This window comes from Pseudophryne corroboree, chromosome 4 (genome assembly GCF_028390025.1).
Source record: "Pseudophryne corroboree isolate aPseCor3 chromosome 4, aPseCor3.hap2, whole genome shotgun sequence".
Classification (NCBI taxonomy): Eukaryota; Metazoa; Chordata; class Amphibia; order Anura; family Myobatrachidae; genus Pseudophryne; species Pseudophryne corroboree.
Window position 1 is genome coordinate 368,778,173 of NC_086447.1, and position 72,089 is coordinate 368,850,261.

The window sequence follows — 72,089 nt, forward strand, 5'->3', positions numbered from 1 at the left end:
GTTTTGTGGACTTGGGGATCAGAGTTCAGGAGCCAGAGCAATCCTCCAATGAATATATAAAACTGTATACCAGGCGCGTGGAGCTAGAGCAGGGACCAGCTGCTGGAAGGCTGATATCTCTGGTTCTGGGCACAGTATAGACAAGCTGCCAGCGTCCAGCAAAAGGGGAGAGTCTCAGCTTTTGGATTATACCCTCAGAAAAACTCTAAGTCAGACAGAACCTGAGATATCTGGCTGGGAAGAGCAATTAACAGGCTCGGATGGGGACCACTGCTTTCACGTTGGATATCTCCGGTTCCCCAAGGACGATTTTCAAAAATCTGGTACCCCTGGAAAGAGGGGACCCTCAGCTATCAGCCTAGGGCCCTTATACTCCTGGGGCCCTTGGGCAAGAGCCCATTGAGCCCATACGGAAAGACGGCCCTGCTTCCATTGTCCCCAGCTGTTCTGTGCCGTTCCTACAATAATAGAGGAGCCCCCGAGTGGTGAGCAGCATTAGCTACATGCCGCACTACTTTGACCCACCATCACTAGCTACAGTACTGCCAGCGGTGGGGTATACCTGCTCCTTCACGCACCGCCATATACAGATAGCCAGGCAGTGCTGCAGTTGCATGCTACGCCCCCTCCTGGCTACCAGCTTCTGCTGCTGCTGTGATCCAAGAGCCGGCTGCTCGGAAACAAGTCAACAGCAGTGCGGGGAGCGATGATGACTGCAGCAAGTTAACGGGGAGCAGATAGGCAGAGTTATTGGGGATGGCGCGGGGTGCAGGGTTGCCAAGTGGGGTCTATGTACTAAGCTTTGGATGGAGATAAAGTGGACGGAGATAAAGGACCAACCAATCAGCTCCTAACTGTCATGTCACAGGCTGTGTTGGAGAAATGACAGTTAGGGCTGGTACTTTATCTCCGTCCACTTTATCTCCATCTAAGGCTTAATAAATAGACCCCTATAAAGGTGTGTACACACGGTGAGATTTATCCTTGTGATTTTGTATATGTAGTCCTGGCCCTACTGGACTATCCCTTTCATCTCATCCCTTTGCCCGTGGCGACGCCTCCTTTTCGAATTTGTATCGATTTTTATGTGTAAAATGTTGGAGTGTATGTTGCTGCTGGCAGCAGCTGAACACAAGGTGGAGTTAAAGTGTCACAGAAACTCAGGAAAACAAAACTGAAAGGAACACAAGCTAACAAGGCAGTTCAGCTGTAATCAAATAATTGTACTGTCCCCTAGACCAGCGCAGGATCCACACAGAGATTCACCACTGTGAGAGGGAATAAAAACGTTGACTCAGGTGAGAATATGTTTATGTGCTTTTAAGTATGTGCTAGGCTAGGGCACACTCTGCATTCATGCTATTGAAGGACAGTGAGAACATTTTTTGCTGTTGAGCATTTATTATTATTCAATATGATGCAATATTTTTCTCTTTATTCTATGTTTATTATGTCTGATAATGTGACATCTGTGACCTCAGATAATTTTAAAAGTTGTCATTCTACAGTGTTATTAAACATTGTTAGAACACAGCACTTCACGAACATTGAGCCCCCACTGTTCATTTCCATGTACCTGCTGTTTGTTTCATAACAATAGAGACGCTGGTCATTGGCATATATATAATGGGTGGAGGGTGTACAGTGCATCAGGGACGTGCAGTGAGGTAAACAGCTCAGGAGGCACTGGCTAGTACTAGAGCCAGATTTACACACAATATATGAGCCCAAGGGTTCATGTGGCATTATACAAAGGTGCAGCATTATACTGTATACTGATGTGAGGAAAAGATAGGCAGGGGAGGCAGTGCTGCCATAAGCTTTTTACTCCAGATTTTTGCCTATAAAAATGATTACAATAATACAATATTTCTACACTGTCATATAGTCATAACTCTGGAGTATGACAGGAAAGGCTCTGTTGCACTTCAACGCATGTCACTGGTGCCCACACCACACACCCTGCACACGTATAATTATACTTACCTCTCCGGAGTCCTGTGTCGGCCTTCGCTGCAGAGATCACCTGGAAATGTTCTGGATAGTTGCACGTGTACAGTAGAGAAGTCATGTTCTTGGACACCTACACATACACAGTGGACTCTGGCACAATGCCAGTGTGACGATGAGGGACCCACGCACACCTAAAATATGATCTGCATGATGATTAATGTATAATAACTGCCTGGGAGTATGTCATCTGAATTGAGCAGCCCTTACACTGTATGTACAAAATGTGTGTGTATTGTGTTTCAGATGCTGATCAAAGGTTGGGGTGTTTGGACAGAAGGCTGTTTACTATACAGCAGGGGGGGGGGGGGTAGTTTGGGGTCATGCATACAAACCAGAGAAGACATCATGTAAAAGTAGGGGAAGACAAATTTGTTCTGTCCTTCCTGATTAAGCCCATAAAACCTACACAGTGCTATATACTGGTAAATTCCAGACCCTTAAGCTTCAAGTAATTAAATGCCCCTGGAATCTGCTTGGGTGCCCCTCAGAGGCCTCAGGGCAAACCATTAATTGGTAGGAACCTTGGACTTGCTTGAAGGTGAGACTCTTGGACTTGCTTAGAATTGTGGTTCTTGGACTTGATGAGCGTGGAAATACTTGGACTTGATTGGGGTTGTGGGAAACTCCAGTACTTTTTGGGTGAAACACCTAGAGCCTTCATGAGGGTTTTCACCAATAGCAACCCCCACTGTTCCCTTAGTGCTTATTGTGCACAACAGTACTTAGGGGGGCCCCTGGACTTTATACCTCCAGCAGTAGGAGCTCACCTAGACTGAAGACCCTGAATAGCACTGAATTACTGCTGAGAGTGAGGCACATGGCTACCCAAGGTATGAGGTACGAGCTGGATAAACCCCCATCTGTGCAAGTGTCTTATAACTGCAGATGGGATGCAAGTTCGCAGCCAGGGAGCTAGAGTTGGCAGATGGAGAGCACTACACCAAACCTGGGTAACAGCAGGCAGGGCAGGATTCCGGCAGAGTATCCACAGGACAATGACCAATTCAGGAAACAGGGACCAGTGGTTTACACAATAAGGTTAAACTATAACCAGCACAGAGGGAGTGGCCAGCAAGGTACATAAAGGGCAGTTGATCAATCAGCAAGCAGGCAGTGAGAGGGGAGCTGTTTATCCCTAATGACAAGCAGCTGCACTGCTGCATGTCCAGCCTGAGAGCCCAAAGCTGCCAGTGGCTGCCTATATCCAGGATCCCAGGCATTGCGGCCACCACACCATGGTTGCTAGGCACCAGGTGGGGTTTGTCAGGCTGGGCGGCCGGAAGAGACACAGCATCCTGGTCGCCGGAGACCTGCGTTCAGCCCGGTGGACCATAACATTAATTCTGGTTTTGGAAGGGTTAAAAAACAGAAGGGTGGGGGCACTCAATATAAAGCAACGAATTATGCGTACGATAATTCCATTTCTTTGAAGTACTTCATGGCAGCCATACAATGGGTTAACGACCTATTCCCCTAGCATAGACAGGAGGTTCTTTCTTCTAATACATGCCCACTTTGGCTATATGAGTGTGCCCCTCCCCCTATTCCCTGTCTTTTGAGTGTCTCCGTTATGTCTAGAAGAAAAAACACTCAAACAGGGTGGGCAATTCATGGGCTGCCATGAAGTACTTCAAAGAAATGGAATTATCGCAAGCATAATTCACTGCTTTCTTTTACTTACTTCATGGCAGCCATACGATGGGATATACCAAAGCTGAATTATGGGAGGGACTCACACAAAACAAAACATTTGATGCTTAATATTTAATTAGACCAAGGCCTGTTGTAGGACCTGATTACCAAAGTGAGCTTTAACAATATCCAAAGCATAATGCCTAGAGAAGGTGTGTACAGATGACCATGTTGCTGCTGCACATATGTCTTCAATCGCCACCTGCGCATTCCTAGCCCATGAGACAGAAACTGCCCTAATCGAGTGTGCCTTGATATTCTCCGGAACTTCACGACCATCTTCTTGATATACGAACGTGATCAGCTCTCTTATCCATCTCGCAATGGTTTGCTTTGTCGGCATACACCCTTTGCGTGACCCAACAGATACTAGGAACAGACTCTTCTCTTTCCTGAAGGATTTTACTCTGTCCAGATAAATGGTTATTGCCCTAACCAGATCTAAAGTATGCAACCTGCATTCCTCATCATTCTTTGGTTGAGGGAAAAAAGCTGGTAAGATAATTTCCTGATTGATATGAAAGGCTGACACAACCTTTGGCAGGAAAGACGGGTTTGTTCTCAACACAACCTTATCAGATCATGGGGGTAATTCCAAGTTGATCGCAGCAGGATTTTTGATAGCAACTGGGCAAAACCATGTGCACTGCAGGGGAGGCAGATATAACATGTGCAGAAAGAGTTAAATTTGGGTGGGTTATATTGTTTCTGTGCAGGGTAAATACTGGCTGCTTTATTTTTACACTGCAAATTAGATTGCAGATTGAACACACCACACCCAAATCTAAGGGGCCCTACACACTCGGCGATGCGCCGCCGAGGTGCCCGACGGCCGATACGGCCGACGAGCAACCCGGCGGCGGGGGGGGGGCAGTGACGGGGGGAGTGAAGTTTCTTCACTCCCCCCGTCACCCGGCTGCATTGAAGTGCAGGCAAATATGGACGAGATCGTCCATATTGGCCTGCATGCACAGCCGACGGGAGATCAGCGATGAACGAGCGCGGGGCCGCGCATCGTTCATCGCTGGAGTCTCCACACTGAAAGATATGAACGAGTTCTCGTTCATTTATGAACGAGATCGTTCATATCTTTCAGAATATCGGCATGTGTGTAGGGCCTATAACTCTCTCTGCACATGTTATATCTGCCTCCCCTGCAGTGCACATGGTTTTGCCCAGTTGCTATCAAAAATCCTGCTGCGATCAACTTGGAATTACCCCCAATATTCTTAGATATGGCTATTCTGCCCACAACGCTTGCAATTCTCCAACTCTCCTTGCTGAAGTAACAGCCAGAGGTAGAAATCTGGGAGTCAACGGAGTCATCTGCCGCCGGGCTCCTGCTCTGAAGGGGGGCACCTCTCCTCCCATTCTGTGACACCATTGAATTAAGTTAATTGATATCTGTCGCTGTCTTTTCAGTGGCCGACTTCCTCACTGGTCCCTGCACCTTACAAATCACACCCTCTTTATTATACTGAATATACACATTTTACAAGGGCTACACCCAGGATTAGAAACTACGACCTATTACACTGGAAGCAGTCACCTTACTGATGAAGCTGCTTGTTCCTGTATAGGAAATATGAGCATTTTAACTATATGAAGTTACTTCTCTGACAATTACACATAACTTCATATAGTTAGAATTCTCATGCTTCCTCTACAGGAGCAAATAGCTCCATCAGTAAAGTGTCTGCTGTCAGTGTAACAGGTCATGGGTTCTAATCCTGGGTATGACTGCTAAGAATTGTGTGATTTAAAATAAAAGACAATTAAATGTATAAATACAGTATATACATTTTTTTCAGAACACTTCACACACACACATACGCACACATGCATACATTTATTTATCTTAATATAGGAAATAGGGGGGGGCACCAATATTTATCTTGCCTCCGGGCAACTGGGACGAACTTACGCCACTGGTAACGGCAGTAAGGAAAACTACCTTCCAAGTGAGAAACTTCACCCCAACCTCTTGTAACGGCTCGAACGGATGCTGCGTCAAAGCATTTAAAATTAAATTTAGATCCCAGGGTGCCACTATCGACCTAACTCTTGCTCTTATTCTTTTAACGGCTTGACAGAACTTCTCAATTAACTCATCCTGAAATAATTTTCTGTCCAACAGAACACTCAGAGCTGATATATGCACCTTGAGAGTTGAAACTGCCAAACCCTTGACAAATCCGTCACGAAGAAACTGCAGAACTTGTGCGGTTTCAGCTTTCAACACATCAAACTTATCTTCCGACCAGACAATAAAAGCTCTCCATATTCTATAATAAGCGTCTGTAGAGACCTTCTTCCTGGCCTTTAAAAGCAACTGAACAACCGATTCGGACAGACCCTTGCTTTTTAGTAAACTCCGTTCAATTTCCAAGCCGTAAGCTGAAGACACTGCGGGTTTGGGTATTCTAGAGGGCCTTAATGCAACAGCCTCCGGCCTACTGGTAACCTCCACATTTTTTCCACTGACATCCTCTGTACTGTTGGAAACCAAGTCCTTCTCGGCCAATAAGGGACTACTACAATTACTTCCGCTCTCTCTTCTCTGATCTTCTTCAGTGTTCTGGCTATGAGAGGAAAAGGAGGAAAGACATACCCCAGTCTGAACTCCCACGCTAGAGACAGGGCATCCACTCCTTCTGACGCTGGAAGGTAATACCTCGAGAAGAATCGAGGCAACTTTGTGTTGAGGTCGGTAGCCATGAGATCTATATCGGGTTGCCCGAACCTGTCTACTATACTTTTGAATACTTGAGTATTTAACTCCCACTCCCCGGACTGAACTTTATTTCGACTGAGATAATCTGCCAACACGTTGTCTACGCCTGGAACATGTAGAGCCTTCAGGGACTTCAGATGTTTTTGTGCCCACTGCATGATATACGAGACTTCCAACATGATTGCTCGACTCCTTGTCCCACCTTGGTGATTCAAATAAGCCACTACTGCCGCGTTGTCCGAGAAGACTCTTAGATGTTTCCCTATAAGTTGATCCCGGAATTCGCATATGGCCAACCACACCGCTCTCATCTCGCGCTGATTTGACGAATAACCTGCCTCTGTCGGTGACCATTCTCCTTGACAACTTTGCCTCTGCAGGTGAGCACCCCAACCTGTTAGACTTGCGTCCGTAGTTAAAACTACATACAGGGGCTCCATCAGTGACACCCCTTGCTCGTAATTTTGACTGGTCTTCCACCAGGACAGTGAATCTTTGGCCTCCTTTGTTAGTCTTATTCGATGATGCAAAGGAGTTTTGCTCCTTGAATATTTCAGGGTGTCCCATTGCAACACTCTCATTCTCCACCTTGCCCACTGCACAACGCCTATCGTGGAAGACATCATCCCTAATAGACGCAATGCTATGTGAAAAGGAAATTTGTCCTGTCTTTGAACAGAGTGGATCAGCACCTGTATCTCCGTACGCCTGTCCTCTGAAAGCATGACCACATACTGCCGCGTATATATAAGGACACCCAGAAATTTAAGAACTTGTGTCGGCTCCAAACAACTCTTGAACCAATTCACTAGCCAACCGTGAATTTGCAGAAAGGCCAAGGCTTGATCTAACATTTGCTGTATGTCTCCTCTTGAACTCGCCGCTAAAAGAAGATCGTCGAGGTATGCCCAAATAGTTATCCCTTTTTCTCTGAGGCAGGCTATCAGGGTTACCAATACCTTTCTAAACACCCTCGGCAACGACGTGAGGCCGAACGGCAGACACGTGAACTGGAAATGCCTTCCTTCTATGCAGAACCTTAGGAACTTTCTGTCTTCTCTCCTGATTGGAATATGGAAATATGCATCCTTGAGATCTATTGATGCCAAAAAATCTCCCTTCCTTATTCCCAATAGGACTGACTTTAGCGTCTCCATATGAAATTTTCTTTTCTGTATTCTTTGATTGAGATCCCTCAAATCTAGAATTGTTCTGAAGCCACCTGAGGACTTCTTCACTAGGAAAAGACGAGAATAGAATCCCCTCTCTCTCTCTCTCTCTCTCTCTCTCTCTCTCTCTCTCTCTCTACAACTGGAACCTCCTCCACCACTTTTGAGGAGCATAGTGATTGGAGACTTTCTTCTAGGGCAGCCAACTCTTGAACTAAAGATGGTGTTCTTGACTTTGCAAATTTGTCCCTTTTTGGAATTGCCGTGAACTCGAGACGGTATCCCTCTGAAACAATATCCAGAACCCATCTGTCGGAAATATTTGCCGACAGATGCCGAGATTCTGCCCCCTACTGGTGTTGATGTAAGGGGACATACACCGTCATTGCCTCTGACCACTTCTTCTATATCCTCTACGAAAGGACTGACGTGTCACACCTGAATTACATCTGTCCTCATACTGACGTCTGAATCGATCTGCATAAGGACGGCCAGGCCTGTACAATCTTGCTTGCCTAAATTGCTGCCTAGAAGACGAAGCTGGATACCTGCTACGCTTATCCTGTGGTAATTTCACCGACTTTCCACCTGACATCCTCTGAATCATAGTCTCCAGCTTGTTTCCAAACAACAATGATCCCTCATAAGGAAGCGTAACTAACCTATTTTTAGAATGTGCATCCGCTGCCCAAGATCACAACCACAGCGCTCTCCTGGCCATAATACCTGAGGTCATTGATTTTGTGGAAAATTCCAGAACATCAAGCGACGCCTCACAGATATACTCCACTGCTCTCTGTATAATACTAAAATTTTTTGAAAGACAATTTCTAGAAGCATCATCTTGTACATCTGTCTGCATCATAGAACACCATAACCTCAAGGCTCTGGACACAGAGGCTATGGCCACACCAGATTTTAAGGACACAGATGTAGAAATATGCAACCTTTTCAGAGCATTTTCCATCCTCTTATCCATAGAATCTTTCAACACCGCGCCATCTTCAAGGGGTATCGTGGTTCTAGTTGTTACCTCCGCCACCGGCGCATCAACTTTAGGAACACCACACCACATAAGGAACTCCTCATCCACAATTGGATACATATGGTTAATTTTCTTAAAACTGCCAACCCTTTTATCTAGCTGCAGCCATTCCTTACGAATGATGTCCTTTACCACCTTGTGCACAGGAAAGGACCTCGCTTTCTTTGTCCTATCCTCAAATAAAGGATCTTGTTCGCCTTCCTGAACAGATTCCTTATATTTCATTGTCTTGTAGATGTTTTTAAGCATGACATCCACCAACTCGGTATTAAATGACCTGTCATCATCCTGAACCTGTCCAGATTCTACACTGGAATCCTTATCCCAATCATCCTGCAGTGATAAATTTGGGGACTCTTCATCAAAATCTAGACTAGACTGCGACCTAGACCGTTTAGGCCCATGCATAAATTCTTCCTTGGTAACAAAGGATTTTTTTCATCCACACCATCAGTTCAGTGAGCTGATCAGAAGCTTTCACTGGTACACTGGGCGCAGTTTCCTCCATGCAATTACTACATATAACATCCTCCTGATTCCCAGAAAAGAACTGATCACATGCCGGACATTTTCTGGCCACATTCTTTCTCTTGCGTAATTTCTTTTTAGCTGGCTGAGACACACTGCAGAGAATATATTCAAAGAAAAGAAAAAAGAAATACCTAATCACCTAACTATCTAAAAGCAAGAATATACATAAGTAGTCCTCTATGAGGACTTACCTCGGCTGGACCTTATCACGTGACTTATGGGACACAGGCTCATCCATGCTGCAAACTGCTGACATGCACTTTCACAGTGTCAGGGAACAGAAAATCTTACCTTGCTTTACACAGGCAGCCCACTGACTCCAGCTGAGCAATCACTTCCTGAAACTCCAGCTGAGCAATCACTTCCTGAAACTCCAGCTGAGCAATCACTTCCTGAAACTCCAGCTGAGCAATCACTTCCTGAAACTCCAGCTGAGCAATCACTTCCTGAAACTCCAGCTGAGCAATCACTTCCTGAAACTCCAGCTGAGCAATCACTTCCTGAAACTCCAGCTGAACAATCACTTCCTGAAACTCCAGCTGAGCAATCACTTCCTGAAACTCCAGCTGAGCAATCACTTCCTGAAACTCCAGCTGAGCAATCACTTGAGACTGTGTGATGAAATCATGTGAGCTTTCTTGGCACTGACGCCGCTCACTACCTCCTCTGGTCCCTGCACATGCGCAGACTGGCGCCGCGCTGACTACCAGGACCATCCATGGGAGCCGCGCTACCGCTGTGAGCACCCAGCCCTGACGCCACTCACTTCCGCCCGGCCACAGTAAGGGAGTGACATGCAGCCTTCCATGTAACATCCAGAAGCTGTGTGACCCCCGTGAGCATACGGCCCTGACGCCGCTCACTTCCGCCCGGCTATTGGAGGATCTGTAACGCACGGCTTTCCGCCCCCAGAAGCCGCGTCACCATAGTGAGCTTCCAGCCCTGACGCTGCTCACTTAACTGAATACCACAGGCTTGTAAGTACTCCGAATTGCCATATTCACTATAAAAAGGGCCTATAAACTAATTTAGGAGCCCCAAACAGCAGCACCGCCGCACTACAAAAATAATAAACCTACTTCTGTCTATACTACTAGGAGACAGGAAAAAAGACAGGGAATAGGGGGAGGGGCACACTCATATAGCCAAAGTGGGCATGTATTAGAAGAAAGAACCTCCTGTCTATGCTAGGGGAATAGGTCGTTAACCCATCGTATGGCTGCCATGAAGTAAGTAAAAGAAATTGTTAATTTTCGTGAGGCGATCCATCAATCAAAATCCAACCAAGCTCCAGTAAGAGACTCTGTTTTTCCCTCATTCATTTTTTGATCTTGAAATTGTCGTAACTTGTGTGAACTTTTAATAGTTATTATAATCTTTGTAACCTTTTGTAACCATAAGCTTAGAAGTGTTTACTTAAAATTAAAACCTAATTTTTAATTCTGATACTCAGTGATTCTTAAGTTCACGACCTCCAAAGGTCATAAGATACTGATTCAAAGGTATATTCTTCTGGTAAATCATAACCGAAGAGACGCAGTGGGTGTGGCATCACCCAGTCCAAATTCTTGGTGGTGGCAGAATAGGTGTTTTAATAATAAGGTAACCGGCAGACATCACCCGTCACGACCATCCCTCTTAACTAGCGATCTGAGGGCCTTATTCAGCAGCTGACACTGCTGCGATGTGATTGGATTACTCCAGGTCCTGGCGCAGTGTGCATGCGCAGGGTCCGCTATGCACGTGCGCCATCCGGGGTGATGTGATCACATCTCAGTGATGCAAATGCCTCTGCGTGGTTGACAGGTAGGGACAATGCAGCAAAAATGAGGGCGGGGCCATTTTCGGGGCAGTGGCGTGATGTCACACTCGGTCACTGAGGCGGAAAACATGTCGGCGACCCGACTGCCTTCGCTGCCAGGCTTTCCTTCCTGCTGGGAAGGGGCATGGCCACACAATAGTACCCCCCAATTAAAATTACGCCACACAGTAGTGCAACTTTATTCATATTTTATCATGCGATAGTGTCCCTTATTCATATAATATCACACAGTCATACCACTTTACCTTATATATGTTACTCCTCACATATATTACCTTATATATGTTTTTCCTAACATTACACTGAAATGCTCTTTATTCACATTACACCACACCATATTGCTCTTTATTCACATCAGACCACACAGTAGTGCCCTTTCTATACGTTACGCCACACAGTAAAGCACCTTACACACATAATGCCACACATTAGTAATGCCTTTATACACATAATACAATACAGTAATGCCCCTTACATATATGACACACATTATTAATGTCCTTATAAACATAATGCTCCTTACACATTATGCCAATCTTTATTAATGCCCTTATACACATAATGCACTTTATACATACGACACACATTATTAATGTCTTTATAAACATAATGCACTTTACACATTATGCCAATCTTTATTAATGCACTTATACACATAATGGCCCTTACACATGTGCTGCACATTATTAATGCCCTTATACACATAATGACACACATAGTGCCCCTTACACATATGCCGCACATTATTAATGTACAGTATTTATACACATGACACACATAATGCCCTATACACATATGCCGAACACTACTGCACAACCAACCCACCCGCACACAGCACTCACATGGCCGCTAACACTGTGACCTCTGCCTCTGCTTGGATACAGATGTGTCCATCTTGCCTCAATACACTATGCAGCAGGAGATGCCCGGCACGAGTCAGCTGGCAGCTCTGCTAGCATCGGGCACCTTTTATGATGAAAATGTGTCTTATGTGCATTATTATGTGGCTAGGATGCACAAGCAGCTTCTGCTGATTAAAATTGTATGCGGCATGCCTATATTCTGCGTACAGTTGTGGCTGTATCTGCATACGAAATGCTACCTTAGAGTGATTCCAGGAATACACTGTAACATAGCATTTTGTATGCAGATACAGCCGCAGTCACACACAGAATATAGGTATGCCGCATATCATTTCTCTTACGTCCTAGAGGATGCTGGGGTCCACTTTAGTACCATGGGGATAGACGGTTCCGCAGGAGCCTTTGGCACTTTAAGACTTTTCAACAGTGTGAACTGGCTCCTCCCTCTATGCCCCTCCTCCAGACGTCAGTTTAGAAAATGTGCCCGGGAGACTGGCTGCACATCAGTGAAGCTCTACTGAGTTTTGCTGAAAAAGACTTTGTTAGGTTTTTTATTTTACAGGGAAGCTGCTGGCAACAGTTCCCTGCTTCGTGGGACTTAGGGGGGGAAGTAGGAACCAACTTCTCAGTTAGTTTAATGGCTCTGCTTCCGCTGACAGGACACCATTAACTCCTGAAGGGTACTGAACACAGCCCTTGCCTGGCTGCTGCTCACTCCCACAGCACTGCCGCCACCTTCTAACAGAGCCAGAAGTCAGAAGGCTGGTGAGTATTAACCGGAGACCTGCAGAGAGGGGCCCTCCGGTCATCATGGCGGCATAAAGGTACCAGCACAGCGCGGGATGCTGCGCAGCAACATGTCTCTCAGCACAGGGTGCAGAGCGCGCGGAGGTGGGGGGACATGATAAATCCTTACTCTCACTGGCAAAATGTACATACATCATACTTGCCTACTCTCCCGGAATGGCCGGGAGGCTCCCGAAAATCGGGTGACCCTCCCGGCCCCCCGGAAGAGCAGGCAAGTCTCCCGATTTGCGGGGTCCCCCCCTGCCCGTCCGCCCACTTAGTGTGTAAAGTGGGCGGTCCGGGCAGTCGATCATAGCCACGCCCCCTGCAGTGTAATGCCGGTGATCGCAGCATTACAGAGCGGGGTGCGTGGCTTAAAGAAGGTATCACTGTGACCCCGCCCTTGCTCCGCCCCCGTCCCGCCCTTGCTCCGCCCTGTCCCGCCTCCGGCCACCCCCTCCTTTACAGCACAGCCTCCCCTGCCCGCCCGCTGAGCCGACCTGGCTGCTCTCTCCCGCAAAGAGCAGCCAGAATATCGGTAAGTATGACATACCTGTACATGTGAGCCACTGATGTACACTACCCCTGCCAGTATAAATATTACTGTGGCTGAACCGTGCCATTACAGGGGCGGGGCTTCACCTCAGGGGGCGGGGCTTGTAACACTCATTTGGCGCCATTTTCTCCTCACAGAGACGCCGGAGCGCTGATCCTACAGGCTGCTTCTCCTCACACATCGCTGATACAAGTACCAGGGTGTTATAGAAGGGGAGCCCATAAATTATTGTAGTCTGCGGGCTTCACATTGGATATAAAGCGCTGTTTTGGTATATATGTATATTCACTGTATGTAATACATATAGGGCGCGTGGTGTGCACTGGCAATTCCCTCTGGGTCCCTCTGACAGACATTAGTGTAGGTCTGTCCCCATTAGCTCCCGTGTGTGTAAGTGGTGTGACTGTACATGCGTGTATCATATCTAGAGAAAGTAGTTCCCCAGAGGAACCCATTTTGGAGGCACAAGAGTGTTCTGAGCATGTGTGGGTGAGAAAGCTGCAGAGTAATATGGCTAAACTAGCAAGGAAATTCTCTGAGTCTGAAGAACAGACAAAGCATTGGAGACAGTCTGTGGAAGATGCTTTATTTGCTGATTCACCTACAACGTCCACTCGGGACCCCTCCAGTTCCCAGAAAAGGTCCCTGGCCCAAATTATGCAAAAGGACACTGACACAGATTCCGACACTGATGTTGACACTGGGGATTTGAGGGGGGTAGATACCAAGCTGGCTAAGAGTATTAAATGTATGATAGTCGCTATAAAAGAGGTGTTGGAATTTCCTGACACCACACCTCCACCTGAGGAAAAAGATTATTTTAAATTAAATAAAAAACAGGTGGTGACTTTTCCTCCGTCTAAGGACTTAAATGCCTTTTTTGAGGAATCCTGGGCTAACCCGGAAAAGAAATTTGCTATCCCTAAAAGGTTGCGGGTAGCATACCCTTTCCCTGAAGAGGATAGGCGTAAGTGGGAGTCACCCCCAATGATAGACACCTCAGTCTCTAGGTTGTCAAAGAAAATAATTTTGCCTGCCCCGGGGTCAGCTTCATTAAAAGAACCTGCTGACCGCAAATTAGAGACGACTTTAAAGTCCATCTATGTTGCTATGGGTACATTACTCAGACCCACAATTGCTTCTGCGTGGGTAGGTAACGCAGTTGAAAAGTGGGCAAATAACTTGATTGTTAATATTGACACGGTCGATAAGGATGACATGCTGCAAATTCTAGGTCATATCAAAGACTCTGCAGGTTACTTGGTTGAGGCTATGAAGGACGTAGGCTTACTGGGCTCACAGGCCTCTGCCATGGCGATTTCAGCCCGCAGGGCGCTCTGGATCCGTCAATGGAATGCTGACGCAGAATCCAAAAGAAATATTGAGGCGCTCCCTTACAATGGTGAGGCCCTCTTTGGAGAGAAATTAGATGCCATGATATCAACTACTACATCTGGCAAGTCAGCATTTCTGCCGTCGGCAGCTGCTCCGGCTAAAAAAGTATATCATTCTCATACTATGCAGTCCTTTCGGCCCAACAAGTACGAAAAGGCTAAAACTACTACTTTTTTCACAGGAAATGGGAGAGGAAAAGGTAGAAAATCTACAATACCCTCAGGCTCCCAGGAGCAGAAGTCAGCAACTACTTCTGCAAAAGCCACAGAATGATGCTGGGGCTCCTCTGCGGGAGAGCGATTGGGTGGGGGCATGTCTACTATTTTTCAGCCAGGCCTGGCTTTGTCCAGACCTGGATCCTTGGATTTTAAAGATATTATCCCAAGGTTACAAGTTGGAATTTCAAGACATTCCCCATGCTGATTATTCAAATCAGCCTTGCCAGTTTCCGCTCAAGACAGCTCAAATGTTCTGAACGCAATACACAAATTGTGTCAAGACAAAGTAATTGCCTTTGTTCCTGCCGAACAAAGGAACCAAGGCTTTTATTCAAGCCTGTTTGTGGTATCGAAGCCGGATGGCTCGGTCAGACCGATTTTAAACCTAAAATCTCTGAATCTCTATTTAAAAAGTTTCAAATTCAAGATGGAATCCTTGAGAGCAGTGATTTCCAGCTTGGAAGAAAAGGAATTTCTGGTGTCAGTGGACATCAAGGGTTCTTACTTGCATGTCCCCATTTACCCGCCACATCAAGCATACCGGAGGTTTGCGGTTTAGGATTGCCATTACCAATTCCAGGCATTACCGTTCGGGCTCTCCACGGCTCCGAGAATATTCACCAAGGTGATAGCGGAGATGATGGTTCTCCTTCGTAAACAAGGAGTCAACATAATTCCATACTTAGACGATCTCCTCATAAAAGCGAGATCCAGGGACAAGCTACTCCAGAGCATAGCATTATCCCTGAAGGTGCTTCAACAGCACGGTTAGATCATCAATTTTCCAAAAACCCAGTTGGAACCGACAATGAGATTATCATTTTTGGGAATGATACTGGACACCGAGGTACAGAGAATATTTCTACCAGTGGAAAAGGCTCAGGAGATCCAGAGCATGGTCAAACAACTTTTGAGACCAAGAACAGTATCAATTCATCAGTGCATTCGCCTGTTGGGGAAAATGGTAGCGGCTTACGAGGTGCTACAATATGGCCGTTTCCATGCCATGGTCTTCCAGTGGGACCTACTGGACAAGTGGTCAGGGTCGCATCTCCACATGCATCTAAGGATAATCTTGTCAGTGAAAGCTAGAATTTTGCTCCTGTGGGGGCTACAAATTTCTCACCTCCTGGAGGGACGCAGGTTCGGGATTCAGGCCTGGATCCTGGTGACCACGGATGCAAGTCTCCGAGGATGGGGAACAGTCACGCAAGGAGAAAGCTTCCAAGGAAGATGGTCAAGTCAAGAAATTCGCCTTCACATAAACATTCTGGAGTTGAGAGCTGTGTACAACAGCCTTCATCAAGCCGCACACCTTCTTCAAGGTTGTCCCATACAGATCCAGTCAGACAATGTAATGGCAGTAGCTTACATAAACCGTCAAGGCGGAACAAAAAGCAGGGCGGCAATGGCAGAGGTGACAAAGATACTCCTCTGGGCAGAAAGACATGCAAAAGCTCTGTCGCCAATTTTCATTCCGGGAGTGGACAACTGGGAAGCAGACTTCCTCAGCAGACACGATCTCCATCCAGGAGAATGGGGCCTCCACCCAGAAGTCTTTGCGGAGGTAACAAGTTGTTGGGGCGTTCCTCAAGTGGACATGATGGCATCTCGTCTCAACAAGAAGCTTCCGACATATTGTTCCAGGTCGAGAGACCCACAAGTAATAGCAGTGTATGCACTGGTGACCCAGTGGGTGTTCAGTCGGTGTATCTGTTCCCTCCACTTCCACTTGTTCCAAAGGTTCTCAAGATCATCAGAAGAACAAGAGTTCGAGCAATTCTCATTGCTCCAGACTGGCCAATGAGGGCCTGGTATCCAGATCTTCAGGAGTTATTACTGGAAGATCCTCGGCCTCTTCCTCTTCGCGAGGACCTGCTTCAGCAGGGGCCGTTAGTTTATCAGGACTTACCGTGGCTGCGTTTGATGGCATGGCTGTTGAGCGCCAGATCCTAGCCCGTAAGGGTATTCCCAATGAAGTCATTACCACACTTATTCTGGCCAGGAAAGGGGTAACGTCCAAACATTACCATCGTCTTTGGAGAAAATATGTATCTTGGTATGAATCCAAGAAGTCTCCTGTGATGGAGTTTCAATTAGGACGTCTTCTCCTATTTCTACAGGCGGGTGTGGATGCTGGATTGAGATTAGAATCTATCAAGGTTCAGATTTCGGCCTTGTCAGTTTTCTTTCAGAAACAATTGGCTTCTCTCCCTGAGGTCCAGATGTTCGTAAAGCGGGTTCTGCGCATCCAACCTCCCTTTGTGCCTCCTGCGGCGCCATGGGATCTTAATGTGGTGTTGCAGTTCCTTAAATCGGACTGGTTTCAGCCTCTACAAGACATAGAGTTGAAGTTTCTCACTTGGAAAGTGGTCATGTTATTGGCCTTGGCCTCAGGCAGACGGGTGTCTGAGTTAGGAGCTCTTACACACGAGAGTCCTTACTTAATATTTCATGAAGATAGGGCTGAACTAAGAACACATCAGCATTTTCTTCCGAAGGTTGTGTCTTCTTTTCATATCAACCAACCAATCAGCCAGTGGCTTCTGACACCTCAGCCGTCTCAAAATCCTTGGATGTCGTCAGAGCGTTGAGGATTTATGTTGCAAGAATGGCTAGGATAAGGAAAACAGAATCTTTGTTTGTCCTCTATGACCCCAAAAAGATTGGGGGTCCTGCTTCTAAGCAGACTATTGCGCGCTGGATCAGGGGTACCATTCAGCACCCTCATTCCACGGCAGGATTGCCGTTACCGACTTCGGTAAAAGCCCACTCTACAAGGAAAGTGGGTTCGTCCTGGGCGGCTGCCCGGGGTGTCTCAGCATTGCAAATCTGCCGAGCTGCTACTTGGTCAGGGGAAAACACGTTTGCTAAGTTTTATAAGTTTGACACCTTGGCTGCTGACGACCTAAAATTTGGTCAGTCAGTTCTGCAGGAACATTAGCACTTTCCTGCCCGTACTGGGAGCTTTGGTATATCCCCATGGTACTAAAATGGACCCCAGCATCCTCTAGGACGTAAGAGAAAATAGGATTTTAATTACCTGCCGGTAAATCCTTTTCTCGTAGTCCGTAGAGGATGCTGGGCGCCCGCCAAGTGCTCATTTTTCCTGCTGATTACGTTTATCTTGATTGCACATTTTTTCATGTGTTCAGTTGTTAAGAGCTGTTGCGTTATGCATGCTGGTTGGCATGACTTATGTTAAAGGCCATGTTAACCGACATGTTGTTTATGGATGGTGTGAGCTGGTGTGAATCTCGCCACAAGTTTAATAGTAATTCCTCTCTTGAGAATGTCCATCTCCTCGGGCACAGTTCCTATACTGAGGTCTTGAGGAGGGACATAGAGGGAGGAGCCAGTTCACACTGTTGAAAAGTCTTAAAGTTCCAAAGGCTCCTGCGGAACCGTCTATACCCCATGGTACTAAAATGGACCCCAGCATCCTCTACGGACTACGAGAAAAGGATTTACCGGCAGGTAATTAAAATCCTATTTTTAATCAGCAGAAGCTGCTTGTGCCCATAGGCATACCAAATGCCCTAGGCAGTTGCCTAGTTTTCCTATGCCTAGGGCCGTCTCTGATCAGACCAACCAACTGCGGCCACCCCAGCATAAGCACAGCAACACCCCTGGGCCACAGCACACACTTTGGGAACCTCTAGACTAACCCATGATTTACGATTATTTTGCCTTCTGATTACTCTGCAGTTTTGTCAGAGCCATTAGTTTCAATGGTACTGAGCCTGATTCAGGTTTGTCTAAAAAGCAAAAAAGCGCACTAATGGGCAAAACCATGTTGCACTGCAGGTTGGGCAGATGTAACATGTGCAGAGAGAGTTAGATTTGGGTGATATGTGTTCAAACTAAAATCAAAATTGCAGTGTAAAAATAAAGCTTTCTAACATTTGCGGGCTACATGCAAAAGCAGCTTGTATTTACCCTGCACAGAAACAATATAACCCACCCAAATGTAAATCTCTCTGCATATGTTACATCTGCCCCACCTGCAGTGCAACGTGGTTTTGCTCAGTTGTGTGCTTTTTTGCTTTGCTTACAAACCGGAATCAAGCCAATTGTTACGTACTGTGACCACTGAACCATTTACCAGATGACATTATGGTTAGAATTTGATATGACGATGTAACATGGGCATATGGGGACAAGCCTTGGAGAGTGATACAGTAGAGAGAGATAAACTACCAGCCATTATGGGATAAACTACCAACCAATAAAGGATCATCAGGTAGTGCAGCAGCTTTGGGCTCGGCTGCCATGGTGAAGGCTAGGACCATAATCCACCGTGGCAATAAAATGCAGCGTCCCGGTCGCCTAACAATGGGGGTAATTCCAAGTTGATCGCAGCAGGATTTTTGATAGCAACTGGGCAAAACCATGTGCACTGCAGGGGAGGCAGATATAACATGTGCAGAGAGAGTTAGATTTGGGTGTGGTGTGTTCAATCTGCAATCTAATTTGCAGTGTAAAAATAAAGCTGCCAGTATTTACCCTGCACAGAAATAAAATAACCCACCCAAATCTAACTCTTTCTGCACATGTTATATCTGCCTCCCCTGCAGTGCACATGGTTTTGCCCAGTTGCTATCAAAAATCCTGTTGCGATCAACTTGGAATTACCCCCAATAGTCGGGACCAGCTGAAGAATGTGGGCGGTTTATAACAACTAATTGCTCAAATTACATTTTTTCTTCAATATTTCACCAACATTACCTGGGAAATTAAAAAATAGGAATGAGTTGACTATGTAGGAAAAAGGGCTTTGGAAATATGTTATGTATAGAAAAGGTTCAAGCACATGTAAAATAGATGTATAGATGATGAATATGTATGTATGCAAACTGCAAAATGTTGTGATAATACATACAAGCGCCCAATAAAGGGACCGACCGTAGTTCAGACTCCTTCCATAAATGATTTTCAATGTTATGCAACAAAGAAAAGAGTGCATATAGTGATGTACCGTTTTAAAATTTAATATACAATCACATAAAACATACGGCAGTTCTACAAGCATGAGGATTTATATTCCACGGCAACTGCGGCTGTCACTTCCTCGTTCGTCTGGTCTGCAAACTATCGCACCTGGTCTCCCCTTGGATGTTAGGCTTTTAACATCCAAGGGGAGACCAGGTGCGATAGTTTGCAGACCAGACGAACGAGGAAGTGACAGCCGCAGTTGCCGTGGAATATAAATCCTCATGCTTGTAGAACTGCCGTATGTTTTATGTGATTGTATATTAAATTTTAAAACGGTACATCACTATATGCACTCTTTTCTTTGTTGCATAACATTGAAAATCATTTATGGAAGGACTCTGAACTACGGTCGGTCCCTTTATTGGGCGCTTGTATGTATTATCACAACATTTTGCAGTTTGCTTGAGATTATTCTCTTGGTGGAGGTATATATGAGAGTTACCTCTGTGTGATTGGTACATTAACTAGCTGCCTATTCCTAGAGCGCACTGAAAATTGTCTATCCTTTTTGATCTTTCCATGAATGTATGCAGTGTACACGGTAGCAGGGGTGTCACATGGAGAAGATGCAGATCTCACCAAATTTGTTTTTTTTCCTTTAGAGTAATCTAAGAAGAGGAAGTGACAGACAATGAACAAACGCTGAACTTCAGTGCTACCATAGTGCTTGAATCAGCTCCTAAATTTCCATTATAATAGCCCCTTACCTCTACATTGGCCATGCAGCGCCCAGCAGCAGCCATCCCGATCTTTGATGAATCCCACCTATTCTTGCCTTTAACATCAAACCCATCCAATCCTAATATGGATTATCTGCAGTGTCCAGCAACAGGACATATTTATTGCCTAGCAACAGGGAGTTTATACCAAGTGTCAACAACAATTCCACTATCTACTAACATCCAGCCTTTATTACAGAGTAAACAAAGATATTCTCCTTTACTTCCCAGCAACCCTGCCCCATGCACAGAGCAGGTGTCTTCCATAAACCCTGTTAACAATCTAGATCCAACCGAACGGTGTAATACATCTTCAATAACTCCAGATGGTCAGGGCAAAAATCCTCCAAGCATCAAGAGCAAATCTAAGAAATATCACCAATGCAACCCCTCTGCACAAAGTAAAATCAAATCTTCTACAAACCCACCGAGTAATTCTACTCCAACCACCAAGAATAAAAAGAAACATACGAAAATCATCCAGGATAAACCTGTTCCTATACAAGCCAATCCTGCGGCTCCTAAAAAGGAATCTGCATCAGCCAAATGGTGTAATACATCTTCAATAACTCCAGATGGTCTGGGCAAAAATCCTTCAAGCATCAAGAGCAAATCTAAGAAATCTCCCCAATGCAACCCCTCTGCACAAAGTAAAATCAAATATTCTACAAACCCACCGAGTAATTCAACTCCAACCACCAAGAATAAAAATAAACATACGAAAATCATCCAGTATAAACCTGTTCCTATACAAGCCAATCCTGCGGCTCCTAAAAAGGAATCTGCATCAGCCAAACGGTGTAATACATCTTCAATAACGACAGATGGTCAGGGCAAAAATCCTCCAAGCATCAAGAGCAAATCTAAGAAACCTCCCCAATGCAACCCCTCTGCACAAAGTAAAATCAAATCTTCTACAAACCCACCGAGTAATTCTACTCCAGCCACCAAGAAAAAAAAGAATAAAAAGAAACATACGAAAATCATTCAGGATAAACCTGTTCCTATACAAGCCAATCCTGCGGCTCCAATAAAGAAATCTGCATCAGCCAGACGGAACAAACCTACTCGGTCTTCCAAGGTGAAGACTTCCAAATCATTCAAAAGAAAATCTGGTCCAAAAACAAGCACCACACATCCTCCAATAACCCAGATCAAACTAGCCTCACACTCCAAGAGGCATTCTACAACTATTGCCCGCCGGCGCCGTAAACCCAAATTATCTATCTGGAGTATCCTTGTGCCTTTCAACAGAAGAAAACGACCTAAAAAATCTCTTCAACGTGATAAACAGGAACCTGTTTGGAGTAGTCAGTGTAAGAATTGCATGATGGCATCTTCAGTACATGAGATTATTCACAGTCGGTTCACAAAGAATGAAAATGAGCGCATGCCCGTATCACAGCTGCGAGCTATGCTGAGTTCACGACATAAGAAATCGAAGGCACTCCAGGAGAGGATAAGACGTATGGAAGAGGAGGCCATTCATAAATTCAAAAAGCTGAATTTGGAAAAATACAAACTGAAACTAAAAGTGGAAGACAAGGGCCTGCTCAGCCACCCAAAGAAGCCTTGGCTGGTAAGTTTAGTCAGGAAGGTGATAGACAGGAGTGGAAAAGAAGGCAGCTGGCCCTTACTGGTGAAGTGTTTATACAAGCACCCTGATAGCACACTGCGACAGGCCAGCAAACACCGTTCTTTCTGTCTGACGTGGATTGATCCCTCTTACATCCTACGGAGGGACCATGCCTACTACACCCAAATTCAGTGCCATATGGCAATAACTGAAACTTCTTATGCAGAGTTGCTGGTCCATACAAATAAAGAGACCACCATTGTTCCTGTATATTTTGACAATGATTTTTGGGTACAGACAGAAGCCACACTGGATGCATTCTTCACTGAAAATGTACTGCCTTATTTCAGAAAGAATAACATTGAGCCAAATGAAAGCAGAGATTCATTCAAAACTGAGCCAAATGAAAGCAGAGATTCATTCAAAACTGAGCCAAATGAAAACAGAGACTCATTCAAAACTGAGCCAAACGAAAACAGAGACTTATTCAAAACTGAGCCAAATGAAAACAGAGACTCATTCGAAACTGAGCCAAACGAAAACAGAGACTCATTCAAAACTGAGCCAAATGAAATCAGAGACTCATCTGAATCGTTGGAGACAGAGGGCCTAATTCAGGTTGGATCACAGTAAGCAGTAAGCGATCCAACCGCAATAGCTAAAAGGATACGGGCGCATGCACAGCACCTGACCTGTGCATGCGCCTTCATTTTCCGGGGGGGGGGGGGGGGGGGCACAGAAAATGCGACCGCCTGGCAATTAGGCAGAGGCGTTCGCGTATGTGGCAATGCTCAGTTCCTAGGCGGAGATGGAGTGTTGTGGGGGCAGCGGCGGCCAAACAGGGGTATCGTCGCTGGAACAAGCGGTGTGGGCATGATCGCGGTGGGTGAGCGATGTCACATGCAGCCACCGCGATCAGGAACATGGTGGCAGGCCTCCTGCTGGCGCAGCTAAGCTGCGCTGGCATGAGACAATCACAAAATATACGATGAAGCAGAAATTGCAATGCGATCGTAATTTCTGTTTCATCAAGTGGGGAGGCGGCGGTCAGCATGCTGGGCGGCCTTGCCCTGCGATGGGCGGCCCCCAGCATGCAAACAAAAAGATTGCAAATTCTGCTAATTAGCAGAATCTGCAATCCTTACTGAATTAGTCCCAGAAAGCTGTGCTGTTTTTCAAGTTTGAGGGGCCTATTCATCATCCGTTATGGGCCGGTTATGTTACACATGAGGAAACACCACTTTCCACATGTTTCATGTAACGAGCCCATTCATTATTAGAATTCAGTACATTTCAAAAACTGAAAAAGCAATATAGACTGTAGGCAGACAGTTGTTGGTTAATATAATGAATAACCATTTGCTGACTTGCATACATGATTTATACCGATTATTTTAAGGACTACACTTGTTGAAATAATGTAAGTTTTTGGGGGTTTTACCGCATTTTCAAATGTACTAAGACCCCGCATAGTAGCACAGAGGAGCTGAGAATGAAGGACACAACTTACTCATGGTGAGCTCATGTGGAGTCAGTAAGATGTTCTAATGTTATTGTGGGGAATAGGGACTGTAGTGTAGTTATGTAGTATAACATATAGGGTATGTAGTGCAGTGTATAGGAACATGAAGTGTAGTAATGTAGTGCAGCGTATAGGGGGTTATAGTGTAGTAATGTAGTGCAGTGTATAGGCGGATGTAGTGTAGTGATGTAGTGCAGCATATAGGATGGTGTAGTGTAGTGATGTAGCGCAGCGTGGTGTATAGAGGGATGTTTGGTGATGTAGTGCAGCGTACAGCGGAATGTAGTTTAGTGATGTAATGTAATGATGCGGTGCAGTGATGTAGTGCAATATATGGGGACACACAGGGGGCATGTAGTGGAAGACGCTGTTGGGGAGGCCATGTTACAGAAGTTAAGCTCATCTGTGGCACGCAGGGGCATGCCAAATGACTGCCTTGCTCTGGGTGACAAAAATCCTAGTTTTGGCCCTGCACTATCTGATATGGGCCTGTTTTTTTTTTTATTAGTAACAGGCCAATTAATTATTAGGGGACGCATAGTAGTCAGCAAACGTCAAAAGTTGAAAGTTTTTGGAGTTTGCCTGCAGGACCCAATACTATCTTCAGGGGTGCGAGATGATTGCGCCTAACGAAGAGGAGGGGGGGGGGGAGGCGGTAGTAGAAACGGAGTAGGGAACAGCAGATAGTGGGTGTGGATGGTCAGAGAGGAGCGCGGGGCTGAGCAGGGAGCTGTAGACTGAGATGACATAGTGAACATGCAGAGCGCCATCCTGAAAAGGTATACGGACTCTGGGTTGACACCCCTTAGGTCGACACCCATTGATTGACAGTGACTAGGTTGACACTCGAAATAGGTTGACATGAACAAGGCCAACATGTAAAAAGGTCGACATGAGTTTTTCTATTTTTTTTTCTTTTATTTAACTTTTTCGTACTTTACGATCCACGTGAACTACGATTAGGAACGGTAACCTGTGGGAACGGTAACCTCGCTTAGCTCGCTACCTTGCCCGAAGCATGGCGAGCAAAGCGAGCCATGCGAGGGGACACGGCGCACTAATTGGGGTTCCCGGACACTTTGCGAAGAAAACGACACCAAAAATACATGAAAAACTCATATCGACCTTTTTTCATGTTGAATTTGTTCATATCGACCTAATGGTAGTGTCGACCTATTTCCAGTGTCGACCTAGCCACTGTCAACCAATAGGTGTAGACCTAGCCACTGTCGACCCTGAGTCCCATACCCCCTGAAAATAGGGCACTTCTACGCACCGTGTCCAAAAGGAGGGCATATTCATGCCTCCTATTTGTCACTATTGGGAGAGTGCCAAGCACTTATGTAGATGCTGAGCTACCCCCAAGCTCTTCCCGCACTGTGAATAGATGCTAAACTGCAACTTTTCCTATGTGCAGGACACTGCAGCCCATGGGTGGGGACAGCAATGGGTAGGGAAGGCTGTTTTAACGGGGTGCCTCCATATGGGCAGAAAACATATTGCCATTTTAAACAGCCTAGCGGGAACACTACTAGCATATGCCAGGTCCAAAAATTTGTTGTTATATAATATTTATACTTACTGTCACATTCATATTTTGCTTTACATTATTAGAAATGGATAAATTGCATACATCCATTTTATGGGATTAATTCAATTAAGGGGGAAATTTGCTGCTGCAACAATGTTGAAAAACTGGCACGGACACCTCTATTTGCCCACCCTTGAGGCACAATCTCACACTGGAGTCGTTTATTTTTCTATGCACCCCAATGGGACTATGAACAATAATCTGTTGCGTACGGAGCTACCGTGGGTATGGTATATAGCCGAACTTACTTGCGAGATGATCCACCTCCTGGCTAAGTGAACTGACCTTTCTATTTCTTTTTGGATCTTACATTTGAATTCATATCTTTGTATGTGTTTTTTTGTGCCTTATTAAAAGTACTCACTGCTATTTAAATATCAATTAAAAGTTACATTTTGTTTTCATTCAGTAAACACAAGATTGCACCACAAAGGGGGGAATTCAAATGTTTGAAAAGTCGGTTGGGTGTTTATTTTTTCCTGTCTATTAGATAGGAAAAAACAGACACTCAACTGACTTTTCAAACAATTGAATCTCCCCCAAAGAGTCTTCTTTCTTCTCGTGGCTTGTGTGCCTATATGTAAAATTAAAAGCGGCCTTGTAATCTAACACAGTGGTTCTCAACCAGTGGAACGTATACCACCGAAGGTACAGTTGGCAAGGCTAGGTGGTACTGGAGTTCGAGGACCGCCTGCACGGCCTTAGGACCCCAGCTGGCTGCTCCCGATTTGACAGAAGCACAAGCAGAGAGGTCAAGCGGATACATTTTTTTTATTGTGGTGGAATAGAGAGGTCTGTAGTGGGATCAGAGAGAGGTCTGTGTGTGTGTGTGGGGGGGGGGGGGAGAGGTATGTGGAGGGACAAAGAAGATTTTGTAGAGGGGGCAGAGAGAGGTCTCTGGGGGTACAGAGAGAGGTCTGTGGGGGTACAGAGAGAGGTCTGGAGGAGACAGAGAGAGGTCTGTGGAGGAGACAGAGGTTGGTCAGAGAGAGGTCTGTGGAGGGGTAGAGAGAGGTCTGAGTGGGGGTAAGAGAGCTCGGGGGTGAGGGGGGCAGAGGGTGGTCTGTAGAGGTAGATCCGGCTCTACCATTAGGCAGCTGCCTAGGGCTCCGGATTCTGGGTGAGTGCCATTGAGTCTGCCTATAACAAAGAAACAGCCTTGTTGTACTTAATGTAAGTGGTGGCTGTGGAACTTATAAGTCACACTTTTATCTGAAGGGCTGGGAAGTGGGTATTGGATGAGGTTGGGGGCAGTAGGCTGAAGTTTTCCCAGGGTGCTGAGAAACCTTGCACTGTCCCTGTGTAAAGGAGGTATAGAGAGGTCTGTGGAGGGGTAGAGAGGTCTGTTGGTGTGTGTGTGTGTGTGTGTGTGTGTGTGTGTGTGTGTGTGTGGGTAGGGGGGGAGGGGGGCAGAAAGAAGTCTGGGGGGCATAGAGAGAGGTCTGTGGGGGAGAACAGAGAGGTCTGTGGAGGGGGCAGAAAGAGATCTGTGGAGGGGACAGAGAGAGGTCGGTCAGAGAGAGGTCTGTGGAGGGCTGGAGAGATGTCAGTCAAAAAGAGGTCTGTGGAGGGGGAAGAGAGGTCACACTGAAACATTTTTTAAATGCGGTGACAGAGAGTTCTGTGGAGGGGCTGAGAGATCTGAGGAGGGAATAGAGAGTGGTCTATGGAGGGAGCAGACAGTGGCGCTGAGGAAGGGGAGAGTGGGTACTCTTTACCTGGGTCTGAGCCTGTGGGTCCTGCTGCTCACTCTTCCCCATTGCAAAGAGCCGTGCAGGAAGAGAGAAAACTGACTGCTGCTGCAGCAGCCTTACTCCCCAGCCCAGCACATGCTGCTCAGTGCTGTGTGCTGGTCTGGGGGGAGAGGCAACTTCAGCGGCAGTCAATCCTCTCTCCCTGCGTGGGGGTAGCGAGCAATCACTCCCGCATCCTGCCGCCTGCTGGATAAAACACCGGCAAACCCCAACCTCGCACAGCCGCACAGGAAACATAATTTTGATTTTAATCATGCCCCCTCCTTGTACCAAGGCCCGGCAGAAGTGTCGGCGCCCCTGGAGCCAGAAAAAGGTCTGCGGAGGGGCAGAGAGAGGTCACAGTGATACATTTTTAATGGTGGTGGCAGAGAGGGTTCTATGACGGACCACACAGAAAAAAAGAGAAAATGCAGATGCACACTTTAAGTACTAAACACTGCTAGTCAGAACAATGATAATAAATTCTGAGTTTTAGAGTTTATTATAATTGTTCTGATTAGCAGTGTCTAGCACTTAGAGTGTGCACCTGCATTTTCTCCTTTTTTCTGTGTGGCAGTACAGGTCTTAGCACTGTAGCACCTCTTAGTATGTTTAGAGTTAGGATGTGCAGTCCAGACCCCCCTTCCCCCCATAAAGTCTGCACTGGGGCAGGGAGAGGTCTGTAGTGGGGCAGACAGAGGTCTGTGGAGAGAGCAGTGAGAGCTATGGTGCGGACTATGGGGGTCATTCCGAGTTGATCGCACGTAGCAACTTTTTGCTGCTCGTGCGATCAACTAGACGCCGCATATGGGGGAGTGTATTCTAGCATAGCAGGGCTGTGGTCGCTTGTGCAGCCCTGCTATGCTAAAAAAGTTTCACTCAAAACAAGAGTAGCCCTGGACATACTTACCCAGTGCGATGGATCCAGCGATGAAGGTCCCGGTCCTGACGTCAGACATCCGCCCTCCGTTCGCCTGGACACGCCTGCGTTCTTCTTACCACTCCCCGATAACGTCTGGAAACGGTGAGTATCTGCCCCGGAACGCCTCCCGCCTGTCAATCTTCTTGTGATCGCCGCTACGATCACATTTGTCGCTGGCGGCGTCATTGCCTGGCGACTATCGTCGCCAGGCAACGACGCGCGTACGCAATGTGCCCGCAGTGCATGCGCATTTCCGACCCATTCGTACCGCAGTGAAGAACCGCTGCGTGCGAACGGGGCGGAATGACCCCCTATGTGCTATGCGAAACAAATGACACAAATGTTTACATGTTTAGAAATCGATACATTCAGTAATGTGGAACTTTTCACTATATGGTACCAAAATACTGTAAAAAAAAACCCTCCTGCTCTGACACATGGGGCCTAATTCAGAGGCGATCGCTAATTAAGAGGCGAACGGCAGCAATCGCACTCTGAAGCCCTTTGTGGAGTGCACTGTGCTTTTGCTTCTCACTGGTGAGATAGCCCCTGCCTTATTGACAGGAGGGGGCATGCCACGCCATTATACGCAGCCACTGCGAACCAAAACATGGCGGGTAGACGCCTGCCAGTGCAGCTAGGCTGTGCAGGCAGGGAGCCACTCGGTGAGTGTGAAAGCATCGCTGCAGTGCGATGCTTTCGCACCTGTGCGCGGGGGGGCGAGGGTTCGGGGGGGGGGGGGGGGCTGACACCGCATGTCAGAGAATCTGATCATAGCTGTGCTAATTTTTGCAAATCTACGATCTGCTCTGAATCGGGCCCATTATACAACTGAAAGTGTGTGTTATTCATTATTCCACATTTCTAATTAAACTAATCAGGTCAAAATAGACCAGATCCTGGATCCAGAAGTTACGCTTGTACAGCCAAAACAAACCTGGGAAGAAATTAAAAGTTCTTTGATTTTTTATTCAAATTGTCACTGCAGTATTTAGGTGACTTGTAAGTTGCTGTATAAAATAGTGTATAACTCACCCCCAAAATATTGCTATACCACACCAGAAGGAATCATGCTATAATTATAAACATACTGTATATGTGTGATAGCCTGTAACTTTTGTACTTGCTGGAAATGTGCTAAAAGCAACAAAACAATAGCGGCGCCTCTGGCCAACAAGATAGCTGCTCTATAGCATGCTAGGGTAGCTGTACTCAGTCAATCAGAGCATGCCATTTAATTTCAATGAGGATGACCAGCAATAAACCAGTCAATCATGACAGGGTCCCAAAAGGGTCAAATTATACGACATTCATATGGTTGTTATTTTGCAAGATGTGTATGCGATATGAAGAGAAGACTTTAACATAGTATTTTTGTAAGTAATAAGTAGAGATGAGCGGGTTCGGTTCGTCGAGATCTGAACCCCCCCGAACTTCACGTGGTTTACACGGGTCTGAGGCAGCCTCGGTTCTTCCCGCCTTGCTCGGTTAACCCGAACGAGGCAAAACGTCATCATCCCGCTGTCAGATTCTCGCGATATTCGGATTCCATATAAAGAACCGCACGTTGCCGCCATTTTCACTCGTGCATTGTAGATTGAGCGGAGAGGACGTGGCTACGTTCTCTGCCTGAAAAGCTCAATATCTGTGGTCAGTGTCAGTGCTGCATTGTCGTGACCACCAGTATATAGTACTACAGTACAGTAGCCCATTGCTGTATCTTGCTGCTCCATGTCAGTTCCAGTATCCTCATCAGTGCTCGCTCAATATCTGTGCACAGTGTCAGTGCTGCATTGTGATGACCAGCATATAGTAGTACAGTACAGTAGCCCATTGCTTTATCTTGCTGCTCCATGTCAGTTCCAGTATCCTCATCAGTGCTCGCTCAATATCTGTGCACAGTGTCAGTGCTGCATTGTGATGACCAGCATATAGTAGTACAGTACAGTAGCCCATTGCTGTATCTTGCTGCTCTGTGTCACTTCTAGTATCCTGAACAGTGCTCAGTGTCACTGGTCAGTGTCAGTGCTGCATTGTGGTGACCAGTATATAGTAGTACAGTACAGTAGCTCATTGCTGTATCTTGCTGCTTCGTGTCACTTCTAGTATCCTGAACAGTGCTCAGCGTCACTGGTCAGTGTCAGTGCTGCATTGTGGTGACCAGTATATAGTAGTACAGTACAGTAGCCCATTGCTTTATCTTGCTGCTCCGTGTCACTTCTAATATCCTGAACAGTGCTCAGTGTCACTGGTCAGTGTCAGTGCTACATTGTGGTGACCAGTATATAGTAGTACAGTACAGTAGCCCATTGCTGTATCTTGCTGCTCCGTGTCACTTCTAGTATCCTGAACAGTGGTCAGTGTCACTGGTCAGTGTCAGTGCTGCATTGTGGTGACCAGTATATAGTAGTACAGTACAGTAGTCCAGTGCTGTTCTCGCTGCCCAGTGTCAGTTCTAGTATCCTCATCAGTGCTCAGTATCACTGATCAGTGTCAATGCTGCATTGTGGTGACCAGTATATAGTAGTACAGTACAGTAGTCCAGTGCTGTTCTCGCTGCCCAGTGTCAGTTCTAGTATCCTGAACAGTGCTCAATATCTGTGCTCAGTGTCAGTGCTGCATTATGGTGGCCAGTATATAGTAGTACAGTACAGTAGTCCAGTGCTGTTCTCGCTACCCAGTGTCAGTTCTAGTGTCCTCATCAGTGCTCAGTATCACTGGTCAGTGTCAGTGCTGCATTGTGGTGACCAGTATATAGTAGTACAGTACAGTAGTCCAGTGTTGTTCTCGCTGCCCAGTGTCAGTTCTAGTATCCTGAACAGTGCTCAATATCTGTGCACAGTGTCAGTGCTTCATTGTGGTGACCAGTATATAGTAGTACAGTACAGTACAATAGTCCAGTGCTATTCTCGCTGCCCAGTGTCAGTTCTAGTATCCTCATCAGTGCTCAGTATCACTGGTCAGTGTCAGTGCTGCATTGTGGTGACCAGTATATAGTAGTACAGTACAGTAGTCCAGTGCTGTTCTCGCTGCCCAGTGTCACTTATAGTATCCTGAACAGTGCTCACTATTTGTGCTCAGTGTCAGTGCTGCATTGTGGTGACCAGTATATAGTAGTACAGTACAATAGCCCATTGCTGTATCTTGCTGCTCCGTGTCACTTCTAGTATCCTGAACAGTGCTCAGTATCACTGGTCAGTGTCATGTCAGAACAAAATGTTTTGGAGGTTGTGGAGGTGTCTTCCTCAGAGGAGTCTGTACCAGGTACTCAGGATTGCCTTGAGTGGTTTTATCCCATTAGGATGGAGACAGAATGGCTGGATAGCCTAGGAAATAAGATTCCTCAGAGTTCATTAGGGCATACTCTATTAAGTTGCTGGGAAAAAACTACGAAGCATGCTCTAGATATGGATCAGTCCATTTCATCTAGGACCCCCTCAGCTCCTGATACACAGGTCTTGCAGGCCAACGCGGACATCGATACAGACACAGGGATTGACACAGAAGTTAGAGGGGGGCACTATGATAGATTGGAATATAAAATTCAGCAATTTATCAATGCCATTAGGGATGTGTTAGAAATACCTATACAAATAGAGGAAAATTATTGTATGCTAACTGCAAAATCATTAGTGACATTCCCGGTTTCGGAAGAGTTGAATACCCTATTTGAAAGATCCTGGTTAAACCCAGAAGAGGTTTTTCACATCCCCAATAAAGTACTTAAGACATATCCCTTTCCTGAGGAGGATAGAAGGAGATGGAAGATTCCTCCCATAATGGACATTTCGGTGTCCAGGCCATCAGGGGTAATTACATTGCCTGTACCAGGCTCGGACTCGTTAACGGAGCCGACTGACCACAAGATAGAGACAACTCTAAAATCCGTTTACACGGCTACTGGAGCCGCCCTTAGACCCACTATTGCATGCACTTGGGTAGCTAGGGCTATGTTAAAATGGTCAGACAATTTAATAGAAGACCTTGATACAAGCCACAGGGATGATGTTGTCTTGATTCTAGGTCACATAAAAGATTCAGCTAAATTCATGGTGAAAGCCATGAGGGACATTGTGCTGATGAATGCTAGAGCATCCTCCATGGCAGTAGCGGCTCGCGGAGGTCTCTGGATCCGCCAATGGAAAGTAGACGCCGAATCCAAGAGGTACCTCCCCTTCGCAGGTGAGACACCACTTGGGGACACTCTGAATACAAATCCTTCCGCAGCACCACCTGTGAGAAGATGTAACTCTGCTTCTCTGATGCAGTCCCCTTGAGCTACCAGATCGAGAAAATTCAGGAGGGACTACTTCTGCACGAGGCTAGGCCATAGAAACAGCAGAAAGTCTGCACCCTCTACAGGTGCACGGGTTCAGAGGTTGGATTCTACTCCCTTAGCATCCTCACGCGGAAGGACTCCCATGTGGTGGTCCACTGGGGGGGATCTCATCTACATCACTACAGGGGAGCCTTAGTGATTATTATTATATCCCGGGTAATAAAAATTATTACCATGGGTTAGAAACTGGATTCAGGAGTTTCCCCCTGGCTGTTTGTTCAATCAGCCCTGCCAATTGTTAGAACAGTGGGTTTGTGCCTGTCATATAAAAAAAAAAAGTTTTTTTTAAAGTGCCATCATGTCTGACACTTCCGTATATGTCCAGTGGTACTGCCATTTGATATAATTCCCGACATTACTGCCATTTAATTCCAGTGATTTTGTCATTTTCTTCCAGTGATTTGGACCAATAATACCATTGAAAGGAAACAAATAATTCCTGTGATACTGGCTTTTAATTCTAGTGATTTGGCATTTTCTTCCAGTGATTTGGACCAATAAATAATACCATTGATTAGAACGAATAATTCCTGTGATACTGAGGTGTTTGTGTCGCTTAGCTTAGCCATCCAGCGACCTTGGTGCACCTCTTGTTTTCTTTGCATCATGTGCTGTTTGGGGACTATTTTTTTAAGTGCCATCCTGTCTGACACTGCAGTGCCACTCCTAGATGGGCCAGGTGTTTGTGCCGCCCACTTGGGTCGCTTAGCTTAGTCATCCAGCGACCTCGATGCAAATTTTAGGACTAAAAATAATATTGTGAAGTATTCAGAATAGACTGGAAATTAGTGGAAATTATGGTTATTGAGGTTAATAATACTGTAGGGTCAAAATTACCCCCAAATTCTATGATTTAAGCTGTTTTTGAGGTTTTTAAAAAAAAAACCCACCGGAATCCAAAACGCACCCAAATCCGACAAAAAATCTTAAGGGAGGTTTTGCCAAAACGCGTCCGAATCCAAAACACGACCGCGGAACCAAATCCAAAACCAAAACACAAAACCCGAAAAATGTCCGGTGCACATCTCTAGTAATAAGTAATAAATGGGTAATAGAGAGTAGTCTGATGGAGACTTTCTATCCCGATGCGCACTCCCGTGGGGTCAGTATTGCAAGGCTAGATAAACTGTGCAGACAAGTCACTCTTGACTATATAGGTACTATCTATTACAAGTATAGTCAAAATTGGCACTTAGTCAATATCATACATACAGTAGACAAAATCGAAAGTACAGATAGTGAAAATCTGTGGTTCTGGGCTCTGGGGAAGTTCAAGGGAAATCGCATTGTCAAAATCGGGCATAGCAAGGATATCACTGTGTGTACTGTATGCACCTTTAGTGATTGGAGGTGCTGGACACGAGGAATGAGGAGCAGAGCAAAGCTTGTGGTCACGCTGGGTAGTGAGAGCAGTGCTGCAGAGCAGAAACAGCTATTGGAGAGCAGAGAACCGGGTGAGTATACTGTATGTGAGATGTCGCAGCCAGGGACCGGACACTGAAAGGCCACCAGATATTGTGACTCCTGGACTGGATGGTGATTCCGCAGTCCACTTGGGTTGCTTGCAGCCCTCATGTTTGACATGACTGCATTACCTGAGCAGATTGTGCTAATTTCTTTGTAATACAATTTCAATTGTATGACATGTTTAGTTAATGTGCAGGGTGTGTGTCTGTGGAGAGATGTATCAAACCTTCAAGGGAAAGCAGAGAAGTAGCCCATATAGTGGAGAAGGAGCTTATAGCATAGCTTCTATCATTTTGCTAGCACAGTCTATAAAATGAGTTACAAGCTGATTGGTTACTATGGGCAATTTCTCCACTTTATTGATCTCTCAGGTTTGATACATCTCCCCCTGTATGTATAAATGTGATTACTGCATGTAATAGTCCCAATTAAACAGTCTTGGGGATTGATAGCAAATAGTACAGGGACTTTATACTGTACAATCATCGGCGGCATAAGGATATTCATTGTTCCTTATATGCTGTACAATGTTCATCTTTATGGCGTATGTAAATATGCATTGTTACTAATTGTTACCACTAATATGCAAATATTTTTGCCTAGCTGTCATGTCTAATATATGCCATATTCTTATTATATTGTACCTTTATACTATTTCATCATTTTTTTCTATTTGGTTAGCCTTTACAGCTCAGGTAGCTTTAAATCTTCTTTATCCATTAATAAATGTGCAAAGTGCCTTGGCCCTACATTCAGGTGTGTGTTTTAATAAATAGGCACTAGTTACTATATCTGATCCAAGCAGGGGTTTCTAATTATTTGCCTGGGAGGAAGGAGAACTTCCTATACAAGAGCAGGAATTAGATTTGGCTGGAGGCAAGATCTGTCCATACTCACTTACCAATATTACGCCAGGACAGGCATATACTGGAGGTTACAAACAGTATATAGTTGTAACACTGTACGGGTGCAAGGTGCCTTTTCCTGGGGAATATGGCAGCACGCAGCAGCTGAGGAACAACACAAGTCCAGTTTCTGGTACAACTGACCCCGGCCAGTTTTATTGAAACAGAAAATAAAACAAACCCCAAAATAAAAATACCTTGCCTGTCCGGCACTAACTAAACATAAGATGTTCCTAACTGTCACTAAACAAAACACAGAGTTCTTCAGTACATACTGTATAGCTTACTTGCATCAGAAAGCATGTCTCTCACACACAGATCCTGCAGCCTTCCCAGGCAGTCTGCCTATACTAATCAGGTTAGAAGCACTATATCACTCTTACACAGCTGAAACCCTGATTAGCCCTCTGTGAGGCCAAAGACCCGAACTGGGCCCAATGTCTAGAACTCGCCTTATCTCTCTCTCAGAGCCTTTACCCAGCTTTTACAGCAAACTGAAAAGGTTCAGACAAAACAAAAAGCATTTTTCCTAGAAGTTAACATTTTCTAAAACATGTAAGACAAGAACCTGGGACAAATATACCTGCCCTCAAACACTATCCCAGTGTTCTTGTCACATATCCCCCTCCCCTGTTTCGACCTAGGGGCCGGAACACTTGTAGCCCCCAAACAGAAGATGCGAGACAATGCATCTGCGTTGGCCAATTGTGTTCCCGGTCTATGTTCGACAGTAAACTTAAAGTCCTGCAACGCTAGAAACCATCTAGTTACACGAGCATTCTTGCCTCTATTTACATACATCCATTTTAAAGGGGCATGGTCTGTCACTAGTCTGAATTGTCTACCCAAGAGGTAATATCTCAAGGTATCTAGTGCCCACTTAATGGCCAAAGCCTCCTTTTCCACAATGGCATACCTTTTTTCATGCTCATTGAGTTTCCTACTCAAATAAATGATAGGGTGTTCGTCCCCATCTCTGGTTTGGGACAGCACAGCACCTATCCCTACCTCTGAGGCATCTGTCTGTACCACAAATTCTTTTGAAAAATCTGGTGTTATCAACATCGGTTGTGAACACAAAGCCACTTTTAACGCTTGGAACGCCTTTTCTGCATCAGGGTTCCATTTCACCACATTTGACTGCTTCCCTTTGGTAAGGTCTGACAACGGCACCGCTGTGGTCGCAAAATTAGGAATAAACCGTCTATAGTACCCAGTAATTCCCAAAAAAGCCCTTACCTGTTTTTTATTCACTAGACGAGGCCAGTTTTGAATAGCATCAACTTTATTCAATTGGGGCCTAATCAGACCTCTGCCTATGGTGAAGCCCAAGTATTTGACCTCCTCCATTGCGAGGCAGCACTTCTTTGGGTTAGCAGTTAACCCTGCCTCTCTGAGTCCAGTACTGCTTGTACTTTAACCAAATGTGACCCCCAGTCTGTACTGTGAATTACCACATCATCCAAATAGGCAGCTGCATATTTTCTATGGGGCCTCAAAATTTTATCCATCGCCCGTTGAAAGGTTGCTGGAGCCCCATGCAACCCAAAGGGTAACATCTTATACTGGTACAGCCCCTCCGGAACCGAAAAGGCTGTTTTTTCTTTGGCGCTATCAGATAAAGGTATTTGCCAGTAACCTTTGGTCAGGTCCAATGTGGTGAGAAACCTGGCTGTTCCCAGCCTTTCTACAAGCTCATCCACACGGGGCATGGGGTATGCGTCAAACTTGGACACCTCATTTAACTTACGAAAGTCATTACAGAAGCGTATGCTACCGTCGGGCTTCGGGATGAGCACTATGGGACTGGACCACTCACTGTTAGACTCCTCTATGACTCCAAGTTCTAACATGGTTTTAACTTCCTTAGAAATAGCTTCTCGCTGAGCTTCAGGAATCCTATATGGCTTTAAATGAACCCTGACCCCTGGTTCTGTGACAATGTCATGTTTTATTATGGTCGTTCGGCCAGGCAGCTCTGAAAATACCTCCCTATTTTGGATGAGAAATTCTTTAACCTGATTGTTCTGATCAGCTGATAATGTCTCTGACACCTTCACTGCGGGAAGCAACCGGGGTGAAGACACCGAAGGGCAAGGCTCCGCTGACAGAGACAACCTATCTTTCCAGGGTTTGATTAAGTTAACATGGTAGATCTGTTCGGGTTTTCTCTTTCCCGGCTGGTATACTTTGTAATTAACCTCATTCACTTTTTCCCTAATCTCAAATGGACCCTGCCATTTAGCTAGGAATTTGCTTTCCACAGTGGGTACCAAAACAAGAACTCTATCTCCAGGAGCAAATTCCCGTATCTTGGCACTCCGGTTATAGACCCTCTGTTGAGCACTTTGGGCCTGTTCCATGTGCTCTCTGACAACAGGTACCACGGCTGCAATCCTATCCTGCATTTGTGTTACATGCTCAATAACGCTTCTATAAGGAGTGGGCTGTCCTTCCCACGTCTCTTTGGCAACATCCAACAGCCCTCTGGGGTGTCTACCATACACCAAATCAAATGGAGAAAACCCCGTAGAGGACTGAGGAACTTCTCTGATGGCCATTAACAAGTAGGGCAACAAACAATCCCAGTTTTTCCCATCTCTCTCAACAACCTTTTTTAACATACTTTTTAATGTTTTATTAAACCTTTCCACCAACCCATCAGTTTGGGGATGGTAGATGGACGTCCTGAGGTGAGTGACCTTAAATAACTTGCACAATTCTTTCATGATCCTTGACATAAATGGAGTACCTTGGTCAGTCAAAATTTCTTTTGGTATTCCCACTCTACTAAATACCTGCACCAGCTCCCTAGCTATCGCCTTGGTTGTGATAGTGCGTAAAGGGACAGCCTCAGGATATCGAGTGGCATAGTCCATAATTACCAGGATATACTGATGGCCCCGAGCAGACTTTAACAAGGGCCCCACGAGATCCATGGCTATTCTGTCAAACGGGACCTCTATAATAGGCATGGGAACTAGTGGGCTCCTGAAATGGGGTCTAGGGGCATGATACTGGCATTCAGGACAGGAAGAACAATATTCAGACACTTCTTTATAAACCCCTGGCCAAAAGAACCTTTGTAAAACTCTTTCAGTGGTTTTTTCTGCCCCTAAATGTCCTGCGGTAACGTGACTATGAGCTAAATCTAGTACCGTTCTCCGATAAGGCTGGGGAACTACCAGCTGTTCCACCACATCCTCACCCCTTTTGACAATGTGGTACAAGAGCTCATTACAGATGGCCATGTGGGGATACGTAACCCTGTCACCTGGTACCACAGGTTCCCCATTAACAATCTTAACATTCTCTCTAGCCTTTATTAAGGTAGGATCCTTTAACTGTTCAGACGCAAACAGATCCTTCTTTACCTCCAGGTCAGGCACGCTTTCAGTTCTAACTACTATGTCTCTGTTCCCGGCAAGAGGGTCCTCACTGGACTCCCCATCTGTCACTTCCCCAGCCAAACTAGCAAAAGGCAAAGGGCCAGAAAGTTCCGAAGACCCACGTACATCCATAAAATCACCGGTATTATCAACTGGCTTTTTACTTCTCACATCTGTTGATAACCGTGATTCCCACAGTTTCCAAAAATGAGGAAAATCCCTCCCTATTATGGCCTCATGCACCAAGGTAGGGACCAGTCCCACTTTTAACCATTGCTGACCCACAACAAGTTTCTATATTCACCTCAGCAGTGGCATAATATTGGGTATCCCCATGTATGCAAGTTACCCCAATAGGTATTTGCTGGACCTTTAAGGGGTTCACTAACCCAGCTTTCACGAGGGTAACTAAACTTCCTGAATCTAGCAAGGCCTCTACCCGGTTACCTTCTAAGAACACATCACACATTTGTTTTTCCAGCTCAGGTGAAGGTACCACAGTACAGGCTAACCTAGCAAAGAAAGACATTCTGCGACATTCAAAGGCAGCATCACATTGCATGGGTTCTTGCGTGACTGGGCAATTGGCAATAACATGACCTGGCATACCACACCTAAAACATTTAACCACACGATTATCAACCCATTTGGGCAGCATAGACCGTTCTAGCCCCATTGGCCTGTTTCCAGGGCCAGTGTTTACAGTCTCTCCAGCCTTGCGTTCTCTTAACCGCCCAGCAACGTTTTCCCACGGAACAGTCTTACCAGTCTTTACTGAAGGGCGCTGTCGAGGATCTATGGGTTGCTGGGTGGTCATCAGTAGTTCCTCTGCTGCCAAATACCTCTCTACCATGTCCACTAATTGGTCAGCAGTACCCGGGTTTCCATGGCTCACCCACTTGCGCAGGACCATGGGCAAAGATCTCAAGTAGCGGTCCATGACGACTCTTTCCACCATCTGGGGACCAGTTAATGTCTCTGGCTGCAGCCATTTTTTTGTTAGCTGAATAAGGTCGTGCATCTGGGAGCGCGGAGGCTTCTCCATGGCGTACAGCCAACGGTGCACCCGTTGTGCTCGTACTGACAGCGTGACTCCCAGGCGGGTCAGGATCTCAGTCTTTAGTTTATCATAGTCCCGAGCCTCAGCAGGGCTTAAATCAAAGTAAGCTTTTTGGGGCTCACCTGACAGGAAAGGTGCCAGCAGACTGGCCCACTGTGCTTTCGGCCAGTTCTCACGCTCGGCAGTCCTTTCAAACGTGGTCAGATAGGCCTCCACATCATCAGCCTCTGTCATTTTCTGCAGGAAGTGACTGGCTCGTATAGAACTAGAGCTGGTTGGAGCACTGACGGCCACATCTCCAACCCGAGCTGCAAGTCTCTGCACCACTTCTGCTAAGGCCTCTCTATCCTGACGCTGTTGCCTGTAAAGTTCATCAACAACTGCCTGCTGTTGTCTCTTATTTTCCTCCATTGCCACCTGCTGCTGTCTGTTGGCCTCCTGCTGTAGTCTCCAATTTTCCTCCATTGCCACCTGCTGCTGTCGGTTGGCCTCCTGCTGAGCCGCTGTAGCTTGCAGCAAGGCTTTAAGCAGATCCTCCATGTCAACAGATTTTTCAGGCGGCTTTGCAGCTGCTTTCACCCAGGACATATATCAAACCCTCAGGGGTGAGTCTCAGTAACTTCACACTGGGCTGTATCTGCATAAACCACCGTTTTCTGCAGGCCTCACAAAGCTGCTGCTTTCACTTATGCGCAGAACGGCCTGCTCGCATTCTCCACCAAGTTGTAACACTGTACGGGTGCAAGGTGCCTTTTCCTGGGGAATATGGCAGCACGCAGCAGCTGAGGAACAACACAAGTCCAGTTTCTGGTACAACTGACCCCGGCCAGTTTTATTGAAACAGAAAATAAAACAAACCCCAAAATAAAAATACCTTGCCTGTCCGGCACTAACTAAACATAAGATGTTCCTAACTGTCACTAAACAAAACACAGAGTTCTTCAGTACATACTGTATAGCTTACTTGCATCAGAAAGCATGTCTCTCACACACAGATCCTGCAGCCTTCCCAGGCAGTCTGCCTATACTAATCAGGTTAGAAGCACTATATCACTCTTACACAGCTGAAACCCTGATTAGCCCTCTGTGAGGCCAAAGACCCGAACTGGGCCCAATGTCTAGAACTCGCCTTATCTCTCTCTCAGAGCCTTTACCCAGCTTTTACAGCAAACTGAAAAGGTTCAGACAAAACAAAAAGCATTTTTCCTAGAAGTTAACATTTTCTAAAACATGTAAGACAAGAACCTGGGACAAATATACCTGCCCTCAAACACTATCCCAGTGTTCTTGTCACAACAGTATTAGTCTATATATCTGGTACAGGTTGAGTCTCCCATATCCTAATGCTTGGGACCACAGGTATTTTGGATATCAGATATTTTCATGTTTTGGAATATTTGCATACGATAATGAGGCATCTTGAGGATGGGACCCAAGACTAAACACAAAATTAATTTATGTTTCATATATACCTTATGCACATAGACTGAAGGTAATTTTGTACAATATTTGTAATAATTTTCAGCATTAAACAATGTTTGCATACGCGCACGCAGGGGGCGTTTCCGAGTACCTAGAAACCCCCCCTGCACGCCAATATATCGGTGCAGCTGACCAATTTTGATGGAGGAGCAAGTACTGCAGCTGTGTGTGCCCGAAAGGTAGTGTCACACGGGCTACTGCATCGCACGTCTCTTGCTCAGACAGGCTGTACCCTGTACCCATGATGGAGCACTGATCGCGGTCGCGGCGTGTGTTCACATGCTGGGTGGTACAGGCGGGCGCCGGGTCTTCCAATCTGATGTCCCTACCCTCCCAGGGGCGAATTGGCCCAGCCAGCGGGATTTCCAGGGTACTTTCTGCTGGCTGGACTGGACCCCGGCTCTCTCATTACCAGCACCGCGGCTGCTGTCAGAAAGTAACAGCACCGTGACCCATTGTCATGTAGTGACAGCGCTGCAGTACAGCCACACTCAGGGCACTGATCTCAGAGGGCAGAGGAGGTGAGGGCTGGAAATCTCAGTTAATTGGGTTGTGCAGCAGCAGCGGTGCGGAGCAGCATGCACAGCCCTTACTTTCCTCATCGGTTGCTCCTCCTCCAACAGTGGGGTGGAAGCAAGCTTCGTGACCTGCTCCTACTCTATTAAGGCCATGCACGCTGTGTGACTGTAGAAGCAGTGAACTAGCTGGTAAGTATAGTCACCCTGTGGCACACACTGAAAATGTGGGTTATTTTATTGTCTACAGTAGCTATTGCAGCCTTGCAGGTTTTATTACTTTGTGTCGCTTATCGATCCCCTATCAGTCCCTTGTCTATCTCTGTCTCTCCAATATCTCACTCTACCCCTCCCCCATCTCACTCTCTATCTCCATGTCTCTCTCACCTCAGCATCTCTCGTTCTCCCCAACTGCTACTGCCAGCCTGCCCCCTTCTCTGCACTACTACTCCCATCCTTTTTCATGACTACACCAAGCTTGACCCCTGCTTCCCACTACTACTTCCATCCTGCCTTTTACTTTCCAATACTACTCCCATCCTTCCCCCTGCTCTTAACTACTACTCCCATCCTTCCCCTGATCCTCACTACTGATACTCCCAGCCTGCCTCAAAAGGTGGTAGAGTGTATGTAGCTTGTGCTCAAGGTACTGGCTCCGTTGGGGTGTAATAGGCTAAGCAGCCCTATCCCCTAGCCTCACACTACAGTACCACCCTAACCACCACCCCCGCCTCCGGAAACTCTCTCTCTCCATGCCTCTTTTGCTCTCTCTCTCCCGATGCTACTCTATTTTCCCCATGGCTCCTCTCTCTCTCCGCCATGCCTCTCTCTGTGCCCATGCCTCTTTCTCTCTCCCCCCCTCTGTGAGATATCAATCTATCTGTATGTGTGTGTGTATATGTATATATATATATATATATATATATATATATATATATATATCTGGAAACCCCCATCCCCCCTAAATATCCTGCGTTTGCCCCTGGTTTGTGTACACTAAACCATCAGAAAGCAAAGGTGTTACTATTTCAGTCCTGCTCAAAAAATTCAGTATTTCAGAATATTCCGTATTCTGGATATGGGAGACTCAACCTGTAGAATATTTCTAGCAGATCCATGTGTAGAAAAGATGGCAAATACAGATAGGGAATGAGTTGTAGATCAGACTGTGCACTCTGTATTAGCGCCAATAACATTAATACATTTCACATGATGAATCTTAATATTACTTACTTTTCAGGATTAGGAAAACAAATAACCATGCCAGAAAACCATGGTCTGATTACCGCTCAATGACTAAAACAATACACAAAAAATAACCTCTTCAACAGCTGTGGAGTGGGGTGTTTAATGCTCTGGTAGCAACCATCTTGTATCAAAGAAAAGAGGACTCGCATTTAATAATGTAGGTTTTCTAGTTTCAAAATAAGTGGTAGGCATAGGCATTTCTATAATGGGTGCAGTATGCACACAGGCCCCTGGGGGCCCACCCACACACACTGCACCCATACTTACCCCTCTGGAGTCCCGTGCGGGCACAGATCACTTGGAAAATGTCCGCCGCTGCCATTTCCGAGTGATTTGCGCATGCGCACTAGAGGTGTCCCCGGGAACAAGGTGCGCGTGCCATGTTCCCAGAGACCTGCGCATTATGCCAGAGTCTACTGCTGCCGGAGAGGAGGGGGCTTGCGATGGAGGCTGCATGAGGGTCCCCTCTTCTCTTAAAATGCCCCTGATGGTAGGCCTTGTTTTGCTACTATATTATTAATGACATACTGTTGGTGTTTAAATCGAGACCGTGAAGAATGTGCTATAAAAACCTACATGTGTTATACTGCTTTCTGCTGTATGGGAAAGCATGATTAATGCTGAAGTAAGAACCCCAAAGTCGTAAGGAAATTCAGAGGTGTGAGGGAAGGAGGGGAGGTTAGTTGCCAAGAAGCTCCTACCCACCCCGGCCAGCAGCTCCAATCATGACAACAATGGCAATAGTATATGATTTTACTAGAGCTACGGCCACAAAGTGTAGCATAATGGTTGGAACAGAGTTGCTGCACGTGTAAAGTTTAACCTTTCTCTGACGTCCTAAGTGGATGCTGGGACTCCGTAAGGACCATGGGGAATAGCGGCTCCGCAGGAGACTGGGCACAACTAAAGAAAGCTTTAGGACTACCTGGTGTGCACTGGCTCCTCCCACTATGACCCTCCTCCAGACCTCAGTTAGAATCTTGTGCCCGGCTGAGCTGGATGCACACTAGGGGCTCTCCTGAGCTCCTAGAAAAGAAAGTATATGTTAGGATTTTTATTTTCAGTGAGATCTGCTGGCAACAGACTCACTGCTACGAGGGACTAAGGGGAGAAGAAGCGAACCTACCTGCTTGTAGCTAGTTTGGGCTTCTTAGGCTACTGGACACCATTAGCTCCAGAGGGATCGAACACAGGACCCGACCTCGATCGTCCGGTCCCGGAGCCGCGCCGCCGTCCCCCTTACAGAGCCAGAAGCATGAAGATGGTCCTGGAAAATTGGCGGCAAAAGACTTCGGTCTTCAACAAGGTAGCGCACAGCACTGCAGCTGTGCGCCATTGCTCCTCATGCACACCTCACACTCCGGTCACTGATGGGTGCAGGGCGCTGGGGGGGGGCGCCCTGAGCAGCAATATTAACACCTTGGCTGGCAAAATAATCACAATATATAGTCCTAGAGGCTATATATGTGAAAAATACCCCTGCCAGGATCCATAAAAAAGCGGGAGAAAGTCCGCCGAAAAAGGGGCGGGGCTATCTCCCTCAGCACACTGGCGCCATTTTTCCCTCACAGCTCCGCTGGAAGGATCGCTCCCAGGCTCTCCCCTGCAGTTTCAAGACTACAAAGGGTAAAAAAGAGAGGGGGGGCACTAAATTTAGGCGCAGCAGTATATATATAAGCAGCTATAAGGGAAAATCACTCAGTTATAGTGTTTATCCCTGTGTTATATAGCGCTCTGGTGTGTGCTGGCATACTCTCTCTCTGTCTCCCCAATGGGCTTTGTGGGGTCCTGTCCTCTGTCAGAGCATTCCCTGTGTGTGTGCGGTGTGTCGGTACGGCTGTGTCGACATGTTTGAGGAGGAGGCTTATGTGGAGGCGGAGCAGATGCCGATAAATGTGATGTCACCCCCTGCGGGGTCGACACCTGAGTGGATGGTTATGTGGAAGGAATTACGCGACAGTGTCGACTCCTTACATAAAAGGTTTGACAACATACCAAATATGGGACAGCCGGCTTCTCAGCCTGTGCCTGCCCAGGCGTCTCAAAAGCCATCAGGGGCTCTAAAACGCCCGCTACCTCAGATGGCAGACACAGATGTCGACACGGATACTGACTCCAGTGTCGACGACGATGAGACTAATGTAACTTCCAATAGGGCCACACGTTACATGATTGAGGCAATGAAAAATGTGTTGCACATTTCTGATGTTACCCCAGGAACCACAAAAAAGGGTATTATGTTTGGAGAGAGAAAACTACCAGTAGTTTTTCCTCCATCTGAGGAATTAAATGAAGTGTGTGAAGAAGCGTGGGCTTCCCCCGATTAGAAACTGGTAATTTCTAAAAGGTTACTAATGACATACCCTTTCCCGCCAGAGGATAGGTCACGTTGGGAAATATCCCCTAGGGTGAATAAAGCGCTCACACGCTTGTCAAAAAAGGTGGCACTACCGTCTCCGGATACGGCCGCCCTAAAGGAGCCTGCTGATAGGAAGCAGGAGGCTATCCTGAAGTCTGTATATACACACACAGGTATTATACTGAGACCAGCTATTGCTTCAGCATGGATGTGCAGTGCTGCAGCTGCGTGGTCAGATTCCCTGTCGGAAAATATTGATACCCTAGACAGGGACACTATATTGCTAACCGTAGAGCATATTAAAGACGCAGTCTTATACATGAGAGATGCACAGAGGGATATTTGCCGGCTGGCATCTAAAATAAGTGCAATGTCCATTTCTGCCAGGAGAGGGTTATGGACTCGGCAGTGGACAGGTGATGCAGATTCTAAAAGGCACATGGAAGTTTTGCCTTATAAGGGTGAGGAGTAGTTCGGGGATGGTCTCTCGGACCTCGTTTCCACAGCAACAGCTGGGAAGTCAGCATTTTTACCCCATGTTCCCTCACAGCCAAAGAAAGCACCATATTATCAGGTACAGTCCTTTCGGCCCCATAAGGGCAAGCGGGTTAAAGGCGCGTCCTTTCTGCCCAGAGGCAGAGGTAGAGGGAAAAAGCTGCAGCATACAGCCAGTTCCCAGGAGCAAAAGTCCTCCTCCGCTTCCTCCAAGTCCACCGCATGACGCTGGGGCTCCACAGGCGGAGCCAGGTACGGTGGGGGCCCGTCTCAAAAACTTCAGCAATCAGTGGGCTCGCTCACGGGTGGATCCCTGGATCCTTCAAGTAGTATCTCAGGGGTACAAGCTGGAATTCGAGACGTCTCCCCCCCGCCGTTTCCTCAAATCTGCCTTGCCAACAACTCCCTCAGGCAGGGAGGCAGTGCTAGAGGCAATTCACAAGCTGTATTCCCAGCAGGTGATAGTCAAGGTGCCCCTCCTTCAACAAGGTCGGGGTTACTATTCCACAATGTTTGTGGTACCGAAACCGGACGGTTCGGTGAGACCCATTTGAAATTTGAAATCCTTGAATACATATATAAAAAAATTCAAGTTCAAGATGGAATCGCTCAGGGCGGTTATTGCAAGCCTGGACGAGGGGGATTACATGGTATCACTGGACATCAAGGATGCTTACCTGCATGTCCCCATTTACCATCCTCACCAGGAGTACCTCAGATTTGTGGTACAGGATTGTCATTACCAATTCCAGACGTTGCCGTTTGGTCTGTCCACGGCACCGAGGGTATTTACCAAGGTAATGGCCGAAATGATGATACTCCTTCGAAAAAAGGGAGTTTTAATTATCCCGTACTTGGACGATCTCCTGATAAAGGCGAGGTCCAGGGAGCAGTTGTTGGTCGGGGTAGCATTATCTCAGGAGGTGCTACAACAGCACGGTTGGATTCTAAATATTCCAAAGTCACAGCTGGTCCCTACGACACGTCTACTGTTCCTGGGGATGGTTCTGGACACACAACAGAAAAAAGTGTTTCTCCCGGGGGAGAAGGCCAAGGAGCTGTCATCTCTAGTCAGAGGCCTCCTAAAACCAAAACAGGTGTCGGTGCATCACTGCACGCGAGTCCTGGGAAAAATGGTAGCTTCCTACGAAGCAATTCCATTCGGCAGGTTCCATGCAAGGACTTTTCAGTGGGACCTGTTGGACAAGTGGTCCGGATCGCATCTTCAGATGCATCGGCTGATAACCCTGTCTCCAAGGACCAGGGTGTCTCTGCTGTGGTGGCTGCAAAGTGCTCATCTTCAAGAGGGCCGCAGATTCGGCATACAGGACTGGGTCCTGGTGACCACGGATGCCAGCCTTCGAGGCTGGGGGGCAGTCACACAGGGAAGAAACTTCCAAGGACTATAGTCAAGTCAGGAGACTTCCCTACACATAAATATTCTGGAACTGAGGGCCATTTTCAATGCCCTAAGTCAGGCAAAACCCCTGCTTCAAAACCAGCCGGTACTGATCCAGTCAGACAACATCACGGCAGTCGCCCATGTAAACAGACAGGGCGGCACAAGAAGCAGGACGGCGATGGCAGAAGCCACAAGGATTCTCCGATGGGCGGAAAATCACGTGTTAGCACTGTCAGCAGTGTTCATTCCGGGAGTGGACAACTGGGAAGCAGACTTCCTCAGCAGGCACGATCTCCACCTGGGGACTTCATCCAGAAGTCTTCCAACTGATTGTGAACCGTTGGGAAAGGCCACAGGTGGACATGATGGCGTCCCGCCTAAACAAAAAGCTAGAAAGATATTGCGCCAGGTCAAGAGACCCTCAGGCGATAGCTGTGGACGCTCTAGTGACACCGTGGGTGTACCGGTCGGTTTATGTGTTCCCTCCTCTTCCTCTCATACCCAAGGTACTGAGGATAATAAGGAGAAGAGGAGTAAGAACTATACTCATTGTTCCGGATTGGCCAAGAAGAGCTTGGTACCCGGAACTTCAAGAAATGATCTCAATGGCCTCTGCCGCTCAGACAGGACCTGCTGCAGCAGCGGCACTGTCTGTTCCAAGACTTACCGCGGCTGCGTTTGACGGCATGGCGGTTGAACACCGGATCCTGAAGGAAAAGGGCATTCCGGAGGAAGTCATTCCTACGCTGATTAAAGCTAGGAAAGAAGTGACCGCAAACCATTATCACCGCATTTGGCGAAAATATGTTGCGTGGTGTGAGGCCAGGAAGGCCCCAACGGAGGAATTTCAGCTGGGCCGTTTTCTGCACTTCCTACAGTCAGGGGTGACTATGGGCCTAAAATTGGGTTCCATTAAGGTCCAGATTTCGGCTCTATCGATTTTCTTCCAGAGAGAACTGGCTTCGCTACCTGAAGTTCAGACTTTTGTTAAGGGAGTGCTGCATATTCAGCCCCCTTTTGTGCCTCCAGTGGCACCTTGGGATCTCAACGTGGTGTTGGATTTCTTAAAGTCACATTGGTTTGAGCCACTTAAAACCGTGGAAATAAAATATCTCACGTGGAAAGTGGTCATGCTGTTGGCCTTGGCTTCGGCCAGGCGTGTGTCAGAATTGGCGGCTTTGTCATGTAAAAGCCCTTATCTAATTTTCCATATGGATAGGGCAGAATTGAGGACTCGTCCCCAGTTTCTCCCTAAGGTGGTATCAGCCTTTCATTTGAACCAACCTATCGTGGTGCCTGCGGCTACTAAAGACTTGGAGGCTTCCAAGTTGTTGGACGTAGTCAGGGCCCTGAAAATTTATGTTTCCAGGACGGCTAGTGTCAGGAAAACTGACTCGCTATTTATCCTGTATGCACCCAACAAACTGGGTGCTCCTGCTTCAAAGCAGACTATTGCTCGCTGGATCTGTAGTACGATTCAGCTTGCACATTCTGCGGCTGGACAGCCGCATCCTAAATCAGTGAAAGCCCATTCCACAAGGAAGGTGGGCTCTTCTTGGGCGGCTGCCCGAGGGGTCTTGGCTTTACAACTTTGCCGAGCAGCTACTTGGTCGGGGTCAAACACATTTGCTAAATTCTACAAGTTTGACACCCTGGCTGAGGAGGACCTAGAGTTTGCCCATTCGGTGCTGCAGAGTCATCCGCACTCTCCCGCCCGTTTGGGAGCTTTGGTATAATCCCCATGGTCCTTACGGAGTCCCAGCATCCACTTAGGACGTCAGAGAAAATAAGATTTTACTCACCGGTAAATCTATTTCTCGTAGTCCATAGTGGATGCTGGGCGCCCATCCCAAGTGCGGATTGTCTGCAATACTTGTATATAGTTATTGTTTAACTAAAGGGTTATTGTTGAGCCATCTGTTGAGAGGCTCAGTTATATTTCATACTGTTAACTGGGTATAGTATCACGAGTTATACGGTGTGATTGGTGTGGCTGGTATGAGTCTTACCCGGGATTCAAAATCCTTCCTTATTGTGTCAGCTCTTCCGGGCACAGTATCCTAACTGAGGTCTGGAGGAGGGTCATAGTGGGAGGAGCCAGTGCACACCAGGTAGTCCTAAAGCTTTCTTTAGTTGTGCCCAGTCTCCTGCGGAGCCGCTATTCCCCATAGTCCTTACGGAGTCCCAGCATCCACTACGGACTACGAGAAATAGATTTACCGGTGAGTAAAATCTTATTTTTACCAATCACTTATGTTACTTATATGAGATTGTTTGATACAGAAAGTTAGTTTTTTAAACTCTCCCTGCAGCCCTATTGTATAGACTATATATAGTGTTAATTCTGAATACTGTATTACATACACCATGCAGTGTTTAATGGAGACCAATGTATACATATATGTCCAAGACCAGTATTAGGTTCTTTTGTCATTCCCCCAGATTCCCAGTCTCCAGCTCAGGAGACGTGGATTGTAGAATGATGCCCACATCCAGAAAGAAATCCAATTAGCTCAGACTGGCTCTAATATCATCGTTGGCCCTGTATATGTCTGATTTATTACATAAACTGCACTTTATGTGAGGCTCTAAAATCAGTGTTTGCACCTAAAAGTATACCATAGGAGAGAGCAAATCCACCACCAACTTTATCTATAACTCTGCATACATTATATATTATTGCTGTCAGCTTTCTTTTTGGTATATTGATTCACAGCTACAAGTGTAAATATCCAGCTGAAACATTCCTTTAGAGTTTCCACATACTTGTAGGTTCCGCTGGTGGACCTCGGTGTTAAGACTGTCCAGAGCAAAACTGACACTTACCCGGGTGATTGGCTTAGTTTCATGCAGTCTACTATACACACTTACCTTGTCACTGTGTACACTATTGAATTCTTTGGAGGCAAAGATTAAAACACATCTTTAATAGTCGATAATAAAAGGCTAAAGCTGCTCCTCACCTCTCTGGAGGAATTCAAGTGCTTTGCGTGTTGGCGGCCAATGGAGCAATTCATGTGTTGCTCTATTTGGGTGTGCACAGTCGCTGGTGCTGACATTACTGTTATGTTATTCGATTATTCTGATGGGCTGGTAACTAGTCTTTAATAATTGATTAATTGTGATCATCAACAAGGTCTATATGCACTGAAACATTCTTCATATCCAATCAAATAGAGTAGCCTAAGAAATTGGTTAAGAAATTTGATAAGCACAACTAAAGATCTTTTCAGGGATTTCTTAAAGGTTTTTAGTAGGGACGCCATTCAGAATCCAATGGTTTTCAACCACCGATGTTTACAATCCAATGATGTTGGTTGATCCATTCGATTTCAGAATTGCAATGGTTGTCACAATGCTTCTTTTCGTGTTCTCTTGATGTGTCAGTGCTCATTTCAGTATGTGCAAACCATCTCAATGGGCCAAATTCAAACCTGATCATAGGTGTACTAAATTTAGCACATCTACGATCAGTTACACAGACATGTGGGGGGACGCCCACCACAGGGCTAGTCCGCCCCGCATGTCAGGCTCAACTCCCCTTCCCCCCGCACAGGTACAAAAGCATTGCCCAACAGTGATGCTTCTGTACTTGATGAGTAGCTCCCTACCAGCGCAGCTTCTGCGCGCTGGCAGGGAGCTACCCATCGCTGTCTGGGTCACAGTGATTGTGTGTGAGGTCACGCAGCTGCCCTGCCCCCCGCATGGTTAGGGCTCGCCTGTGTTACCCGGACCGCGCCTCTAAAATGGCGGCCCAATGCCGCTGGCCCGCTCCCTCCTGCCCTGCGACCGCCTCTGCCTGTCAATCAGGCAGAGGAGATTGCTGGGCTGAGATGGCCATCGGTTGTCTGGCTTGCGAACATAAGGGACAAAATGCAACAAAACCATATCACATATTTTCCTTATAAAGAAACCGGTCCCCAGTTCTCTCATTTGCTCAGTACAAGTATCGGGCTGGATCATGTGGGCACAATACCCCTGCAACACTTTTCCAGCCCACATGGTTTTGATCCCAAGTGTATACCGATATCGAAAATACTTGCCACTTGCGACTATCTTACGTACAAGTTCGGAGTTGATAGGTATTTTATCAGCTCTGTGTGAAAAGGTCATTATCTGGTTATTCCATGTCACTTCCCAATTTCCTGGTTTCTGGAAATTGGACACGTTAAAGCACAATAGTGACCTATCTACGTGGTACTGGTGGAGCTTCAAGCTAGGGGGCCTAGATATATTGAATTTCTTGTCCACCGGTCTCCCCCCATGTAATTCGAGTACCTCATCTATTGTTAAAGGGTATGGCACTAATCCCAACTTACTCTGTCCTTGAGGTACTTGTGAGCACACCCAGCATTCTGTTTGGTTTAAGACCGTACCCACTAATGAGTGGTAATCAGTCAAAGGATGTCCGCTCATGTCGATATTACTGTTTGACTGACATCTCTGGATGCACCCATCTTCGACTATGTTATCGTAGTGCGCACATATGCAGTATTCATCAGACAATAACCCTTCACATTGCCTCCGAGCTCCGTGACTACCAGATCTCTTACTGATACCAGCTTTGACCAAAGTGATGCGCTGATTCTGGGGACCTACGAATCCGTACTCTCCATCAGAACCCATTCCAGATCCTTGCTCGACGTCTCGGGGGACCTCACAAAAAACAAATTGTCCTGATCAAAAACAGAGTTACAAGAAAAAGCCGGAACACAGTCTCTTGGTGGGGATCCATTTTGTTAAGGTGTAAAAATAGAATAGGGGAAAAAAGAAAAATGTAGTGGGGGGGTGAAAAAAAGAGAAATGTTACGACAACCGTCCTTGATTTTGCTGCGCTCCATGCTCAGGTGCCGTCCAACAGTCCTGCCTCTCAGCTTTCCCGGAATAGATTCTCTAGTGATACGAGGTTCTCTTCACCTTTCTCTTTGTCACAAGTTTTCTCCGGGTCAGCGACCTTCTTGCAGTGGGACGAGTGGACCCAAGTCTCTCTCTCTGCAACCTTTAGTGCTGTCGTGCTGGTCAACAAAACTTGATACGGTCCTTCCCACTTGTCAGTGAGGCAACCTGAGCGTAGAAAATTTCGAATCATCACATAATCCCTAGGTTCAATGTCATGACAATTACTGTTTGGTAGGTCAGGAATCGCCAGTTTTAGATTCCTTTGCTGGTTTCTCAGTTGCTGGCTCATCCTAATTAAATATTGTACAGTTATTTCATTATTGCACTTCAAATCATCCTGGGGGTCTATCATTACATGGGGTTGTCGTCCAAAAAGAACTTTGAAGGGTGATAAGTTAAGCGGTGACCTGGGAGTGGTTCTGATGCTGTACAACACTAGTGGCAAACATTCCAGTTTCAGCCATCACTTTGCTCAGCTTGTTCTTAATAGTGCTGCTCATTCTCTCCACCTTCGCACTGGCCTGTGGCCGGTATGGAGTTTGCAGCTTACTATTAATACCCATCAGTTTGCACATGACCTGAAAGACTTCACCTGTAAAATGGGTACCCCTATCACTTTCAATCATTCTAGGGATACCATATCTGCACACAAATTCCTGCACAATTTTCTTTGCAGTGAACACAGCAGTATTTGTGGCAGTGGGGAATGCTTCTACCCAGTTTGAAAAGACATCGGTACATACTAACACATACTTTAAATTCCTACAGGGTGGTAACTGTATGAAGTCGATTTGTATTACCTGGAAAGGTCCGTCTGTAGGAGGGATATGGGATGGCTCAGTTGGTATTGTCTTTCCAATATTCTTCCTCAAGCAAGTAAGACATGTCATTGCTTTCTTACCTGCATGAGTAGGCTCTTACCAATTTGCACATACCTTCCTTGCCCAGATGAGTCAGACCGTGTGCCGCCTCAGCTAGGCTTGGGAGATATGCCCTGGGCGCCACTGGCTTACCGTGTCCATCTGTCCAAAGTCCTGAGGACTCCTGACTGTATCCCTTCGCCTTCCAGACTGCCTTCTCTGGTAGGGAACACAAATTTTGCATTTCGATTAATTGTTGCATGTTTACCATGTTAAATGTCATCAGTTGTGTGATGTTAGTTTGTATGATGGTGCTTGCTGCTGATTTTGCAGCTTCATCCGCCCAGCTGTTACCAAGTGAAATTGGGTCTTGGTTGTAAGTGTGTGCTTTACACTTGATAACAGCCACTCTGTCCGGTTCCTGTATGGTTGTCAGTGTTATGATTCCAGCACTCTGGTCTGAGGAGATCTTTTTGCGAGGACCGGAGCACTGGAAAGATATGCTGGGGAAGGGAGCGGGAATGGAAAATAGCCCCTTGCGCCCTAACTCCGTTGCCTCACCCGTGCTGTCGGAAATCCCCTGCGAGACTATGGTTGCTTGAGCCCATGGCAGCCGCGTTTGAAGGGCGGATTATGTCTGCCCAACTCCGATGCCCCCCCAGGTCTTAATGAGAGACAAAGGGAAATCCGAGACAGGGTGATAACAAGGGGCCCTCTGACTAAACAACCAGGCCAGGAGCTACAAGCTAACTTAAAACTAGAATATGTGCGGAAACACCGCCAGGGAAAAGGACAACCAAAATATCCACTTGTCCACTTCTCCTACCCAGCACCGCCGGGTTCCAGAGAGGACTTGTGGAAGCGGAACCCTCCGCAAATGCTCCAAAAACAGAATAAATAAAGATAAAGCGGCTGATCCGCAACACACGGCATAGCCGCAACTCACGGAACACCACTCGATATACAAAGGTGATCAGTCAGGACAACTGGGACCAAACGACTTCCTGGGATGAGATGACAACTCCCGAATACAGGACTTCTGAGGACAGGAATGACCGGATACAGAAGGACTGGAACAGACTCTCAGCAAACCAAATCAGCATGCAGGAAGCTATTACCGGCGTCTGTGAGAAGTACTGGGAAGGTATTTAACAGGGAGTCCTCCAATCAGCTGCTTAGAGCCTGATTGGGAATAAATGCCGTGCAGCTGCCTTGCTGCACGGCCAGAGGACAAGTGTGTGTGCTTGTTAATTAGGCCCTGCAAAGGGGAACGCGGTCCGCCCGTGGCGTCCCCGTTGCTAGGGTCCGTGCGGCTCAGCGCGCCCGGCGTCTAGCGTTGCTAGGGAGCCGGCGGCTGAACGCGCATGGCGTCCCTAGTTGCTAGGCGCCGGGCCGCGCGGACATGCGGACCCCGGCGCCTAACAGTACCCCCCCCCCTTGAGGAGGGGTCTAGGAACCCCTAAAGCCAGGCTTCTGAGGAAATTCCCGAAAAAATGCCCTCTTGAGCCTAGGGGCATGAAGATCCTTATCTAGGAACCAAGACCTTTCCTCCGGACCATAGCCTTTCCAGTGAACTAAAAAATAAAGCCGACCCCGGGACAATTTGGAATTAAGAACTTTCTCTACCAAGAACTCCTGTTGTCCCTGTACATCCACTGGAGATCTACCCTGAGAGATCCTCCGAGGAAATCTACTGGAAGAAACGTATTGTTTCAACAGGGAACAATGAAACGTATTTCCAATCTTGAGAGATCTTGGTAAACGTAGCCGAAAGGCAACTGGGTTGACTCTTTTAATAATAAGAAATGGTCCAATAAATTTGGGTCCCAGTCTAGCCGAGGATTGTCGAAGCCTGATGTTGCGAGTTGACAACCACACCTTGTCTCCCACCTTAAAAGTGCAAGGACGTCGGAGCCTGTCAGAAAATTTCTTTTCTCGAAAGGCCGCTTTTCTGAGAGCAAGGTGCACTTTTTTCCAAATTGCTCTGAGATGGGAGGTCAATGCCAGCGAGGAGACTGGAGAATGATGAAAAAAAGAATTAGCTCTGGGGTGAAAACCAATAACTGAAAAGAATGGAGACTCTTTAGTGGAGGAATGACAGGAATTATTGTAAGCAAATTCAGCCAAAGGAAGAAACTCGGACCAATCATTCTGGAGTTTGGCTGAATACAAGCGCAGATATTGTTTTAATGACTGGTTAACTCGTTCGGTTTGCCCGCTGGATTGTGGGTGATAACCGGATGTTAATGACAGTTTCATCTTTAATGAAGCACAAAAACATCTCCAGAATTGTGCGATGAATTGTGGACCCCGATCAGAAACAATATCAGTGGGTAACCCATGAAGCCTAAACACATGGCGGAGGAACAAAACTGCCAACCCTTGAGCAGAAGGCAATCGGGGAAGAGCAATAAAATGAGCCATTTTACTAAAACGGTCCACTACCACCCATATGACTCGGAATCCGGCTGAAAGGGGAAGGTCAACCACAAAATCTATGGAAATATGAGACCATAGCCTGAGAGGGACACTTAAGGGCATAAATTGCCCGATAGGCAAGGAACGGGGAACCTTATGCTGTGCACAAACCTGACATGAAAAAACAAATTCCCTAACGTCTTTAGACATACTAGGCCACCATACTGAGCGAGAGACTAACTCCAATGTCTTAGTGATTCCCGGATGCCCTGAAACCTTGATGTCATGGAATTCAGTTAAAACAGTAGCTCTCAAAAATTCAGGAACGTAAAGACGACCAGCAGGAGTAAATCTAGGAGCTTGGTGTTGAAGCTGGTTTAACTGGGTAAATAAATCCTGTGTGAGGCCTGCCCGGATGACCAAAGATGGAAGTATTGGGGTAACAACAGGATTGTTATTGTGAACCGGAAGAAAACTACGTGACAGGGCATCAGCTTTAGTATTCTTGGAACCAGGCCTGAAAGTGATTATAAATTTGAAACGAGTAAAAAATAATGCCCAACGTGCCTGCCGGGCATTAAGCCGTTTAGCTGATTCAATGTATTGCAGGTTCTTATGGTCAGTCAATACCGAAATAGTATGCTTTGCTCCTTCCAGCCAATGCCTCCACTCCTCAAAAGCCCACTTTACCGCCAGTAACTCCCGATTACCAACGTCATAATTGGATTCAGCGGAGGAGAACTTCCTGGACATAAAGGCACAAGGATGTAAGTCCAAAGACACCGGATCCTTTTGAGAAAGGATAGCCCCCACTCCAACCTCTGAGGCATCAACCTCCACAACAAAGGGCAATTCCGGATTAGGATGTCTGAGGACTGGAGTTGAGACAAAGGCTTGTTTCAGGGCCCGGAAGGACAACTCAGCTTCATGCGACCAGTTGGTAGGATCTGCTCCTTTCTTTGTCAGAGCCACAATGGGAGCAACCAGGTCAGAAAAAGAATGAATGAACCTCCTATAATAATTCGCAAACCCTAAAAAGCGCTGAATTGCTTTTAAATTTGTGGGTTGCGCCCAATTAAGGATGGCCTGAAGCTTCTTAGGTTCCATGGAAAATCCCTGAGGGGAAATTATGTACCCTAAAAAAGATACTTTCGTGACGTGAAATTCACACTTTTCCAGCTTGGCATATAAATGATTCTCACGTAACTTTTGAAGAACCAGACGCACCTGGGTGATATGTTGTTCCATTGATTCAGAAAAAATCAAGATGTCGTCTAAATAAACGACCACGAATTTCCCTAGGAAGTCACGGAGCACATCGTTAATGAGGTCTTGAAAAACTGCTGGAGCATTAGACAGGCCGAACGGCATCACCAGGTATTCGTAGTGACCCGACTGAGTACTGAAAGCCGTCTTCCACTCATCTCCAGATTTAATTCGGATGAGGTTGTAAGCTCCTCTCAGGTCAATTTTAGAAAAAATCACAGCAGAACGTAACTGATCAAAGAGTACAGAAATCAACGGCAAAGGATAGGTGTTTTTGACTGAGATTTTATTCAAGGCTCTAAAATCTATGCATGGTCTAAGCGAGCCATCCTTTTTCTCCACAAAGGAAAAACCAGCACTTAAAGGGGATTTTGATGGTCTAATAAAACCTTTCTGTAAGCTCTCCTGAACATAGTCATTCATAGCCGAAGTTTCTGGCCCGGACAATGCATATAATCTCCCCTTTGGCAATGTGGCACCAGGGATTAGCTCAATAGCACAATCATAAGGCCGATGGGGAGGCACAATGTCCGCATTGCCTTTGGAGAATACATCGGCAAACTCCTGGTATTCCACAGGAATGAGTTCTGGAATGATAGCTGCTACTCTAACTGGAAACGAAATACATTCCTTAGTACAAAAAGTACCCCATTGTGAAATCTCCCTGGACCGCCAATCAATGGTGGGATTATGAAAGGCCAGCCAAGGGTGACCCAGAACAACTGGAACTGCTGGGCAATGTGTTGGATAGAACTCGATCTTTTCGGAATGTAAAGCTCCGACTGTAAGTACTACGGGAGGTGTACGGTGAGTAATAACCCCGTTGGAAAGCGGACTCCCATCTAAGCCATGCATGGTGACACACCTACCCAATGGTAACTGAGGAACGCCTAAGGCCTTAGCCCAAGTTGAATCCATAAAGTTTCCTGCAGCTCCACTGTCAACAAAAGCCGACACCAAAGAACTGAGGCTGCCAAAGGAAACCTTAACTGGGACTAAAAGAGAGTTATTCGAGGAGATAAGCTGCAGACCTAGGTGAACCCCCTCACAATTCACCTGGTCAAGGCGTTTCCCGACTTGTTCGGACAATTACGAGCAAAATGTCCCTTACCACCACAGTACAAACAAAGACCGGAATTTTGCCTTCTGGCCCTTTCCTCAGGAGACAGCCGGGAGAGACCCATCTGCATGGGCTCCTCTACGTCTTCTGGAATGGAATAAACACAAGGACTTGACCTTACAAGTGTTCCTCTTTCAGCCCTCCGCTCTCTGAGACGACGATCAATCTTAATAGAAAGCTCCATGAGTTTATCGAGAGTCTCAGGAGCGGGGTAATGGAGGAGACTGTCTTTAATAGACTCTGATAAGCCGAGGCGAAACTGACTGCGCAGGGCTGGGTCATTCCAGCCACAGTCGTTCGACCAACGGCGAAATTCAGTACAATAAACCTCTGCAGGATTTCTTCCTTGTTTGAGAGCGCGCAGCTGACTTTCAGCAGACGCCTCTCTATCTGGGTCATCATACAAAAGCCCTAAAGACTTAAAGAAAGCGTCTACTGACAACAACGCAGAATCCTCTGCCCTTAAACCGAACGCCCAGGTCTGAGGATCCCCCTGGAGTAAAGAAATAATAATCCCAACCCGCTGAGATTCAGAACCAGAGGAAGTAGGTCTTAAACGGAAATAAAGTTTACAGGATTCTTTAAAACTAAAAAATTATTTTCTATCGCCAGAAAAACGGTCAGGCAAATGCATCTTTGGTTCAGGGACTACCTTTGGGGAGGCTCGCAAAAGATCTTCCTGCGACCTCACCCGAAGAGAAAGATCCTGAACCATCTGAGTAAGTTCTTGAATCTGATTGACTAAGAGCTGGCCAGGGTTTGGCCCTAAACCTGTCGGATTCATGAGGCCAAAATTTTTTAACAAAAGCCCTGTTTAATTTTAATTTTTTGGTATGGCCGGTAATAATGTTATGATTCCAGCACTCTGGTCTGAGGAGATCTTTTTGCGAGGACCGGAGCACTGGAACGATATGCTGGGGAAGGGAGCGGGAATGGAAAATAGCCCCTTGCGCCCTAACTCCGTTGTCTCACCCGTGCTGTCGGAAATCCCCTGCGAGACTATGGTTGCTTGAGCCCATGGCAGCCGCGTTTGAAGGGCGGATTATGTCTGCCCAACTCCGATGCCCCCCCAGGTCTTAATGAGAGACAAAGGGAAATCCGAGACAGGGTGATAACAAGGGGCCCTCTGACTAAACAACCAGGCCAGGGGCTACAAGCTAACTTAAAACTAGAATATGTGCGGAAACACCGCCAGGGAAAAGGACAACCAAAATATCCACTTGTCCACTTCTCCTACCCAGCACCGCCGGGTTCCAGAGAGGACTTGTGGAAGCGGAACCCTCCGCAAATGCTCCAAAACAGAATAAATAAAGATAAAGCGGCTGAGCCGCAACACACGGCAGAGCTGCAACTCACGGAACACCACTCGATATACAAAGGTGATCAGTCAGGACAACTGGGACCAAACGACTTCCTGGGATGAGATGACAACTCCCGAATACAGGACTTCTGAGGACAGGAATGACCGGATACAGCAGGACTGGAACAGACTCTCAGCAAACCAAATCAGCATGCAGGAAGCTATTACCGGCGTCTGTGAGAAGTACTGGGAAGGTATTTAACAGGGAGTCCTCCAATCAGCTGCTTAGAGCCTGATTGGGAATAAATGCCGTGCAGCTGCCTTGCTGCACGGCCAGAGGACAAGTGTGTGTGCTTGTTAATTAGGCCCTGCAACGGGGAACGCGGTCCGCCCGTGGCGTCCCCGTTGCTAGGGTCCGTGCGGCTCAGCGCGCCCGGCGTCTAGCGTTGCTAGGGAGCCGGCGGCTGAACACGCATGGCGTCCCTAGTTGCTAGGCGCCGGGCCGCGCGGACATGCGGACCCCGGCGCCTAACAGTCAGAAGCCTCTTGATGTATGACGCATGCGCTACAGGTGTGCCAGCTGCCGTCATGAAATTTCAAGTCTCCCGAGTCAGTCTGTCTATGGCAAATACCATCAGTGTAAAAGGTAATGTCAGGTCTCGCAGTGAAAGTCTGGTTCAGATATTCCATACAGTCATGCGTATCAGTGTCTGCACTAAATCCTTCTTTACCATCATTCTCATCCTCCACCCTTTGTGCATGACCAAGCACATTCGGCAAGTTGCAGGATTTAGTGTGCTCTACCTCTTTATGGTGATGTTTACAGGGGCTATCAGTGATAGTTCCCACTTTGTAAACCGAGCTGTAAATACCAAATTGCTTTCTAACAAATATTTAAAATGCCCTCTCTAATTTATACTGCAGACGCCAGGCGCATCTTAGTACCATATATGTTAAAAGTGCGCTGTACGTCGCAAAACACTACATCCCTTAAGAGTAAATAATACACCCACACATTATCTGAGTTCCAAAGCTCATTGATGTGTATATTTGTTATTAAAAGGATATGTATTCAATATATCACAATGTACAGTATATATATATTTACAAGGTTACAATGTATACAGTAAGCAGTTAATACAAACTAAATCAAATACATACAGTTACAGGCCAGCAAATACATAACCATCATATTTTTCATATAAAGTCTTCCCTTCATATCTCGCTCTCTCTCTCTCTCTGTAAAATCATGTAGGCACTGGTCTGGCAGCACCTCCATCATCGTCTGGGACTAAAACAGCAACTAACTCTCTAAGTCCTAGAAACTGCCTATATCACTCAGTGGGAGTTTTCAGTCTGTTGATTTCGGTCTCCTTCTATTGGTCCAGAGGCCAGACCTCTCAAGAACTCAATGGCTCATTGGTCAGAGTGAGGGCTTTTGTCCTGTGTTGCTGGCACATGTGTCCCCAGGGCCCAGTTGTGGAAGTAGTTTCAAGTCTTCAAAAGATCTTTTGTTCACTTTAGAATTTTGGCTCATATTCCTTCATTTAAACATATCTACTTGTTGCAATGAGCTACAACTTAATAACAAGTATCAAATTGATATACACATTAATCTGGTTGCTTTAATACCAAATACGACATGTCTATCTTGCTCTGCTCCAATAATACACATACATGACGTTACTCCATTTTATAATTTTAAATCATTATGATGTCTGGCGCTTGATATTATTATAATTATGTGCTGTATGAAATGTGTCGAATCCATCTCTGTGGCATGTCCGTGTAAATGCGCATGTTACCATATATTGCTGTGCTCGCTGCGCGTATTTGCAAGCATAGTGACTCATAATGTGTGGAGTCTGTATGTTCTCTCTATGTAATATTTTGGACTTCGACAGAGCGGATGAGACATGTCTGGTTTGGGCGGAGTTTAGCAAGGCTGATACTGCATGTGGTGTATGAATGGTCAAGTCATGTCCTAACACTACGTCTTCGCTTTTACTTACCAACAAAGCTATGGCTGCAACACTTCGTAGGCAAGTGGGGAGAGACCGTGCTACAGTGTCCAACTGTGCACTGTAGTAGGCTACCGGTCTGCTGGCATCACCATGCTTCTGTGTTAAGACTCCTGCCACGCACCCAGCGCTTTCAGTACCGTACAATTCAAAGGGTTTCTCGTAATCTGGCATCCCCAATGCTGGTGCTTGTGACAAACACTGTTTTAGTCTCTCAAACGCCAGTTCGGACTCTTCTGTATGAGAGGCCCATTCTGGTTTGTTCGAGGAGACCATTTCTTGCAAAGGTAGTGCCAGGAAAGAGAACCCCAGAATCCAATTCTGACAGTACCCATACATTCCGAGGAAAGTACGAATCTGTTGCTGAGTTTGCGGCAGAGTCATGTCGCGGATGGCCTGTATTCTGTCAGTGGTCAGGTGCCTAAGTCCTTGCGTCAAGCAGTGTCCCAAGTACTTAACCCTATTCTGGCACAACTGCAACTTATCCTTTGAAACCTTGTGTCCTGTCTGGGAGAGATGAAACAAGCTGTTTAGTGTCTGCCAGGGATGACTCGAATGAGTCAGAGCACAACAACAAGTCGTTAACATATTGTATTAGCACACACCCACTCTCAGGTTGAAAGGATTGCAAACAGTCATGTAAGGCCTGGGAGAAAATACTTGGGCTGTCAATGAAACCTTGGGGGAGACAGGTCCATGTGTACTGTACTCCCCTGTAGGTGAAAGCAAAGAGGTATTAGCTGTCAGGGTGAAGAGGGACTGAAAAGAATGCAGAACAGAGGTCAATGACAGTGAAGAACTTGGAGGCGGAGGGAATTTGCATGAGGATGACAGCTGGATTGGGCACTACGGGGAATTGACTCTCCACTATCTTGTTTATCCCCCTTAGATCCTGCACTAGCCTGTAACCCCGTCCCCCACTCTTTTTCACAGGGAAGATGGGACTGTTGGCTGTGCTGGACGTCCTGACTAGGATGCCCTGATGTAGCAGCCATTCTATGACGGGGTATACTCCTAATTCCACCTCTGGCTTCAGAGGGTACTGGGGGATTTTTGGAGCTATCCTGCCACCTTTTATTTGTACTACTACTGGGGCTACATTCGCCATCAATCAAGTGTCCTGTCCATCTTTGGTGCAAAGGGAACCCGGTATTTGCGAGATCATTTCCTCTACCTGCAATGGACATGTGTCTATAACGGTGGAGTGTAACATTAGCCTTTGAGGGGTGTCTAATATATCTTGCACAATATATGTATTTCACATTTAACAAAATGTCTGTCAATTAAGTTAGTCGGGCCACTGCTGCTAGGAAAAAAAGAAAAGGTTTAGCATCATAGAGGCCCATTCGTAACTTCAGCAGGTTTTTTCAAAGGGTAATGTTGCACTTGTCTCGTTCTGCCCTTTTACCGAATTAGTGTTTTCTCTATGGCTTTAAAGTCTTACTATATGTCCCTTGGTCCCGTCTATGTATTTGATAACGTGGTTCGTGTTCTTTGTCTAGAGGGTCTATATTTACTGTGTGTCCCATTACTCCTACAATCCCTGGCAAGATGCCCCTCCTGTCTACAAACATTACATATTCTTGTTCGTTTACAGTCTTTAGGGGCCTCGGACCTTGGTTGATTGGACATCCCTTTAAGTGCCTGTAAGCTTACTGTCCTCAACCTCTCCTCCTGCTGTTCTCTGCGTCTGGAGATATTCCTGTCATGCTCAATAGCAGACTCCCTGAGAGTATCTACGGTGACCCCTCTCCAATTAGGCAAAGATATGCCTTATTGAGCCCGTCCATTAGCACAGAGACAGCCACCTCCCTGTAATTCGCATCGTTCCTTATATCCGATACCCCAGTGTACTTAGCCATAGTTTGTAAAGCTCTATGGAAATACTCAAATGCAGTTTCATTTTCTCTCTGTTTGATTGAGAAAACTTTGCTCCATTTTTCAATTGCGGGGAAATGTAATCCTAGTTGTTCATTGATTCGTTTCACGTTTTCCTGATTGTATTCATCAGTCAGAGGATCGTCTGACTGTATCTTACAATCCGTGATAAATTTTTGAGTGTCAATATTAGGGGGTAGGCACACTTTCAAAAGTGTCCGCCAATCTTTGTTTGTAGGTTCATGGGCATTACCCAGATCCTTAATAAACTTCTGACATCTGGCTAAATGTCTCCAGGGATCAGGGAATTCTGAAATGATTGAGCGCAGTTCTGATCTGGTCCACGGGCAATACATTGCAGTATTCCTGATGAGGGTTACTCCCTGGCTATTACCCAGACAGGATGTAACCTAACCATTCCGTTTCTAATTGGCTCACTGTAAGGCGTTACTGTCTCTGCGTAATGAACAGTCTCACACTTACCGGTGGCTGTGATCTCACCCGTCCCTTCAGTGGGAGATACCGTCACCGTTCCTACTGGTTGGGCCGTGCCCACCTGAGTTTCCTGCAAGGTGGCTGCTTGGATGAGGGCTGAGATTAGGCTGGATCCATCATCTTCCTCCGACCTATAACCTTGGAGAGAACTTAAGACAGGGTGCAATATGCATGGGTTAGGGTTAATACAAGTTACATGAATGTTCCTATCATTTGTCGATGTACCATTGGTTGTAGCTGTTTTCTCCCCATCGACATGTGTCGGTGATGGTGTGCTTGCAATCACATTCCTGTCAGGTTTGGAACTTGTGCGAGCCAGCTCCCTTTGCACATCTCCCTCTTGTTGCCACAGATTTAAACAGTCGCTATGTCTGATCCTTTGTTTCCTAGATTTGATCAGACATATTCTAATCCTTACGCTCTGTAGTACCTCTGGTGCAAAACTACCCATCCTAGGAAATGATGCCCTATCATCAGCAGTCATACATACCGATTCGTCACAAAAAGCCTCCGCGTGTGGACCATACTTCCCACACATTATCAACCTTGCTGACCCCCTGGGCCGCAGCTCTCCAGCCTGAACCCTGGCTGCCGAACGCCTCCCACTTGTGCACTTGGCTCCCATTGCAGACTTTTTATACACAATCTTCAAATGCACAGGGGAAAACGGTGAAAGTCCTTACCGAGTGCTTTTACTCACTCCTGCCCCCGCTGGCCTGTACTCCGACCCACTCCAACAGTGGAAAACCCGGTGTACCCGGGGGCGTGGCCTGGAGTAGCTAGGTGAAGGGAGCTTTTGCCGGCTCTCCCACTCATATCCTTGAATATATCCTGTTTTTGTAGCTGTTTTCTCCCCTGGATTCGGTTCTGCGGTGGTGTATTGCCTGCTGATCACCAGGAGCTTCGTGGAAGGATCCTGTGTGGTGCCTTTTGTCAGTTTTACAGAGATCTCTGCAGCCGGGCCTTCTCAGACTGCGGCTTGGTGTCTCGTCTCCAGCTCCTGCGGCTGTTCTGGGACATTATACATACCTGAGTGCTGCCTCTTGGTTGCCTCCCAGCTGTGTTCTCCAGGATCGTGTGTAACCCCTGCAAGTGGCTTCTCCTCGACATACGCCTGTCTGCTGCTGTGTTTGGGGTGTGCTGGGCGCGGGCTGCCGCCATCTTGTTGCTGTCCTCGGATCCAGTCTGCTCCCACGCCTTTTGGGTGATGGATGCGGTCTTTCCAGCGTGACAATACTACTGCTGCTGCTGTGTCTCCTTGTTATTCCCTGCTGCTGTGGTCATCTGGCTGGTGGCTCCTGCTCTAGGTCTATTGGTAGGCTCTGATGGTGTGCTAGCCACCGCCATCTTGCCACGGGCCTCCTGTTTGGCTTGAAATCACAACTTACCGATGGCTAATTCTGTGCAGCAAATCCTTCAAGCAATCCTTGCCTCTATGCAGAGGCTCCTTACGAAGCTCGGAGATGTGGTAGCTGTACCTTTGCATTCTGTCACTGCGGTCTGCACTCATGGCGTCCCGTCGCAGCTTCTGGATTTCTCCTTCCTGAGGGATGTGATTCCAAGTGTTATGGATATTGCCTTAGTCCGTGGGTGTCAAGACTCCATTATGGGCTTTTTGAAAATCCGTTCTACACCTTCGCTGCCGGTGGTGATATTTCCAGATCCGTTACTCCCATGCCTCAAATACCTTTCGGGACATCCCCGCGCTGGCGGGAGGTTCCTGGACTTATCCTTTAAGTACTTTGTGCCCGGATGTGTCTATCCTTGGATAACCAGAGACGAGACTGATACTGTGATATTGCACGCGATGGAGGTCTGGCTGGATTAATTCTCATCTTTGTTACCAGTATTTTTGTTTTATTATTTGTATATCTTTATTACCTGTATTTTTTTTATATGGTTGAATCTTCTCCTATCTAAGTTTCTATGCTATACGTTTATATACTGCTTAGTATGCTATATGGGAGGAATGCTGTATCCTTCTGTGGGAGAGCCGGACTTAGCCTAGCTTAAGGACATTAGTTTATTGCTCCTATTAGTTTCGAGTCCTATTATCCTTTTGGAATAAAGTGTGTGTGTGTGTGTGTGGGGGGGGGGGGGGGTTGCTAGTTAGGGTAGTTAGAGCAGGGGATGGGGTTTTAGGGATTCAAGTATATCTGAGTTGGGGGTAGGCTATACAGGGTGGGGGGTTACGGGGGGGGGGGGTTTGTTTTTGTGGGTTTTGGTTTATTTTTTTGTGGTTGTTTGGCAGACGTTTTATATCCTATTGGATTATAAAAGAAAAAGAATGCTCTGCGCTCCAAGAATCACTTGTATTTGGTTGATTAATTAATTGGTTAATTAAGTGCAGTCTAGCAGGGTGAATAATTGACTCAATGCAACTCAATTTAAATAACAGATATTTTTATCAAAATATTATATCAAACAGATACACAGCTAAAGAAGCAATGGATACATGAAAGTAGGTTAAAAAGAAACATATGTTGCAACTTCTTGTATACACAATAGAGAGTAATATTGTAGCTATCTCAAAAATGTGCTGGTTATGACAGCATGCAATATAAATGTATGTGAATTCAAACAAGGACAAAGCTCTCTTTAAATTATTGATTACCAATAAAAACACTGGCGTCCCAGTGTAACATTAAATGGTATTGTTCCGCAATGATTAAAAGTTACTTGAGGCATACAAGCCGTAACAGTTACCACCGTGCTGGTTCCTGGATAATGCTGCAGGGTCCTGTATACAAATGCACGTGGTGAAATAAAAGAAATGTGATTGTTGCCTCTGGTGATGAGTGTGGAGCGGCCCCGCTGGTATTTTGAAATCGCTGATGTGAAAGCCGTCAGTCGTAGACGGGATGTTAGTTAAATGAGAAGCCTCACAGCGGAGGACGTCATCCGTTTGGCTGGCGGTAGCGATCGATGGCTGTATAGCCGCAGTTAGCCGGCGCTACCTCGTGAATGTCCGGTCCACGGGGATAGTTCCCTGAGACAGCTGCGCCATGCGGCCGCAGCAATACCACCACACTGTGGAAAGTCAGCTGGATTAAATCTGACGGCTGTAGTGTAGATCACCAGCGGAGTGCGGGAATTTTAAAATGGAGAGCTAGACTTCCTCAAGACGAATACCTTCCTGTTGAGAGCTGTGTCATTTATACCCAACTAATTACTTGAATGAGATCTAGTGTATTAATTAGAAATCAAAGGATCATTTAATAATAATAATATTCAAATAATTTAAAATAAACATATTTAAGGTCTGTAACCTTTATCTATAATACATAAATGGTTGGAGGAACATTGAGTCAATGGAGTTATATTCTCTGGTCTTAAAATCAAACAATAAATTATATTTTTAGATTAATTAAACATTAATTAGAGCTTTAAAGAAAAAACAGAAAACCAAGGGTGGTGGGACATTAACCCTCTATATTCCAAGAACAAATGCATAATTTAAGAGCAATAGAAATCTATCCCCTCTAACGTTTTGCATTATAGTTCACAAAGTGTCTTACATCCATCGCTGCCCGATACGTTTAGCTTATAGATATTTTATATTTGGAAATATCTAGACAATTACTACTTGATTGAGAACACTCATAAAATAAGTTGATTTTTATATAGTATTAATCGTAGAAATGGTACTATCATGTAAATACATCTATAAGCAGAGATATGTATACACACATATATATACTTATACATTTATGTATATGTAAATAAAAATATACTTCACCTAAACAATGTAGATAGAAAAAATATTAAATAATAATAATAAGAACATGATAGACATAAATTAATTGTTACCGAACTAGAAACAATCTCTAGTCCATTAGTATTGGTTGATACATGGGAGACAGAATAACCTGATCATCCCTATACTTATTATAAGACACTCACAGTGTGGCCCAAAATTAATACTACATTGCTAAGAGAAAAAGTTAGATGTTTCCTTTGTGGTAACTATTTTTTAAATCTACATAGAACATGGGCATAATAGAGCTGAAAATCTGAACTGCATATTTTAGTACAAGAATTTAGTTGACATATGAGGATATAACTACATTTAGAACCCACAAATATACATGTGTATACATACAATTATACACACATGTATATTTAGTAGGACTAATTTAAACATGTATAGTCTAAGGCTTCATTTAGACCTTTAGGATATAAAGTATCTAACTTGAAGATCCATGATGACTCTCCTATGCACAGTTTACAAAATCTATCTCCTCCTCTTTTTGTACTTGAAAATTTTTCTATTCCTGTTATTGTTAGAGTAGATGGATCACCATTATGAACTCTGGAAAAATGGCGTGAAACGCTATGTGTTTGAAGTTTTTTTAATGATATTGAGTCTATGCTCTCTAAACCTTGATTTTAAAGAGCGGGTAGTTCTCCCTATATATTGAAGAGAGCATGGACACTGTAGTACATATACACAGTATTCTGAATCGCAGTTTATAAACTGTTTGATTTGAAAAGAATTCCCATTAGAAGTTGATACAATGGATGAATTTTTATTTCTCATATATTTACAAGTTAGACATATTTGTTTGTTACAACAGTAATTACCCAAAGGTTTCTTTGGTAGCCAAGTCGAACTGCTCACTGAAGCTATTGGTTTGAGAAAGCTGGGAGCTATCATTTCTTTTAGATTTGTATTTCTTCTGAAAATCACTATGGGCTTATCAGATAAACATTTGCTTAAAACTGGATCTTAAATTTTATTAAATCAGTTTCAGGAAAGAGGTTATCCACCTCATCTGTTAGAAGAATCTTGGCTCCACGCGAATACTCTTACTGCTAATTACAGCTTGACATCAAAATGTACCAAAATTACAAAACCCAAGATTATTCAACCGAATCATGCAGATGTTGATGTCTCTGTGGAGAGCTCGGTTAAGTTCATTTCAAAGTTCAACAAAGAATCTAATGCCATAAGAAAGATAGTTCAAACCAATTATCAGTTAATCAAACAAGATCCAGTTTTAAGCAAATGTTTATCTGATAAGCCCATAGTGATTTTCAGAAGAAATACAAATCTAAAAAGAAATGATAGCTCCCAGCTTTCTCAAACCAGTAGCTTCAGTGAGAAGTTCGATTTGGCTACCAAAGAAACCTTTGGGTAATTACTGTTGTAACAAACAAATCTGTCTAACTTGTAAATATATATCAGAAATAAAAATTCATCCATTGTATCAACTTCTAATGGGAGTTCTTCTCAAATCAAACAGTTTATAAACTGCGATTCAGAATACTGTGTATATGTACTACAGTGTCCATGCTCTCTTCAATATATAGGGAGAACTACCCGCTCTTTGAAATCAAGGTTTAGAGAGCATAGACTCAATATCATTAAAAAACTTCAAACACATAGCGTTTCACGCCATTTTTCCAGAGTTCATAATGGTGATCCATCTACTCTAACAATAACAGGCATAGAACAATTTTCAAGTACAAAAAGAGGAGATAGATTTCGTAAACTGTGCATAGGAGAGTCATCATGGATCTGCAAGTTAGATACTTTATATCCTAAAGGTCTAAATGAAGCCTTAGACTATACATGTTTAAATTAGTCCTACTAAATATGCATGTGTGTATAATTGTATGTATACACATGTATATTTGTGGGTTCTAAATGTAGTTATATCCTCATGTCACCTAAATTCTTGTACTAAAATATGCAGTTCAGATTTTCAGCTCTATTATGCCCATGTTCTATGTAATTTAAAAAATAGTTACCACAAAGGAAACATCTAACTTTTTCTCTTAGCAATGTAGTATTAATTTTGGGCCACACTGAGTGTCTTATAATAAGCATAGGGATGATCAGGTTATTCTGTCTCCCATGTATCAACCAATACTAATGGACTAGAGATTGTTTCTAGTTCGGTAACAATTACTTTATGTCTATCATGTTCTTATTATTATTTTTTAATATTTTTTCTATCTACATTGTTTAGGTGAAGTATATTTTTATTTACATATACATAAATGTATAAGTATATATATGTGTGTATACATATCTCTGCTTATAGATGTATTTACATGATAGTACCATTTCTACGATTAATACTATATAAAAATCAACTTATTTTATGAGTGTTCTCAATCAAGTAGTAATTGTCTAGATATTTCCCAATATAAAATATCTATAAGCTAAACGTATCGGGCAGCAATGGATGTAAGACACTTTGTAAACTAATAATGCAAAACGTTAGAGGGGATAGATTTCTATTGCTCTTAAATTATGCATTTGTTCTTGGAATATAGAGGGTTAATGTCCCACCACCCTCGGGTTTCTTTTTTTTTCTTTAAAGCTCTAATTAATGTTTAATTAATCTAAAAATATAATTTGTTTGATTTTAAGACCAGAGAATATAACTCCATTGACTCAATGTTCCTCCAACCATTTATGTATTATAGATAAAGGTTACAGACCTTAAATATGTTTATTTTAAATTATTTGAATATTATTATTATTAAATGATCCTTTGATTTCTAATTAATACACTAGATCTCATTCAAGTAATTAGTTGGGTATAAATGACACAGCTCTCAACAGGAAGGTATTCGTCTTGAGGAAGTCTCTGGTTGCTAGGAGACGAAACGCGTTGACGCCCCTTTCTCTCGTTTGAGTTCTTCTGAATGAACTACTACACAGCACGGACTAGCTCTCCATTTTAAAATTCCCGCACTCCGCTGGTGATCTACACTACAGTCGTCAGATTTAATCCAGCTAACTTTCCACAGTGTGGTGGTATTGCTGCGGCCGCATGGCGCAGCTGTCTCTGGGAACTATCCCCGTGGACCGGACATTCGCGAGCCCCCGCTGTGAGGTCGAGGTAGCGTCGGCTAACTGCGGCTATACAGCCATCGATCGCTACCACCAGCCAAACGGATGACGTCCTCCGCTGTGAGGCTTCTCATTTAACTAACATCCCGTCTACGACTGACTGCTTTCACATCAGCGATTTCAAAATACCAGCGGGGCCGCTCCACACTCATCACCAGAGGCAACAATCACATTTCTTTTATTTCACCACGTGCATTTGTATACAGGACCCTGCAGCATTATCCAGGAACCAGCACGGTGGTAACTATTACGGCTTGTATGCCTCAAGTAACTTTTAATCATTGCGGAGCAATACCATTTAATGTTACACTGGGACGCCAGTGTTTTTATTGGTAATCAATAATTTAAAGAGAGCTTTGTCCTTGTTTGAATTCACATACATTTATATTGCATGCTGTCATAACCAGCACATTTTTGAGATAGCTACAATATTACTCTCTATTGTGTATACAAGAAGTTGCAACATATGTTTCTTTTTAACCTACTTTCATGTATCCATTGCTTCTTTAGCTGTGTATCTGTGTCACAACTGAGGGCCTGAGCTGACGGAAGGCAGCCTCAGTTGTAGGGGCTGAGATGTATCGGAACCTGGGAGGTTGTATCAGACCCCTGGACATGTAAGTAACATGAAGAGAAACCGCCCGAAGGCGTGACCACGACAACTTGAGTAAAAGTCAATGATATTTATTTATGACAAACTCCATGCATCACAGTAGCAGTAAAAAGTAACATAAAAATCAGCAGAGAAATAATAATACAGTTCCTGGGTACTACAGGGTGGCAGGGGCCACAGAGCTCTGGTGGTATGAGACAGTTCTTATTATCTGCAAGTTGGAAAGTCCTTACCAGGCTCAACTGTAGCAATGAGGAAAGCCCAGGGTCGTACCAGCTGGTGTTCCAGGGAAAGCTGGACTGCTGTAGATAAAATGCTGCTGTGGGTACTGGTTAGAACCAGACAGGTGTTGGCACGGAGTGGATACTGGCTGGAACCAGTTAAATAATAAATAAAGCTTGAGAGCGATGCAATATAGATGAAATGTAGAATTTGAGAGCGGAGAAATAATAATACCGGTGGAGAGTGGTAAACTGCAGAAAGGACACCGGCCCTTTAAGAGAAGCTGTACACTGCTGGAAGCTGAGCTGGAAGCAGGTGATGTTGTAGCTGGAAACAGGTGAGTCCAGAATGGATCGGAGAGTCAGGCTACACCGCAGATGGAATGCTGGTGCTGGTCTCTATAGCAGAAGTCTGGAGACAGGAGCTGGAACCTGGAAGACAATCACAGTAAAGAGACAAACTGGAACTAGGTTTGACAACCAAAGCACTGACGCCTTCCTTGCTCAGGCACAACCTATTTATACCTGCAGCAAGGAAGGCATTGGCTAGGCAATTATGCAAATTAATAATACTGACAACGGATTGGTAGGAAAGATCAGCTGACAGAATCCAAGATGGCTGCGCCCATGCAGACACTTGGAGGGAAGTTTGGATTGTAATCCATGTGGTCTGGAAAACAGTAATGGCGGCGCCGGCCACCGGAGACAGGAGACGTCAGGCTGACAGATGCACATCCGACCACGCGGACACAGCGGAGGCCGCGGCTGACGTAATCGCCACTCTGAATGCAGAAGCTCAGGGACGGCGGCGGAGGCCGCGGGAGACGCCATGCCAGATGTATAAGGCGTTACTGTGACTGCGTCCAGAGAGACAGGAGAGGATGCGGGAATGTGCACATCAGGATGACAGATGGGATCCGGTCCTGGAGCGCTGAGCCAGCCTTAGAAGGCATCTGATAGGTAAGAAATGGCGTCCAGATACCCGGATCGTGACAGCACCCCCCCCTTTAGGAGTGGCCCCAGGACACTTCTTTGGCTTTTGAGGAAACTTGGAATGGAATCTCCGGACCAAGGCAGGAGCATGGACATCAGAAGCATTGGTCCAAGAACGTTCCTCAGGGCCATAACCCTTCCAGTCAATAAGATACTGAAGTTGACCGTAACGGTGACGTGAGTCCAGGATCTTGGCTACTTCATACTCAACGCCTCGTTGAGTTTGGACTTTCGGAGTTGGAGGAAGTGAGGAATGAAACCGATTCAAGATTAGCGGTTTCAACAGGGAAACATGGAATGTCCTGGGTATTTTTAAGAAGGGAGGCAACTGGAGTCTGTAAGCAACAGGATTGATGACTTGATCAATTTTAAAAGGACCGATGTAGCGAGGTGCAAACTTCATACTGGGAACTCTTAACCTCAAATTCTTCGTGGATAACCATACCCGATCACCCACCTTGAGAGCAGGAACTGCTCGACGCTTCTTATCCGCAAACTTCTTGTACCTGAACGATGCCTTGAGCAGAGCTGATCGTACGCTCTTCCAGATATTGGCAAACTGATGCAAGGTGATATCCACTGCGGGAACAGAAG

At 45.7% G+C, this 72,089-nt stretch overlaps 1 protein-coding gene across 1 annotated transcript; it reads left to right on the forward strand.

Annotated features, from left to right (window-relative positions):
* Positions 1-1,184: 1,184 nt before the first annotated feature.
* LOC134909570 (uncharacterized) lies at positions 1,185-22,830 on the forward strand. The gene is made up of 2 exons (XM_063916573.1): positions 1,185-1,298; positions 20,422-22,830. The coding sequence occupies exon 2, from the start codon at positions 20,540-20,542 to the stop codon at positions 22,745-22,747; it is 2,208 nt and encodes a 735-aa protein (XP_063772643.1). The 5' UTR covers positions 1,185-1,298; positions 20,422-20,539; the 3' UTR covers positions 22,748-22,830.
* Positions 22,831-72,089: the final 49,259 nt, after the last annotated feature.

What these genes read in the sequence shown, in the direction of transcription:
- LOC134909570 (XM_063916573.1), top strand. Translation starts at nt 20,540, where the DNA reads ATGCAGCGCCCAGCAGCAGCCATCCCGATCTTTGATGAATCCCACCTA.